Source organism: Myotis nattereri, assembly GCF_964212035.1.
Source record: "Myotis nattereri genome assembly, chromosome: 3".
Lineage (NCBI taxonomy): Eukaryota > Metazoa > Chordata > Mammalia > Chiroptera > Vespertilionidae > Myotis > Myotis nattereri.
The window spans coordinates 329,255-394,820 of NC_138077.1; the positions used below are offsets into that span (position 1 = coordinate 329,255).

The 65,566-nt window shown below is 51.3% G+C and overlaps 1 protein-coding gene across 1 annotated transcript; it reads left to right on the forward strand.

Annotated features, from left to right (window-relative positions):
• The first annotated feature begins 26,400 nt into the window (after positions 1-26,400).
• On the forward strand, positions 26,401-60,398 carry BACH1 (BTB domain and CNC homolog 1). Its single transcript, XM_081085310.1, has 5 exons — positions 26,401-26,496; positions 47,394-47,686; positions 52,548-53,882; positions 55,436-55,642; positions 58,085-60,398. Exons 2-5 carry the CDS (start codon positions 47,453-47,455, stop codon positions 58,538-58,540), a joined length of 2,232 nt encoding a protein of 743 aa, XP_080941436.1. The 5' UTR covers positions 26,401-26,496; positions 47,394-47,452; the 3' UTR covers positions 58,541-60,398.
• Positions 60,399-65,566: the final 5,168 nt, after the last annotated feature.

Below are 65,566 nucleotides of genomic sequence, written 5' to 3' on the forward strand. Positions count from 1 at the left end.
AATGGACGTGGTTTTCGGTGGCTCAGTCCTCCAACTGTCCACAAGCAGCAGGGAGAGAACAGTGTAGGTTCCGACAGGGATTTATTCACTGGTTTTGGGGGAGGCAGAGCTGTGCAGTGAAGTCTGGAATAGTCACTTTTGGTTTTGTTCCTAGCAAACAGCACTGTAGCCTCTAAAGAAAATGCCCCCCCCCCCCCCGGGCCTCACGCTGGTCCCCCTCCATGTCAGCACATAGCACAGCCCTGACACGTGAAAACTTGTGTCGCGCAAAAGGGAGTGGACACTGGCAATAGGGGGAAGAACGCGATAGGAGGAAGCACATTCCGTGTCCAGCGGCGAAATCACGCAGACTTCGGGGGAAGCGCTGAGTGCGTGAGTCACTAGCTCCGTGTTTAAAGCCCTGAGGCCGGCTCTCTGTTTGGCAAACCATCGGAAAGACACTCAGGCTTCTAGGAAGGAAGTTTCGCAACTCTGGGTTTCTGCCCGTCTTCTGGCTCAGAGGAGACTGTTTAAAAATGAAGTCATCAAGCCCTCGCCGGCTTGGCACAGTGGCTAGAGCGTCAGCCTGCAGACTGAAGGATCCCGGGTTCGATTCCGGTCACGGACACAGGCCCGGTGTGGGCTCGATCGCTAGTGTGGGGTGTGCAGGAGGCAGCCGGTCAACGATTTCATCATTGATGTTTCTCTCTCTCCCTTCCTCTCTGAAATCAATAAAAATATATTTAAAAAAATAAAATCATCAAGAGAATCAGCTTCTCTCCGTAATGAGGAATAACACTGTTCTTACAAGCTCTGGTTCCCAGACCTGCCAGTGTGCTCGGTGCAGAGAAGACACGGGTGCGGGATCTCTGAGGCACAGGGGCACACGCGGGGCAGGCGGGGAGTCACGGGCTCGCTGGTGTGCCAGGCCAGTGGCCTGCAGGTGTGACGCCCAGAGACGGGCAGTGTACAGCCTGGAGGCGGCCTCCTCTCTGAGACGGGCAGTTTGAGTCCCACTGACGAGTGGACCCGCCAACTGCGTGAGCACGACCTGCTCCCATCACAGGGGACGGACTCCTTCCCGAGCAAGAATCACTGATCCATGACGTTGTCCCCCCCACCCTGCCGGTCAGAGGGGCTCATTCCTGCAGGTTTGTGTGTCTCCGTTTCCGGTCTCCCCACCCGCCTCAAATCCACGTGTCCTCTCCTGGCAGGCGCCTGTGGTCCGGAAGGATCTGGCTCCTTCTGCAGGGCCCAGGTGTGGGGGCCGGAGAACAGACTCCACTCAAACGCCCACTCGTTCTTATTCCATGAAAAGCTCCCAGAGGAGCACCTTTTCCTCTTTGCTGGCCCCGCACGATGGCTCACAGGACAGACTGTTACCAGGGGCAGTTTATGGGAAGTCTTTCCCGAAATGTCATCACGTTCAGGTCACACTGATGAGTCGGAGCCGTTACCCAATTCCTCCCACACGGACGGTTCTTGCTCTTCCCCGAGATTCAACGGAAATGCCTCCTTTTCTGTGAATCTCCCCCCTGCCCCCCCGACCTGTGCACGTCTGTGTGTCACACGCCGGCATCTCCTCTGGCTCACGGCACGTGGAGGAGAGGAGAGCGGAGCCCGTGTCCCCCGTGTCCCCAGCATCTGCACCATCTGACAGCATCGACGCTCACGGCCGAGCGAGGAGCCGCCGGCAGCCTCCGGGTCCCCTGGAGACGGTGGCCCTGAGGCTGGGGCTCGGTGAGCGGAGGACGCCCTGGGCCGGCAGACGCAGCTGGCGCAACGTCTGATCCCTGTACAGATCTTTGGGCTGTTGCTCCACCCTGTCTCCTTCCCTCCATCCTACGACTGCTGCCAAAAACAACATCCTGAAGCTAAGCTGCTCGTTACTTTTGTGATTAAGTTTTCAAAGGCCCCCTTCCTCAGGCCCCCGAGGTAATTGGGTCCTGAGGGTGCAGCTGAGGGAGGAAGTCGGACTTTTCAGGACGGCTCAAGGCCCGCAGGCTTTTAAAAATTTATTTAATATATTTTTATTGATTTCAGAGAGGAAGGGAGAGGGAGAGAAACATCAGTGATGAGAGAGAATCACTGACCAGCTGCCTCCTGCACGCCCCACACTGGGGGTCGAGCCCACAACCCGGGCCTGTGCCCTGACTGGGAATCCAACCGGGACCTCCTGGTTCCTAGGCCGACACTCAATCACTGAGCCACACTGGCCGGCTGACTTCATCTCTGGACTCCACGTGGCGGCCGTGGTGTTTATAAACGTCCATGATTGCTGACCCTGAACCAGCTCTCGCAGCTGCAGAACCCCTGTGGGTTGGCACCCAGCCAGCGGGTGCAGGAGTCGGCCTGAGGGAGACCGGGCATCGCGGGCGAGGAAGAAGGAGAGGGCAGGGGGCCCCGAGGGGTTCTTGTCTTCCTGCCAGGTGGCCTCACGGGCCCTCTTGCCTTCTCTCAGTTCCCCCAGCGAATAATCCAGAATAATCAGGTGCTTCTCCCATTTCAAACTTTATTCTGAGAATCCATTGCTGCCAGGTGAGAAGCACCCCCCGCCCCCTTTAGACTTTCAGGAAAGCATGAAAGTCAGGAAAAGGTTTCTCCACCTAAGCTGTGTGTTCCATGAGAAAGACACCGACAAAAGATAATCCAAAAATTCACCTGCAGAAAGGGAGCAACATTATAGTTTCTACAATAATCACCTTTCTTATGCCACGTGGGCACTTTGAATAGAAGCCAATATTTTCAAAAAGAACCTGATTGAAATACCAGAGGAAAACGAGAAGACAGCAGCCACACCCATACCTTTCCCTACAGAAGATGAGCCAGCAGCTGCGGCCGAGGGACGCGCCCTGTGCACCAGGCGGTGCAGGCCCTGCCGGGGGAGGCGGCTGTGCCCCTCATTCCCCCCTGGGGGGCACGGAGCTGATGCCACACCCATGCATTGGGAGGAGATATGGCTCAGTAACAATTAAAGTTAATCATTAAGGGAAAGGATTCTAGTTTATGTGCCAATGAGACTGATGTAGCACAAAGTTATCTTTCTTTAAAAAAAATTTTTATGCCGAAACCGGTTTGGCTCAGTGGATAGAGCGTCGGCCTGCGGACTGAAAGGTCCCAGGTTCGATTCCGGTCAAGGGCATGTACCTGGGTTGCGGCACATCCCCAGTAGGAGATGTGCAGGAGGCAGCTGATCGATGTTTCTCTCTCATCGATGTTTCTAACTCTCTATCTCTCTCCCTTCCTCTCTGTAAAAAATCAATAAAATAAAAAAAAAATAAAAAAAAATTTTTTTATTGAATTTATTGGAGTGACATCTATACTAATAAAGAGCTAATATGCTAATGGTCGATACCCCGTAATGGTAATGACCAGGTCATTAGCATATTAGCTAGGGGGTTGCTCTGGAGATGGGGCGGAAGCCGGGAGGCGCCCGGAGGAGGCGGGGCCAGCCCTAGGCGACTCAGTGACTGAGGGCGGGGCTTGCAGTGGCCAGAGAAGGCCAGAGGGCCGGGGGCTGGGCCAGGCGTGCTGGAGCTCTGCGTGGAGAGGTTCGTGTGTCAGGCAGGAAGGTTCTGTGTGAGTTCAAATCGTGTGCTGGGCTCCTAGTTGGTCAATAACATTATACAGGTCCCAGGGGCACAAGTCTGTAACACATCGTCTGCCTGTTGTATTGTGGGGTCACCACCCCAAGTCCAGCCTCCCTCCCTCAGCATTCATCCCCCCTGGACCCTCTCCCACCGCCCCGTCTGGTAACCGCCAGGCTGTTGGCTGGGTCGATGAGGTTTTGTGATAATTTTGCTCAATCCCTTCCCCTTTCTCACCTGACAGTGTCGGGCTGTTCTCTGCAGCTGAGTCTGTCTCCTGGTTCATTTGGGTCATTAGGATCCACACGAGTGAGGTCTCGGTGCTTGTCCTCCTCGGTGGCTGAGTCCACTTGGTGTCGTAAACGTCTCCTTCTGGACACCAGACCTGCCTCGTGTGCCTGAGCTTGGTGTTGTGTCCACAGCAACAGGCCTCCATCCTCCACAAGGGCTTCCCCTCGGGATGAGCACAGCTTGGCTTGTAATTCCTGTCCTGGAGCCACGCCCACGAACCACACCCATCCGCACAGGCGTCTCGGCAGAGGTGTCTGTGTGTGTCTATGTGTCTGTGTGTGTGTCTGTGTGTGTATCTGTGTGTGTCTGTGTGTGTGTGTCTGTGTCTGTGTGTGTGTGTGTGTGTGTGTGTGTGTGTGTGTGTGTCAGGGATCCTCTCACTGCAGAACAGCAGTCACTGACGGGGGAGAAGCCTCATGCTAATCCCACCTCCCCACTTCCTCCAATTCCTGTGAATAGTGAAGGCATGCCTGCCTGCTGTGCTCCCACCAGCCAAAGGGTCGTGTCTTAGAATCAGGGTCGCACCACATAAATACAGGGTGAGGTTACAGTTGTGAGTACATGAAACACAGAGTTTATTGCTGTATTATTATTAATATTGTATTGTTTTCCATATGAGAAACTGTAAACCTACATTTGCCCACGCCATCTATACTAATAAAAGAGAAACATGTAAATTGACTGTCCCTTTGCTACACTCACCAGCCAATCAGGAGTGAATATGCAAATAACCTGACAAAGATGGTGGGTTAACTTGCATACACAGGCCCCGGGCGGAGAGCAGAAGTGTGAGACCTGGCAGCTTGGGGGACGTGACTTCCTCAGTCAATGGGGGGAGAGCAGAGCAGGAGAGCTGGAGGCTTGGGGGGGCCGTGGCTTCCTCGGTTGCTCCCAGCGCGGGGAGCACCAGGAATTCTGGGAATCATAGTTCTGGTGGCAGATGGATCTCCTAGACACTAGAGCAAAGTGAGCCTGGAACACGTTACTGTTGTGGTGGGGGATGGAGGAAAAGCAAAGGTGAAGACATAAGTAAAATCAGAGTGTCTAGGAAAAATTAAAGGGAAGATATCCTAAAACTTCCAGGAAATCTCCACCAATGAAGCAGAGAAAAAAAAAAGCCTCTATTATTCTCTGAGCAACAAACCAAACTGTTTTGGGGTCTCAGACAATTCGCTCATGTGATTGCAAAGACAGAAACTCCCGGATTGGAGAGGGCTCCCCTGAGGGCTCCCAGATTGGAGAGGGTGCAGGTCGGGCTGAGGGACCGCCCCCCGCCCCCCCGTGCATGAACCTTCGTGCATTGGGCCTCTAGTTTATATATATAAAAGCGTAATATGCAAATCAGCCGGTTGGCAAATGACCAGTCGCTATGATGTGCACTGACCACCAGGGGGCAGACACTCAACACAGGGGCTGTCCCCAGCATGCAGGCCCCGATTGCCCGATGGGGAACCAGGAACCAGGAACCAGGGCGTTTGGTGGTGGATGTGGGTAGCGCTGGGGCCCCGATTGCCCTGCCAGTTGCTCCACACCCAGAGGGCAACCAGTGGCAGTGGTCGTGGTGGGGGGCGGGGCTGGCTGCTGGCAGCCGGGGAAGATCGGCCCTAATCGCAGGCCAGGCCTAGGGACCCTACCCTGCACGAATTTCTTGCGCTGGGCCTCTGGTCTATTAGAATGAGGACGTTTTTCTCTAAAAAGAATTACGCTAACACACTTTACATAATTAAGGTGTTTGTTCTTCACTCTTTATATCCTCTTCTAAAAAAATACATGGTGCAGCCCTAGCCGGTGTTGCTCAGTGGATAGAGCATTGGCCTGCAGACCGCAGGGTCCCGGGTTTGATTCTAGTCAAGGGCATGGACCTCGGTTGCAGGCTCCTCCCCGGCCCAGGCCCTGGTCGGGCTCGTGCAGGAGGCAGCCAATCGATGTGTCTCTCTCACATCGATGTTTCTCTCTGCCTTTCCCTCTCTCTTCCACTCTCTCTAAAAATGGGAAAACATCCTCAGGGGAGGATTAAAAAATAAAAGAAAATTTTAAAAAGTAGAACACATATTGTTCCATGGTTTTTCCCCAATAGAAGTTCTGCCTTTGGTCACATAACCTTCTAGCCTGGGTAGTCAGCAGATTTCGTGTAACTGACGGTCCGCACACGGACGGGCACCGAGCTTGCTGTCATGTTCCCTGTTTTCAGCTGATTCGCCGTCAGAGGCAGACGTGCAGGCAGGGCCTGTTTCCTCATCATTCCCAAAGCGCCCTTTTTGGGTGATTTCATTTCTTCTTCCAAGAAGAAGATTGGCTGACCCTCACTTAGCAAGTTCCGGTGTTGTGTTTAGTCACAGAGGAGACACAGGGAGGACCGCCCAGCTCTCCCCGGGTGGGTGGGAGTCAGCAAGGCAAACACCCTGGGTTCCGCCCCCGGTTCTGGAGACTGGGGTTCCATTCCGCTCTGTCTCGCCCCTGGTGACAAGGCAACACGTGGAGAGTTTCAGACGAAACTGTTTATTTTCATGTTCAACATCAGCAGTTCTAAGCTTTCAAATTTGTCCTATAAACTGATTCTTTGTTTCATGGCGAACAAAACTAAAAAATCAGAACTTGGGCCCTTACTAGTTTGGCTCAGTGGATAGAGCGTCCGCCTGGGGACCGAAGGGTGTGAGGTTCGATTCCCGGTCAGGGCACATGCCCGGGTTACGGGCTCAATCCCTAGATGGGGGGTGTGCAGGAGGCAGCCGATCCATGATTCTCTCTCATCGTTGATGTTTCTCTCTCTCCCACTCCCATCCTCTCTGAAGTCAATACAAATATATTTTAAAAAAGAAAGAAAACAGAGCTTGGTTTTAAACAGACTAATGGTGAGTAAATTTTTAAAAATGTCCGGTGAAAACAATACCCACTTTTCTATTGTTTTTATGTAATGAGAGTGAGGATGCTTTTAATGTCTTATCATATCTGGTATTCTCAATTTTTTGCCTTAAACATTCAAACACTCATCCAGAAATCATTTAGATGCATCTTAGTGGTGGAGGTTCGTTCAAAAACGATTTCCACTTCTTTAGAGTCTGCCTTTCTTCGTTGCAAAGGGCCGTATTTTTATTAAACTCTAAAAAGTGTTTCACCGCCCTGACCGGTGTGGCTCAGTGGATAGAGTGTCAGCCTTTGGACTGAAGGGTCCCAGGTTTGATTCTGGTCAAGGGCATGTACCTTGGTTGCAGGCCCATCCCCAGTGGGGGGTGTGCAGGAGGCAGCTGATCAATGTTTCTCTCTCATTGATGTTTCTAACTCTCTATCCCCCTCCCTTCCGCTCTGTAAGAATCAATAAAATATATTAAAAAATAGTGTTTCATATAGGGGTAATTTCTTCAATATCCACCTCCAAGGTCATAGACTGACTAGTTTCGTAAGGGAAATGCCTTGCCCCCTCTCCTCCTTTCTCTCATGGATTCTTCTTACTGACTTGTCTTCATCCTCTCGGATCCCAGCAGACGTTTAGGCTTAAGGAGGTGAACTTATGAGTGGGGAGACCCTAGACTGAGAGTTAAAATGTGCGAATACAGGGAGGAAACCTACAGGAAGAGCGAAGGACACAGCACCTGTTACCCTGGCTGCTCTCAGCGGCTCCTCAGATCAGCCCACACATTCTAGGCGGCATTCATGCACCAGGTACATTATCTAGGGAATCGTTTCTTTATTCCTGTTTCTTGTGATTATAACCCATGGACACTCAGGTGGCGCCCACTGCACGGGTCTCTGTGTGGATTAGAAGATGCCCGGCCCAGGACGGCCGCGCCCCCCCCCCCACCTGCCTGGGTCTGAGGTGGCTCCGCCCAGGACGGCTGCGCCCCCCGCGCCCCCCACCCCCCGCCCCACCTACCTGGTCTGAGGTGGGTCTGCCCTGGGTGACGTCCCTCCCTCTGGTCCTAGTGTAGCTTCTGTTGGCGTCAGCCCTGGGAGCGGCTGCAGGAAGCTGGGAGGAGGCCTGAGGAGAGGCTGGGCTTCCTCCTGGGACTGGACTGTGTCTCTCTGATATGTGCTCCCTCCTCTGATGTTCCTCCCCCCCTTGCCCCTTCTGTAGTGTCTCCACCCCCTGCGGTGCCGTCATGAATAGCCTGTTTACTAAACTCTGCTCAGATCACCCAGTTTGCAGGCCTGTGAGCTTCCTGCTGGGATCCAGCTGGTAAAGGCTGTCTCCACAGGATGTTGGATTGTTGACTGGAGCAGGCGATCAGCCCCTTCCCTTTAAGCTCCTCAGGGTGGGAGGTGCAGGCCACCCCTGGACAGCACCTGCACCTTGGCTGCAACCCAAGTGGTGTGTGTGCTCATGTGTGATCATTGTGTGTGTGAGTGTGACCATTGCATATGCACGTGTATGCATATGTGATCATTGTGTGTGAGTGTGTATGTGTGGTCATTGTGTGTGTGAGTGTGTGCATGTGTGATCACTGTGTGTGTGAGTGTGACCATTGCATATGCACGTGTATGCATATGTGATCATTGTGTGTGTGTATGTGTGGTCATTGTGTGGTCACATCTGTGGTCACTGTATATGTGTGAGTGTGTGTGATCACATGTGTTTTCATGAATTCCACAGGATAAGGTATTAGCTGTCAGTTGCTGGGTCAAAGGTCATACATACTTTTTAACTCTGAAAGAGTTTGCCAGATGCTCTCCAAGAAGTTAGCCTGAATTTAGCTTTTCTCTGTGCTCTTGTCAACTGTAGGTTGTGAAACTTTAAATTTTTTTGCCATTTTATAGGTAAAATGCTATCTCTTTTTCTCTATGACATTATATTTCTTTAATTATGAGGAAATTATGGGCTTTTTTCACATATATCTTGGATACTTACATATGCTTAGTTGATTTTTCTATGGGGTTAATTTTTTCCTAACTTAGAAGTACTATTTTTACATTAAGGAAGTGAGCTCTCTGTCATATGTGTAGCAAATGTTCTTTTCCAATGTTTCATCCCATGTGGATGTTTATGCGTTTTTATAGGCAAGTAGCATCACCCTTTCCATAGCGTCCGGATGTATCGTCAGGCTAAGAAATGCCTTCTCACTCTGAGAGAGTGGCTGAAACCCAGGTCCATCTCTTGTGCGTATTGCTCTTTTGACGTGTGCCTTTGCGATCCGCTGGGAATCAGCCCGGGCGTGAGGACGGAGAGTCGAAGTGTGCCAGCTGGCCGGCTGGGTGTCTGTGGGACGATCGGTGATGCCTGGGTCTGGTGAGGACGTAGTAAGCAACACAGCTCTTCGTCATGGATGTGGGACGCCATCTTCACTGTACCCTAACTCTCCAAAGGGCTGTGGGTTTTCCTTATTCTCTTCATGTTCTTCTGCTGGTTCGTCTCTCTGGTCGTGGCAGGAAGACTTGTAAGGCGGCCCCAGAGATCCCAGTATAATTCATGCCCAGGGGCAATCCCCTCCCCGCACAGTCGGCCGGGCCTGGTGACGTGGTCATAATGACCAGGCCACGCGCGCGTGGTGGGACGTCCCGCCAGCAGTTCTACAATCCCTGGGACTGTCCCACCTGCTCATCCTTTCCTGCCCCCATTGGGGCTGTGACGAGCCACCTGCCATGTGGGAGCCACCCTGTGGGGGACACCTGGGCAGGTGAGGTAAATCCCCAGTCACCCACCAGCGAGACGACATCCTTCCAACAGCCAGAGAGTGAGCTTGGAGGCAGGCCCTTCGCTGGGTGAGACTCGAGTGTGGCCAATACGATGCTTCGTGTCCTGGTGGCACCCCAAGAGTCAGAAAACCAGACTGAACCCCCCACGTCCAGGGTCTTGACTCACACAACCTGAGATGAAAAGCGTGAGCTGTGCAGGCCGACGCGTTTGGGGAAGTCTGTTGCGCAACAATGGATGACAAATGCGCTGGTCCCGCCACAAGTGTTTCACTTCTGGTGGTTTTATGTTTTCATATTTGACACAAGAAGCCTTTTCTCATTATATTCTCTCCAGATTCCCCCCTGGATAGTCTAGTAGATTGAATCTTCCAGATAAACTTAATATTGTTTAGTCAAATATCTCCCAAAGTCTTGATCCTTTTAAAATTGATTTTTTTTGAAGGTCGGATTGATCCTTTTAGATTTTCTATGTAGAAACATTCAACTTTTATGTCTCCTCAGTAAAGTTGTAACATTTTCTTCATATTTGTTCTGCACACTCACCATTAAGATGATACCTCATTAGTTGTTGCTTTTTTGCTATTGTAAGATTTAATTTATTTTTTCTGTTATTATGATTAGTATATAGGAAAACCATTCATTTTTGTAAATGGCATTTTTAACCAGCCACTTTATTTAATCTTCTCCTGCAATCATGTGATCTTGAAACAATGAGAATTATGCATTAGGTCATTTCCAATACATAGACTCCTTATTGATTTTTCTTCTTGATGGTGTTGGATTTTTCGTCTAGAACATTGAGTTATGGTGAGAGCACTTTTGTTTTGTTGGTGAAATTTGAATGCAGAGTGGAAAGTTTCACCACTGGGTTTGATGCTGGCTTTTGATGCAATTAAATATAAGGATTGTTCTCTTTTGCTTTGTGTCAGGAATGGCTGTTTGATTTTACGTCGTTTATTTTCTGCATTTATTGAGGTGGTTGCTTGGTGTTTCTCATGTGAATGATTGACACTGAGAGTCGTGCTGACAGAGCCTCATGCCAGCAGCGCGGCAGGAGGGGACACACGCTCCAATGTGGCTGAGCGTCGCAGCTCGGCCTTCTGCGCTGTGACAAGCTGCTCTGAGCATCGGGAAATGCCTCAGTGAGTCCCTGTGAAGGTTGTTTTTAAAGTACAAGGGGACAGAAGTCAGGTTCCTGGGGTTCCCCAGGGGACGTGACGGTCAGAGACCCTTTCCGTTTCTGCCCGCTTTCCTTAGGGTTCATTTCTTTAGCGTCTCGTTTCATCCTCACGCCGCCTGTAACGCGTGCGGGAAGAAAACGTCACCCTTTCCCAGGGACTTCAGACTGAAGGACTTCAGAACGTGACGCAGAAGGAAAAGGCAGCCTTTGGGGTCAGACGCGGCTCAGCCCGGCTTCATGCCACAGGCCGATGCCTGGGGGAGGTTCCTGAACAGGCCCCTCTCTGCAGAGGGAGAATCCCGGCTCCTTCTCGGGGACGGCCATCAGAACGAGGCTGTAGCATGAAGAGCATCTGCCTGCAATGGGGGTAAAAGAGGGACATCTGCCCCTGACCGGTGTGGCTCAGTGGATAGAGCGTCGGCCTGTGGACTGAAAGGTCCCGGGTTCGATTCCGGTCAAGGGCATGTACCTGGGTTGCGGGCACATCCCCAGTGGGGAGCGTGCAGGAGGCAGCTGATCGATGTTTCTCTCTCATTGATGTTTCTAACTCTCTCTCCCTCTCCCTTCCTCTCTGTAAAAAAACCAATAAAATAAAATAAAAACATTTAAAATAAAAAAAAGAGGGACATCTGTTATCCTTTCAACAACAAAGATTAAAAAAAAAAAGAGCATCTGTCTGGGGAGGTGTCCAGCGATGTGAGTCCTACTATGTGTACGTGACGTGCGGCTGTGTGGTAGTCACACCCGGGGACACCTGTCAGCGTGATGTAGAAGGTATTTACAGTCCAATCCCAGAAGCCCAGGGGCGTGAGGAGACAGGGACAACGAGACGGGGCCACCCAGGCCTCCTGACGGAGGGCAGGCGTCCTGTGTCCGGCCTGAACGGGCGGGGAAGGCGGACGTCCCGGGAGGAGCTGGAATCTGGGTGCAGCCTGGCACGTGCCTGCCCCTCCCTTCCGAGTCCTGGAGGCCGTGCCTGCGTGGTTGTGCCTGTTGCACACCCGATCACGCATCGCTGTGAGCCCTGTAGCCGATCGTGCCACCCCTTCTCGCCTGTTTGTGTCAGGATTTCCTTGGCGTTATCACTGGCGGGAAGAACGGACCCTCTGAGGTTTCCTCTGGGACGTGATTCCTTGCAGTCACGACAGCTTCGTGAATTCTCGAGGATTTCATCCTGATTCATCCTCCTTTTTTTTTGTTTTCATCCTTCAACTAGAGGCCTGGTGCACGGATGCACTGGTGGGGGAGCGTGGCCTGGGGGGGCGGCGCGGTGGGAGCACCGCTCATCCCGGTCAGACGAGCGTGGCTCCCTCTGTGGGAGCGCACTAACACCAGGGGGCAGCTAGTGCGCTGGGCATCTGCCCCCTGGTGGTCAGTGTGTGTCATAGCGACTGGTCGAGCGGTCATTCTGGTCGTCCCGCCGTTCGGTCGGTCGCTGGGTTTTATGTATATAGATGTGGTTCCTTTGTTTTTGGCTGCTTTTCTCTTGGATGGTTTTGAATGATAATAATAATAAAAAAAAGCTACAGCCCTGGCCAGTTTGGCTCAGTGGATAGAGTGTCGACCTGTGGACTGAAGGGTCCCCGGTTCGATTCTGGTCAAGGGCACTGGGGCTCGAGCCTATAACGTGGGCATGTGCCTTGCCCGGAATTGAACCATCACCGCTGGTTCATAGGTCGATGCTCAACCACTGAGCCACACTGGCCAGGTGGGATAGCAGTGGTTTTTAATGAAAAAAAAAAAAGTCTGTGGAATGTTCTTGGTGTTACTGGTGGGAAGATGCATAGATGCTATCACCCTGGAAAGCAGAGTGGCGTTGTCTCTGAGAGCTAAATGCTCACAGGCAGGTAGCCTCACAGTCCTGCTCTCAGGGGTACGCCCAAGAGGAAGCCGGCCCAGGTGTGACGGGCAGCGTGAGAACGCCGTGCCAGCAGGTCCCAGCAGAACGTGCACCATGGCCCACGCCTGGGAGGGCCGGGTGCCCGTCAGTGGGACGGGGGTGAGAGAACTGCCGTGTAGTCACACCGTCCGATGGTACACAGCTTCTTACTAATAACGTACGTACTGCAACACCGACGACAGGATGCGTCCCATAACTAATATCGCGTGGAAATACTAAATGCCAGGAGGCTACCTTCAGCATGCCATCATTTTTAAAAACGAAGGTAAAATCAAATAAAAGTATATATATTTTAGAAGTGCATACAGATAAAAATTCAGAAAATGCTTGTTGAATTTAATATAATTATTTACTTGTTTATGTATTTTTTAAAGTATCAATTATTTTTTTATTTTATTGATCTGAGAGAGAGAGAGACACGAGGGAGAGACACAGAGAGAAACAGAAGCATCAGTTGTGCATCACTGGTGGGTCTTGTATGTGCCCTGAGCGGGGGTCGAACCTGCAACCTTGGCTTATCAGGACGATGCTCTAACCAACTGAGCTACCGGCCAGGGCTCACGTACTTCTTTAAACTGGCCATGTCCTTAGGTGGCGGTGGCACTTCCTGAGTGTCAGGTTGCAATTAGAGTCCTGGTCACCCGCCCCCCCCCCCCCCGCCCCCCCATGGCCCTGGCGACGGGGCTCAGGCTCCTGCCCGTCCCCTCCCACGCGGACCAGATGCCGTTGAGTAACGGAGGCTGTTGCCCAACGACCACGCGTGGCTCCTGAGGCCGGAGCGTGAGGACGATGTGACGTGGCCTGGCTCTCTGGGCGACTCCCTCTGGGGGAGCACCCCTGCCAGGAGGATGTGCAAGCAGCTGGAAGGGGAACCTGCTTCCTTTCCGCGGCGAGTGAGTCACCTCGGAAAATCCCGAGCCCCAGGGCCCGTGGGTGGCCGTGGCCCGGACAATGGGGGACCAGAACCTAGGCGCGACCCCAGCCGGGACCTCCAACCCTGCCCCCAAGTCCTGGCCTACGGCAGCCACGGGACAAGACTAGTAAATCCTACTGTTACTCTGAGCTGCTACCACCTACAGTAACTGGTTATTCAGCAACGTATGCCACATACAGTTAACCGGGGACTGCTCTTTATTTTTTTTATTTTATTATTATTTTTTAAATTATATATTTTTTTATTTCAGAGAGGAAGGGAGAGGAAGAGAGAGATAGACAATGATGAGAGGGAATCATTGATTGGCTGCCTTCTGCACGTCCCCTACTGAGGATTGAGCCTGCAACCTGGGCATATGCCCTTGACCAGAATCGAACCAGGGACCCTTGAGTCGGCAGACCGACACTCTATCCACTGAGCCAAACCAGCTAGGGCCGGTGACTGCTCTTTAAAGCCATATCCCACTGGTTCGCTATTTTCTTGTACTAAGAACCTTGATGTTCACATTTTAACAACAAATTGTTCCTAAATAACGATCGCCCTGGTATGTTTCACTGTTTATAGGATATAAAATTGTTCAAATGTCTTAATGCACAGTTTGCATTTTAAAAATTACCTTTATAATGTTAATCATTTTGAATATGAAATGAAAGCTTATGTTTTTTTAAAAATTTTAGCACAGTGGAGGGTGTATTTGGAATTTGGAAATAATACTGACTCGTGAGTGAACAACTCTATTTTGAGAATAAAATGATCATAAGAGGTGCATCTACATCCAGAAATTTAAGGTACGATTTTCTCCCTCCTACTTACCTGTATTTTCCTCATGCGTCTGTTTCTGACAGAGACCCAACCCTACGCTGAATGTTAAATTCCAACGAGTGATAATTACAGGGATGAAGTTTTCAGAAATAATTCAGAGCTAAAGACCAGAGAGGAGACGCTTCACCGTATAATTCCACTTATACGACGTTCAAAAGTCAGGCCCACTACCGTGTGGCGTGAGGCTTCTGTATGGAGAGTGGTGGTCTTCTGGGGACGCAGGCCATTATTGAGGGGCACGCCAGGGAGTCATCGGGGTAAGGAGGCAGCTCTCCCCACAGGCCTAGATGTGGCTCAAGAGGTGTCGTCTGTCTGTTCAGCGCTTCACGTTGTAGACTTGACTGCATATTTGCCTGTGTGTGAGCTTCACGTCAAGAAAAGGTTTCTATTGAATTAAAATAAAAGACACGACCAGGGCCCGAGGCAGCGCGGATAGAGAGACGGGGGAAAGGACGTTGGATGAAGGACGTGTCAGAGGTAAACGTAAGGGGGTGGTGACTGGTGTGGAGGAGGCAGAGGCGTCGGGGTGAGACGGGCAGCCTGGCGGAAAGTGGCTGGTGTCCTAACGGAGACGGACGGACGCATACACAGCGAGGAGCTGGAGTTTGGAGTGAGACGGCGTGATGTGAGCGGCAGGAGCGAGGACGTTCTGAGTCCAGAAGCCCTGGGACCGTGAGCCTCCCCAGGCCCTGCAGCACGGAGCTAGGCAGGGGCACGATGTGTGTCACCGTCTCTGCAGGTGAGGCCTCCCCTCCTTGGCAGCGAGTTCCAGTTCTGCTTTGTTCCACACATTGGTCGGGCGAATGCTTTCTCTTTGGCCCTTCTAGCTGCTCCTGCCTCGCATCACCCCTTCTTTTGCTTTTTAAAGAAAAATATGTTTTTATTGGTTTCAGAGAGGAAGGGAGAGGGAGAAATATCCATGTTGAGAGGGAATCATGGATCGGCTGCCTCCTGCACGCCCCCTACTGGGGACTGAGTCGGCAACTAGAGCATGTGCCCTGGACCGGAATCGAACCCGGACCCTTCAGTCCGCAGGCCGAGGCTCTATCCACTGAGCCACACCGGCCAGGGCTGCTCTTCTGTTTTTTAATCGATTAGACAGGTTTCTTACTCCACCCGATCCCCCATGAGAGTCCTTCGTTACTCCTTTTGAATAGATTTGGGGCCTTGTGAGCTTATCCGGGACATCTTTACGGCTCAGCCAGTCCCTTCTGAATGTGTTTGCAGGCGCAGGAAGATGCCTGTCATGTCCTTGAGGTTTGTGGAGTTCCTTGGATGTAGATGTCTGAGGTTCTCATCAAGTTTAAAGGCTGTGCCGGCATTCTGACTTTAACACGTTTTCTGCCGTCTCCTGTCTCTGTGGTAGGCCGATGGGGTTGTCCCCGTTCCTGATCTCAGCTCTTTCCTTTTCCATTGTTTATTCTATTTCGTTTTGGATAGTTTTCGTCACTGTGTCTTCAAGTGAGCAAATCCTTTCCTCTCCAGAGCCTAATCTTCTGTTAATTCCATCCAACGGATGAAATTTTCATTTTAAAATATTGTATTTTCCCCCTAGAAATTGGATTTAGGTCTTTTTAATATATCTCATACCTCTACTTAAAATATTTAATTGTCTTCTGCCTTCTCAGAGATCTATATATATAAAAGCCAAGCAACCAGGATGACCTGAATGATCAGAACGACTGGTCGCTAGACACGCACTGCGGCGGCCAACCAGCCCGATGGGGGTGGGGCCGGCCAACCTCCTGTGGCCCCTCCCCCCAGCTGGCCCTGCTCTGATCGCCCCTCCCTCTCCCAGATCGGGGGCAGGGCTGGTGGCCAACCTCTCGTGTCCCCTTGCCCCAGCCAGCTGGCCCCGATTGGCCCTGATCAGGGTGGGCCGGCCGGACCCCCCCACCCTGTGCACTAATTCGTGCACCGGGATAGTTACAACAACAGTGTGAGAGCCTTGCCTGCTGATGCTGTCATCTGTATACCCGTCATCTCTTGATCTGTTTCTATTGATTGGTTTTTCTCTTTCTCATGGATTGCCATCTTTTCCTGCTTCTTGGAATACCTGGAAATATCTGATCGGATGACATTCATTATGAATTCACTTTGTTGGAGTGCTGGCTATTATTTTAAATTCTCATAAACATCCTTGAGTTTTATTGGGATGAAGTGATGAAAACAGTCTGATTCCTTCAAGGCTTGCTGTTAAACGTTTACGCTTTTAAGGGAGCAGCCTTTAGTTGTAGCTTGTTTTGCCCACTCCTGCGGCAGCAGCCTTCTGAGAACTCCCCCCAGAGCCCCTAAATCAGGCGCTTTCCCCTCTGGTTTGTGGAAACGGAATCGCTGAGCTCCAGCACTTGCTCCTCTCAGGGGTCCCCCCGCCCCCCAACAGGCATCCCCCGGCCATCGCTAAGCTGGGGATTTGAGGGCCCTCTGCAGACTGCCGGGGTTTTCTCCATGGGCTGCCCCTCTCCTCAGCGTTCTGCTCTGGGAATTCCACCTGCCTCCACCTCCCCAGTGCCAGCTCCTCAACCCAGGCTGACACGGGCTCCGCCGGGGTCGCTCTCGCCAGGCAGAGTCTGGGGCACGCATAGGACTCCCCTCGCGTGCGTCCCCTCCCGCAGGGAGCATGGTCCTGCGTTGTCGGAACCCAAGATCCAAAACCACGGTTCTGTAGTGTTTTCTTAGTTTCTGGCGGGAGGGCCAGTATCGTCCCTGTTTATATCTTGGGCGTCAGCAGAAATCTGGTGTCTCCTGCAATCACTTGGCTCCTTTCTGCTTTTTCTTTTTAGGCGTAGAGAGGAACCGGCCATCCTCTCCCACGCAGCCTCCTGAATCTCACGTGTTTCTATTTGCGAACAAGCAGTAAACAGGCACACCTGCGTGCGGTCGCCCCGGGGAAGCGAGCGAAGCATTCCTCGCATTTCTGGCGTCTCCTATCGCTGAATTCTATCGGTGTGAGGCTTAGCGCCCGCCCTTTCTTTATTGATGCCTTTCCAGCGGCTCCAACACGATCTGATCAAAACACGGAATCGGCTCTGCGGGCTGCCCGTGTCGGCGGCCAGTCCGGGCTGGGGCTGCGTCCCTGCTCAGCCACCAAGGCAGCCATGGCCTCCCCTGAGCCCCCCCCCCCCCCCCCCCCGGCCGCTCTGTGTACAGGCCGTTTGCGGGGACTCTTCCCCGGAACGCCCATGACAACCCTCCCTAGGACGAGGTTGGGGTCATCATCGTGTTACTCAGTGGCGATCACCCCTGGAAGTCAGCTGAGGCGAACACTGGCATCACTCCTACTGACTGTATTGTCAGGGGAGTTCTGGAACCTTCCGGGCCTGGGGTTCCTCACCGGTGAGGTGAGAGTAAGGACGTCACTGCACAGGCTGCTGTGGGGGCTATAAGAGAAACAACACACGGTGTTCGCACAGGGACGGTGCACGCAAGCGATGACACAGGCGGCCGGCCGCACCTTCTCCATGTGAAACGCCGAGAATAAAGGGGCTGCTGCTTTATAACCTGCAGAGACACTTTGCGACGGGGTAAATGGCCCTGGAAACGTGCCTTCCAGACCTTCTACGGGGGTGACTCTCATGGAGCCAGGGCCACGCCGGTGGCTCTGAGGTGCCTGGCATCTTTGACGAAGGCCCTGCTCCCCTGGGTGGGAGTACTGGGGCGGGGGCTACTGAGGCAGACCTGTTCACGGAGCCAGGGGCTCAGGCCATGGCCGACGTAGGCCGGGACTTCCTGGCGGCCTTGCTGCCCCGCGTTGGGCTCTACCCAGGTCTCGGGCCCTTGGTGCAGCGTCTCTGGCTCTCTCCTCTGCTTGCGTTTAGACTTGCATGAGCCCGTGACTCCGTCTTTGCTGGCCCCGTCCCACTTCCTCTCACCTGGCATTCCTCTGCAGGCAGCACTTGCCTGTTCCATCCTGCCTGCCCTCTGCTTCTTGGAGGGCCTGGAGGAACTCTCTGGAGCTCTTGTTTGGTTCCCTCTGGTCCTCACGCCGATCCAGGCTGCACAGCGCCGTTCCTGCCCCAGGCGGGCAAGGATGACACCCCCCCCCCCCCCGGCTGTTCTCCCTCAAGCTCTCTCCATCCTCCCAATGGCTCCTCTGGCTTCCTTCACTTATTAAATATGTTTTTATTGATTTAGAGTGGAAGGGAGAGGGAGAGAGAAACATCCATGATGAGAGAGAGAGTCATGGACCGGCTGCCTCCTGCACGCCCCACACTGGGGATGGAGCCCACAACCCAGGCCTGTGCCCCAACTGGGAATTGAGCCCTGACCTCCTGATTCATAGGCCGACGCTTAACCACTGAACCACACGGGCCGGGATCATATTAGCTTCCTGGAACCTAAACACTCATTCGTTGTAAAACTGCACAACGACATTACTTATTCGACCCCCAAATTCCTTATCATGAAACAGGACGGATGTGCATACAGTTCTCCCTGCTTTTCTAAAGTTTGTGAGAGGACACTTTACTTTTTATAAGAAATACATTTTTATTCATTTCAGAGAGGAAGGGAGAGAGAGAGAGAAGCATCAATGATGAGAGAGTCATGGACTGGCTGCCTCCTGCACGCCCCCACTGGGGATCGAGCCGGCAACCGGGGCTGTGCCCAGAGCGGGAATCGAGCCCGGACCTCCTGGTTCATAGATCCACGCTCAACCACTGAGCCACCGGCCCGCGAGGACCCTGTGCTTTCACGAAAGATCTGCTTTCCCTACCAATCGAAGTCAGAGAGGGCTTTGCTTTTTTGTTGTTGCTGTTAATACTCACCCGAGGATATTTTTTTCCATTGATGTTTTTAGAGAGAGTGGAAGGGGGAAGGGTGGGGGGCATAGGGAAAGGAGAGAAAGAGAGAGAGAGAGAGAGGGAGAGAGAAAGAGAGAGAGAGAGAGAGAGAGAGAGAGAGAGGAAGAGAGATGGATGTGAGCGAGGAACATGGATCCACTGCCTCCTACATGCTCCCTGACTGGAGTGGGGATGAACCCACAACCTGGGTATGTAGGAAAAAATAAGCAATTTATTTGTTCAGCATTACACTGAACGAGGTTTTAAGTTCAGCCAGGGAATTGAATCGGCCACACTTTGATGTTCGGGATTATGTTCCAACCGGCTGAGCCACACCGGCCAGGGCGAAACTATTTCTATTTTAACGGAGACCTTGAGAGCATGCAAAACCTTCTGACCCCAGAAACTGTGTCCAAGGGATTTCAGGCACCAAATAGAGAAGTCATAGCGGCAAGGCCTGACCTGCCTGGAGGTGGCAACATAAACGTTTAAAGTGGGTTTTTGTCACTTAAACGATAGAAGTGCCTGTGACCCTTCGCTTCCTCCCGGGCGCAGCCTGCTGCTTGGCTCGTGCTGCGGAGGCTGAGGCTCCAGCCAGGCCCCGGCTTGTTCCGGGGGGAGCCCGGGGCACAGGGAGTCGGAGACCCGCCTCCGTGTCCTTCCTGGTTTATCTGACGGGACGTGAGTGATTTTTCCAATGCATTTCTTCTGGAAATCTTTTTTCTTTCTTCTAAGTCAGGGTGCCATTTTCTAGTGTTTAATAAATTCAAACTGATGCTTTTAGAATTTGAAGCTTAATATTAATTCTGAAGCCGCTTTTTACTTGGGTAAAATCTGCAGATTTTTAGTATAAGAACACAGTTCCTTTCCCCAAAGGGAACTCACCATCTCCTCACCCCATGGCTTCATGGCATAGGCATAGTGCATTCTTTGCTGTGGCCCTTGCAGCAGCTCTGCCTCTTGCAATCCAGGCCATCTACTAATTATATGCAGACTTCTTACCATTCAGCTATGAAATGCACAATAAAGGAGGAAGAACTTAAATTGTCACAATAATTCCATATCATTTCTCACAATGTTTTTGCAGCGCTGAGACCCATGAAATTGTTTTGAGAGATTTAAGCTTCCTTTCTCCCCTCTGGCAACGGCCCCATGTTTCAAAAGAACCATTTCCTGGAATTTTATTGGAGTATTTTTAATGAGCTTATCTGCATCCCTGCTTCCTGATTGGTGACCTCCTTCTGTCTGGGAGGAGATGGCAACCCTCCATCATTTCACGATAAGCCCTCGTTTTTTGGCCTCACACGACCCCTTTGCCAGCTCCAGGTCCCATTCCAAGTCGCGAATCTTCATCGCAACCTGTTTCCTCCCACGGAACCCAGCAGGCTGGCTTCCGGGTCCCCGCGCTGAGTTGAAGCAGAATGAGAGCGGGTCCTGCCAGCCCCTGAGCTTGAGGCGGGGTGTCAGCTAAGACTGCGTGCGGCTTCTGTACTGAGACTCCGCGTTAGACGCTGAGCTGAAGAGGTTTTTCTATCTCTGGTTCGAAAGGAGCTGAACCCACAGTCGGGGCTGGTCAGCCGCTCAAGGAGCCCCAAGAACCTGAGGGTCTTTGGGGCTCAGCCCGCGACTTCCAGCGTGGCTGACAGAGGCAGCCACCTCCCCCCCTATGGTGGGCGGCAGAGGGCCCAGCCCAGCTGCTGGCTGGTCTCTCCTTATCAGGAGAGAAAGAGCTGCTGCAAGTTCCATCCAGTGCGCCTCTGCTCACATCTGGGGGCCAGAAACGGGGGAAGGGAGCTGGGCGGTGTTTAGTGAGGAAGGAAGGGGTGGGCGCTGGGCAGCCAACCAGCAGAGTCCGCAAAGGGGACTTAGGGGAGGGACGTGAGGGGAAGAAGGCGTCCCTGCTCTCACGCCGAATACAGTGTTTCCGTGGAGTCGGCACCATTGGACGACCCCGTGGGCTCCCCGGTGTCAAACCCGCCACGACTCTGAGCCTGCAGGTCCCATGGTGGTGCCCCAGCTGCAGGTGCACACCCCCCTGAAGCTGCGGAGGCAGGAGATGGGCAGGTAACGTGTTGGTGAACCAGGAGAACGTTGCCGCTGGAGGAACCAGCCACCTGGGCCCTGCTCCCCTCTGCATCCTGCAGGTCACGGCGCCAGGAACAACACCCACGTCCCGGCTGCGGGCCCTCAACCCGGGCAGTGCCCGGGTGTCGCCTGGGTCACTGCCTCAGGGTCTCTCTCTCTGGGCTTCAGACTTTGACGACCCCTCTTCCCGACAGTGACAGTCCCAGTCTTCCCTCACCGCTGGTGACAGATTTACTTGACCTGGTGCATCAGTCAGGGGCCGGGCAGAAAACAGGGACCGAACTCAAAGGTCAGGGTCAAACCTGGGCTGGCCAAGGAGAGGGGTCACCACCTGGAATGATGGTGCTTTGGTTAAAGACTAGGTGAAGGGGACCTGACAGGAGCCGGGGACTTGGTCCAGGAATACAGCCAAGCCCACCTCTGGCCGGGTAGGGGGACGGCTGTGGCCGTGCCGACACCTCCCCTGTTCAAATACCACCACCCACCGTGCCCAGAGGCCTGCCTCCCGGGCACTGAGCAGGGTGGAGGGCTGGCCAGGGCCGTGGATGCCCTCTATGGCGGTCTGTGCATCTCCCCTCCTTATGTTACAGCTTCACATCTCAGAGGCCAGTCCTTGTACCCCATTTCCAAAGCACTTCCCGTATGTGGTGCCCTGGCCAGGGGCTGGCTGGTGCTGGGTCCCCGCTGGGCACTTCCTCCTCTCCCTGGGCCACCCAGTCCCACCCACCAGTTAGCTTGTCACTCACTCAGCAGGTTTCCCTTTGAACCCGGCTGCTGGGAGCCTACAGCTCAGCCTGCAGCCCCTCTTGGCTGAGGATCCGCATTTGGTGATAAGTCTCTTTAGCTTTGTCCTGGCTCCACTGCATCTCCTCTTATTCCTTCTTTTGGTTTATGAACACACTTCCCACATCGGAGCACGAGGACCCCGAGGTCAGGGTCTCCCAGCCTGGGCCCTATTGTTCTGTGCTGTGAATGGGGAATCAGTGTCTTCATTCACAGGTTTTATCTGTGGGACGTCCTGTGCATGGTAGTGTGTTCAGCAGCGTCTCTGGCCTCTACCCCCTGGATACCAGTGCACCCCCATATCAATGCCAGTGTCTCCTGGGGGGCAGCCTCTGCTGAGAACCTTGCTGCAGGCGAGTGAGGCGAGAGGTGCCAGAGGGGGAGCAAATCTGAGTCCAAATATGGCACCTCTATGCACTGTGCCCCTGCCCTGGAAAGGCATTTTTTTAATATATATATTTCTTTATTGATTTCAGAGAGGAAGGGAGGAGAGAGAGATGGAAACATCAATGATGAGAGAGAATCATTGATCAGTTGTCTCCTGCACGCCCCCTACTGGGGATCGAGCCCGCAACCCAGGCATGTGCCGTGACTGGGAATTGAACTGTGACCTCCTGGTTCATAGGTTGACACTCAACCACTGAGCCACGCTGGCCGGAGAGAATGCTTTCATTAAAGGAATATGTGATTTGTAGAGCCCGGCCCTTGCACGCATTTTAAAGATGCAGAGCTGCAGGCGCTGTCCTGAATGGAAGCCTCAACAAGGGCGGGAAGCAGAGCGTCTGTGGGGTTTCGTGCTTTGCAGACGTGACTGTGGCTGAAGACGACTGTGTCTGACTCGGCACCAAGCACAACCGTCACCGGCTGGACAGTGAGCACGTGCACCAACCAGCTAGGAATCTCCCGCGGCGTCAGGACGCTTCCGGAGGGCTCTGTGCACCTGTCCGTGTTCTGGCTCCCACCCACCCTTCCTTCACCTCCCACCGCCCCCACTAGGTGCCGAGCACGCAGGCTGCACCCCAAATCCTACGGTCTCACTTGCTATCGCCAAGCACTCATTACGAGATCTGCGTATGCACATATACGTGTCCGTATAGCGATATAAAGTCCAATTTCCAGCACTGGCTTCTGAGAGAAGAACCATTCCTGACTTCAGTATATAGATAAACACATGCAGCAGAATGAGGGAACCCTGTCACTGGGGACCCCCTCAAGGGTCATCTCTGATCAAGGGGGTGGACACAGGTTTAAAATGAAAGTCCCTTTGACATGATTTCTGTTTTATTTATCTGACCTTTCCTCTAAGCCCTGATCCTTGTGGTTCTTCTTACAAATTTAACTGCATTTTCAAGCTCTATCCGATCATCCGATATTTTCTTTAACCAAAACACCCCAAAACTTAGTGGCTTAAGACAACAATCATTTTATTATTATTATTTAATCCTCACCTGAGGATATTGTTCCATTGATTTTTAGAGAGAGAGTGGAAGAAGGGAGGAGAGACAGAGAGAGAAACATTGATGTGAGAGAGACACGTTGATTGGTTGCCTCCGCATGCACCCCGGCCAGGGCCAGGAACCTGCAACCGAGGAACATGCCCTTGACCGGAATCGAACCCAGGACCCTTCAGCCTGCAGACCAATGCTCTATCACTGGGCCAAACCAGCGAGGGCCACAATCATTTTATTATCTCACTAGAGGCCCGTTGCATGAAGAGATTCGCGCAATAGGCCTTCCTCCCCTGACTGCCGGCACCGATTTTCCTCCGGCACCCGGGACCCAGGCCTTTGGTCTGGCTGCAGCGAGAAGCCAAGCCTTTTGTCTTCAATCACTCTGGCTGGAGCCTTCAGTCTTCGCTCTGCGCCTGCACATGCAAATTAACTGCCATCTTTGTTGGGTTAATTTGCATAGTCGCTCTGATTGGCTGGTGGGCGTAGCAGAGTGACACCAATGTGCACGTTTCTCTTTTATTAGTGTGGATGATTCTGTGAGTTGACGGGCTGGGCTGGGGGCTCTTCTGGCTGGGGCTGGAGTCACGTGAGCTTGGCTGGGCCATGACAGGAAGGTGGCTCGCACACACCTGATGCTGGCTTAGGCTGGCTGCTGGGGGAGAGGACGGGGTCCCTGCTGGCTTCTCACAGCAGCGGGTGGGGAGGTGGCCTGTTGAGAGGGTGTCCCAGAGAGATCCTTTGGGGAAAGAAGTAGAAGATGCCAGTTCCCCTTAAGACCTGCCCCAGCACCCCTCCTGGGTGTTCCAGGGTCCACGCAGTTACACAGCTGCCCGATCCAACGGCCTGGAAATCAAACTCCCCTCCCAGATGGAAGAGGGACAGACCTGGGGTCACCTATAGGCCGCTGCAGGCTTCAAGGGGTTTTGAAACGTTCCCCGCCTTGGGCCCCCTCTCCTCTCTCTCTCCCCCTGAACTCCCCAGCCGAAGGCAAAATCCTTTCGAAAAGTCCTGGGGGCCGCAGGGTGGTGACGTCAGGTGGTGGCGTGGGGTCCGCACAGGCTTTGCCGCTTTGCACGCATCTCCTCGCAGAGACGCCACTTCACGTCCCGGGCCACTGGGCGCCTCTGCAGCTCAACTTTAAAACTGAGGAGCGACAGGGTAGTGAAGACCTGGGGCTGGGGGTGGGGTAGGGGCTAAGGGGGGGATGGGAGAGACCTGTAAAACTATCAACAATAAGTCATACATTTAAAATAAAATAAATAAAATGGACGCTGGATAAAGACCAGCATAAGCAGCAGAAACAAAGGCCTGAGCAGAGCTAGGCTAGGCCACGGGTGCTGGGCTTTCCTGGCAGCCGCAGTGCCAAGGGCACACCTGGGTCCCGGTGAGACAGAGGGGCTCCTGGGTGCTGCCTGGGTCCGGGTGCTGTCTGGGTCTGGGTGCTGCCTGGGTCCGGGTGCTGCCTGGGTCCGGGTGCTGTCTGGGTCTGGGTGCTGCCTGGGTCCGGGTGCTGTCTGGGTCCGGGGTGCTGTCTGGGTCCTGGGTGCTGTGTCCGGGTGCTATCTGTGTCCGGGTGCTGTCTTTCTGGGTCCGGGTGCTGTCTAGGTCCGGGGTGCTGTCTGGGCCCTGGGTGCTGTCTGGGCCCTGGGTGCTCTCTGGGTCAGGGGTGCCATCTTGGTCCTGGGTGCCATCTGGGTCCTGGGTGCCGCCTGGGTCCTGGGTGCCGCTTGGGTCCTGGGTGCCGTCTGGGTCCTGGGTGCCATCTGGGTCCTGGGTGCCGCCTGGGTCCTGGGTGCCGCTTGGGTCCTGGGTGCCGTCTGGGTCCTGGGTGCCGCCTGGGTCCTGGGTGCCGCCTGGGTCCTGGGTGCCGCTTGGGTCCTGGGTGCCGTCTGGGTCCTGGGTGCCGTCTGGGTCCTGGGTGCCGCCTGGGTCCTGGGTGCCGCTTGGGTCCTGGGTGCCATCTGGGTCCTGGGTGCCGCCTGGGTCCTGGGTGCTGTCTGGGTCCGGGTGCTGCCTGAGCCCGGGGTGCTGCTTGGGTCAGGGGTGCTGTCTGGGTCCGGGTGCTGTCTGTCTGGGTCTGGGGTACTGTGTGGGCCCTGGTTGCTGTCTGGGTCCGGGTGCTGTCTGTCTGGGTCCGGGGTGCTGTCTGGACCAGGGGTGCGGTCTGGGCTGTAGGTGCAGGAGGCACTCTCCTGCTGCCCGCGAGCTGCAGATCCCAGCTTACCCGGGCGCTGCCCACCTGCCGACCGGGGCTGCGCGCTGCCCGGGCTCCCGCCGGCGACCCAAGAGGCTGGGGACCACGTGTTCCCGCCCGTCCCGCCGCTCTGACCGCGGGAGTCCCGGCTCTCGGGGCGGGCGGCGGGGAGAAGAGGGGGGGCTTTGCTCATTTGGGGAAGCCGGGCAACACGAGCGCCGGGGCACGTCGGCCTCCTCCTCTCCGCCCCCAACACCTGGCCGAGCGCAGCCCGTCGCCGCCTCCCGAGCCCCACCCCTCCCCTGCCCGCGCGCCCCCGCCGCGCTCCCAGCGGGGGCTTCAGGCGGCGCGGACTCAGCATCGGAGCACCTTCAGCCGCGCGGGACTCGGGACTCCCGGGCTGCGGGGCGGGGCCTCGCGAGGCGGGCCTGGGGGCGGGGCCTCCACGGAAGGCGGGGCCTCCAGCGAGGGTGGTGCGAAACATAGCGAGGCGGGCATGGGGGCGGGGCCTCCACGGAAGGCGTGGCCTCCAGCGAGGGCGGTGCGAAACATAGCGAGGCGGGCATGGGGGCGGGGCCTCCACGGAAGGCGTGGCCTCCAGCGAGGGCGGTGCGAAACATCGCGAGGCGGGCCTGGGGACGGGGCCACGGCGTCCCGGGAAGGGCGGGCTGGGTATCGCGAGGAGGGCTAAGGGGGCGGGACCTCGAGGGGGGCGTGGCCTCGGCGCCCGGAGGCGGTGGCGGCTGCTGAGGAGAAAGGAGAGGAGCGAGCGGCCGGCCGCGGGGAGGCGGTGAGTCACCTGACCGCTGCCCGTCCGCCGTCTGTCCGTCCGTCCGGCCCTCTCGCTGCCGTCAGTCGGGCCGCGCCGTGTCTCGGCTCCGGTGAGTGGCTTGGTCGCCCCACGCTCTTCCCCGGAGGGTTCCGGCGTCCGCGGTGCGGGCTGCGGGCCTGTGCGGGCGGCTGCCTGCGGGGCGGGGCGGGGGCGGCGGCGGCCCGGTTCCTGGAAGTGGCCGCGTCCGCCGGAAGGGGGACCCGCCGGCCCTGTGGACAAGCCGTGCCGTCCTGCCCCGGGCGGGTGGGGGTACGTGCCGGGCCGCGGTCCGGGGGCCTCTGCCCAGCCCGCCCGCCGGTCCCTGGTCCCGCCCCAGCCCGCCCGGCTCCGCGCGGTCCTCCTGCTCCTCCGGCACCGCCGACCCCGGGGCACGCGCGGGTCTCCGGGAGGGCTCGGCCGGGTGGTGCGGCGGCGGGGGCGCGGGCCGCGGGGAGGGGAGCGCGGGCCGAGGGGCGGCGGGGACGGGGACGGGCGCGGTGCTGGGACGGGCTGCGTCAGGGACGCCGGCCCCGCAGAGGGGCCGGTGCCGCGCCGACCCGGGGGCGCCTTCCGTCCGGGCCCTCGGGCGGAGCGAGCGCTGGGGCTGAGCCTGAGCGGGGGCCGCGGGGACTGAGCCGGGGCCGCCGGGCGCGGGGCCGGAGGGGAACCAGGTGGGCCGGGTCCTGGCACAGCCGGGCCGCTGAGTCATGGGTCCCAGCCCGGAGGGAACGGGGAGCAGCTGCTGCGGGCGCTCGTCACGTGCCGCCCCTCGGAGGGGTGCGGGCCGCCGGACCGGGCCGGGGTGCCGGGCGGGTCAGCGGGCGAAGCGGTGCAGCCACAGCAGCCCCGGCCCCGGCACCAGGCGTCCCGCCGAGGGCCCGTGGGCAGCGGGGCCACCCGACAGCCGTGCGGCACCGCCTGGTCTCCGCGCAGGGACCTAGTTGTTTCCCTTTGTGGTTTTGTTGTGCGGCTTCGGCGCTTCAAACAGCGAACTTGTGTTCTTCCGAAAGGTTCGTTGATGAGCAGGACTTCTCCTGGGGTGCGGGCCGTGCGGGGCCGTGCGGGGCGGCGGGCCCTAACCCGCGCCTTCTCTCAGCCGCGCGGGCGTCTTCGCAGGCGACCAGGTTTAGGAACTGGAACGAGGAGGGATCCGGCCCCCGGCCCCCGGCCCCCGGCCCCCGGCCCCCGGCCCCCGCCCCCGGCCCCCGGCCCCGGCCCCGGCCGACCAGGTTGAGGAACTGGAACGAGGCGGGATCCGAACCCCGGCCCCCGGCCCCCGGCCCCCGGCCCCCGGCCCCCGGCCCCCGGCCCCGGCCCCGGCCCCGGCCCCGGCCCCCGGCCCCGGCCGACCAGGTTGAGGAACTGGAACGAGGAGGGATCCGGTCCCCGGCCCCCGCCCCCGGCCCCGGCCCCCGGCCCCCGGCCCCGGCCCCGGCCCCGGCCCCGGCCCCGGCCCCCGGCCCCCGGCCCCCGCCCCCGGCCCCGGCCCCGGCCCCGGCCGACCAGGTTGAGGAACTGGAACGAGGAGGGATCCGGTCCCCGGCCCCCGGCCCCGGCCCCCGCCCCCGGCCCCGGCCCCCGGCCCCCGGCCCCGGCCCCGGCCCCGGCCCCGGCCCCGGCCCCGGCCCCCGGCCCCCGGCCCCCGCCCCCGCCCCCGGCCCCGGCCCCGGCCCCGGCCGACCAGGTTGAGGAACTGGAACGAGGCGGCCCCGGCCCTGACCTGGTCCAGACAGAGCGTGACTAAGCCTTTGGTGGCGGTTCACTGAACACGTTTGTATTGGAGACGACGACAGCCCTTTACTTGTTGTTCCAGGTTTGGGACAAGAGGAGATTAGAAATCATGATCTTTTGTTTTTGGTGTCCAAGGTGAGGTGCAGAATGATTCATTTGGAAGAAAATGGGAAAACTTTGACATTAAAATTATGCTTTTCTGTAGGATAAGAAAGATTAACTTCAGGGTACGGATGAACAGAAGCACATGCATAGAGTGTGGGTGCTCGGCCCGCCTTTTCCTTTGGGGACACGAAGGGTTTACTGTGAACCAAAACATTCACCAACTGGAGGACTTACTTTAAAAACACCACACACCTGACTTCCTGATTCTTTCAAAATGTTCCTCATATTCATTTAATTTTTATTTCCAATGCAGTTCTGTTCTTTTTATATTTTAAAGATTAGAAGCTTGAGTGTAAGTTTCTTACTGCATTGTTGACATGGGGGAAAGGAAATAAAAAAAGACAGACCTGCCCGTTACATTGGATACCACGAGGCTTGAATTGGAGACAAGCCAGGGTGGTTTCATGTGTGTGACCTGCAGTGTGGTCACATGTGAAAGGATCCGGTGGGATCACCTGAAGATAATCTATGCATTGGAGTGCGATTTAGATAAAAATTTAAAAAGATGACTCTGTACCTGTGACGCCTTGTAAATCTGCATTTGTGGGGCCACGTGCGCACTCCTTTAACAGTGATTAATAAGACCACATATTTAGCAGGTCGCTTGGCAAGTGGCATTTCCCTCCTTAGGAAAAAGTGCTCGACTCAGAAAATGGACCTGGCCGGCCTGCTGGGGTGAAGAGTACTTACCACTCGACTGACGCTCTGTGAAGGGAGAGCTGCTTCAGCTCTCAAACTTGCATTTCCTGAGGGTCCTACTAAGTGGAGGGTGTATTTTATGTGGTGGAATTGATGATTTATGAAATTATTTTGATTAAAAACATATGCCACATAAGGTAATCTACTGGGGCCCAAGGTACGATAATTTGAGCAGTATTTGCCAAATCCACGACCTTTGGAGAGTAAATATTTCAGGACTGCAGATAAAATATAGACTTTCACCTGCATGAAACCTGGGCTTGGGGCCTTCTCAGTGCTTAGCATTAACAGAACTGGTTGGGCTTGCCTGTACCCTGGGCAGAAATGCAGGAAGCTCAGGGGTTAAGAATGGGTCTGGAGCCAGCCTGCCAGAGGTCTGTTACCGGCTTTGGAGCCTTGGGAAGTTACTGCATTTAGTTGTGCCTCCATTTCCCATCTGTCAAATGGGGATGATGGTAATGCAATCTATAGCACAGATAGTTTGCAAATTAAATGCGTGAACATGTGTGAAGTGGTTGAGTATCCATACATGTTAGGTGTTGTTATCTGTCTTCAAAATCAGGGAAGTGCCTGGTTGCACAGCCAGGCTTGGCAGCCTCCTCGTGCGAGTTACAGCCACAGATGAGGAGGGAGGTGGAGGCGAGCACGTGGGTGAGCCCCAGTCTCTGCTGCTGGAGAACCAGCTCCTGGGAGCGTGCTGGTAGGTCAGACCCCCACTGCCCAGGGCCAGGAGTCCAGCAGCTGCGTGAGGTGCTCCAGGCAGCTCTGGCCAGCGACTTGGAATTGGCTGTTGAGGAAATAGAGGCACTTTGATCTGCATCTGGTCTGTTCTCCACGTTGAGGTTAAGGACGTTGTGGTTGGCAGATTCAGTAGCCTGTCCACTCCCTCCCGCTCAGTCGCATAGGACAGAACTCATTTCTTGATTCTCTTTCCTGGGCAGTTTGTTGGGAACATTTGGAACGTAAGTTTACCTGCCAGTTACTTCTGAGTGTTCTATGTTCTTTCCGTGACATGCCTATGCTAATATAGAAGAATTACCCATGCCACACACTGGTCGGTTTAGATAGATAGGGCTTCCTGCACCTGTTCGTCACTGAGAAAGGTTGGGGAGATGTTTTCTGGTTGATCTCCTGTGGAGTGTTGGGGTGCCTTGGCTGGGTTTGTTCAGAAAACTGTTGGTTTCTGTGCTGGTTGTACAATATGGATTCATTTTAGTTCTGTGGTTTTGAAATTTGGGCATTTTTAAAAGTGAGACCATTATTTGTTGTATCTATTAAGCTGTGTTAAATGGTTACCGAGTTGAAACTCTTAATCATTTAGAATTCTGCTTTCTGTTTTCATCATTGGTGTAAATATTGAGGAAGCAGCTGGACTTAAATCATTCTTTTGGTTCATCTCCTGAGATAGAAAGAAAATTTGCCTTGTGGCTTTTTTTTTCTTTGCCTGTAATTGATCTGGAATTGAATTGAACCAAATATCATTTGGATTGTCTAGGTGTTAAACCTCTGATGCATGTAATAGTTTTTCTTTACTATTATTATTCCTCTAGAACTGGCCCTTGTTTTGTACAAAATCAGGGATAGTTTAGAGAACATGAATCCTCCTATATAATAAAAGGGCAATATGCAAATTGACTGAACCGTGGAATGACTGGTCGCTATGAGGTGCACTGACCACCAGGGGGCAGGCGCTCAATGCAGGAGCTGCCCCCTGGTGGCCTGTGTGCTCCCACAGGGGGAGTGCCGCTCAGCCAGAAGCTAGGTTGATGGCTGGTGAGCGCTGTGGTGGTGGCGGGAGCCTCTCCCGCCTCTGTGTTAGCACTAAGGATGTCCTACTTCCGGCTTAGGCAGGGAGGGGCCGAAGCTGTCGTCGGACATTCCCCAAGGGCTTCCGAACTGCTGCGAGAGGGTGCAGGCCGGGCTGAGGTACCCCCTTCACCCAGTGCACGAATGTTGTGCACCCGGCCTCTAGTAGGATAATAAAAGTTGCCCCTAAGTAAACAAAAGGACCAAAGACCTCGTGCTGCCAGCACCTTGTTACTGACTGGGTAGGATGGCAGTGGGCGTGCGGCAGAGTTGGGGGGCTGCTGGCTCCTCTCTCAGGTCTGGCCAGTTTACAAAGTGTTACCTGACTGCAGCGGAAGCTGTGCAAATCATGTTCCCTTAAAGAATAACTTTACATCATTTTCTTAATTTCCTTGAAAACTCATTATTCAAAAGAATACTTTTGTAATAAAATTATTCCCAGCTTCTATCTGGTAAAGTTATTTTCACTTTTTTGTTTGTCATTTCTTAGATTGGATCCGTTATAGTGGACAGCTTTACTTCCCTATCCCCCATTACAGTGGAATTACACTCAAAAGTGTTCCATATAGGGGTACTTTCTTCAGTGTCCACCTCCGAGGTTGTAGACTGACTAGTTTGGTAAGGGAAATGCCTTGCCCCCTCTCCTTTCTCTCATGGATTCTTCTTTTCACTGACTTGCCTTCATCCTCTCGGGTCCCAGCATAGATGCTTTGGCTTAAGGAGGTGAACTTAGGAAGGGGAGACCCCTGGTGTCCTCATGTCCTTATGCCGTGCTCCTCCTCTGAAATGGGCCACCTGCTCTGAGAGCCAGGAAAAGTAGCGAAGGAATTCTCCGAATCATCCATCTCCATGGAGAATTTGTTAGAAAGTGTAGCTTTAAACGATCTATTACTCTTTCAATACATTTGTTAGGTTGTAACTTTTGATTGTCATTCTGTAGTAAGTCTTTTTTTGGTAAGATCGTAATTTCATTAGTGTGTATTTTGCACTTAAGTGTATTTTAAAAATGCCAAGTGCCTATCAAATCTTGGCCTAGCCCACTTCTCATTCTCAACATTCCTAACGTCTACTTATTTACTCGGTGTTTCTGGGCAGTGTTCCAAGAATGGCTCAGGGCTCTCCTCAAGACAGAATTTTTCACTTAAATTAGAAAGAGAGGTAAAAAAAAAAGCCAATGGCCCTTTTAATCACCTTTCCCCAATTAGCAAAGACTTGAAGTAGAAAAGCATTTTTCCCGGATGACGAGGGTTGCAAACCTTCATTCCCGCCTGTCACCCGGAGAACCCAAAGTAAATGCCAGTTAGGGATGAGCTGTAGTTCCTGTCGTTTTGCCTACTTATTGGCTCTTGGAGGTAAAGGACTGTCACAGATACTATTAAAACTCCAGATATAGTTCTTTTTGTTTTGAAAAGGTGTTTTGTCCCTGAGGGCATGCCTGTTGCCATTGGCCTAGCTGCTTGTCTGTTTCTGACCTCAGGAGCCTGGACCACCTCCTCTGTGGGGCAGGCCGGACACCAGCCCCTCCCTGCCATTGCCCCACACCCTCAGTGTGGGAGGCCCTCCCCCCTGCTGAGGGGACTTGGAGCAGCTCCTTAATCCTGGAAAGTAAAGAAGAGTCATCTTTAAGGTGAAGGCACTTCTGTCTCCTCTTTGTGCCACTGCCCGCCTCAGCCTGGCACACAAGCACGTCCAGCTGTGGTGTGTGCGATAGTGGGGTTGCTAACTTTGTTTCAACGTTGGTGATGTGCTTACATGCTTGCTGTCCGGTTTACATTTGCTATATGGATTGCCAGTATCTGCTTTAGGAAGCAAATTTGCCAGGAACTTTGGCAGATACTGGCAATCCTGGACTTTTGGAAAGTCCTAGTCCAGTAGACAAGCAAGCCGATAGGTAGCCTGTTACTTGAGCAAGGGCAGCCTGTGAAGTGTGCCTTGCAACCTCAGGAGGTGGGAAACCTAGTTTTTGGGAAACCAGGAAAGCAGTAGGAATGTCAGTGATGAATGAATAGGTTCGTGAGGAAACAGCTTGTTTTGACAACTCCTTTGAGAAGCTTAGCAATGAAGAAGAATAGAGAGATGGTTAGTAGGGGGAGGTTGGGTCAGAATGGTTGTGTGTTGGTGTATGTATTTAAAAATAAGGTCAGTGGGAAGAGGTTGAAGATGTAGATTTGTCTTGTGATTGCAAGATGTCGGCCCCACGTTCAGGTGTCAGCAATAACTATGACTAAGTTTCTTGGAAGAAAACTCTTTTTCCTGGGCTGTCCTGTCTTTTTATCCGTGTGAAACCTATGCCAGAAGCCTCGTAGTAGATGCATCCTGGCCCCTCCTCTCGGAGGTTCCTGGGCCAACACTGCACATCAGCCAGGAGCCGAGTCCCAGGGGCCAGGCACCACTGGGACTGCCTGGAATGGATTGCGATTTGAGCTGGGACAGGAGTCTTCCCCAGAAACTCATGCCTCAGGTGGAGAGTGGGTTTGTGAGCACAGTCAGGGCGGGGCTAGGACGAGGGTGAGCAGTGCTGGGCCAGTGGTTTTCCCTGCCTGCTGCTGGCCCACCGCTGCCCCCACACATGCTGCCCAGTGCAGAGAACGTGTGCTTGCCTTTAGATTAGGAACTTTAGGTGACTTTCTCCCTTCTACCTGATCACATTTTCTACAATGACCAAGTAATACTTTTACAATCACATCAATCAAATGTTTTATTTAAAAACTTGAGGCCTGGTGCACAAAATTCATGCGTGTGTGTGTGTGTGTGTGTGTGTGTGTGTGTGTCCCTCAGCCCAGCCTGCACCCTCTCCAATCTGGGACCCTTTGAGGGATGTCCGACTGCCCGTTTAGGCCTGATCCCACCGGGGGCAGTCAGACATCCCTCTCACAATCTGGGACTGCTGGCTCCAACCACTTTCCTGCCTGATTGCCCCTAACCGCTTCTGCCTGCCAGCCTGATCGCCCCTAACCACTCCCATGCCAGCCTGATCGATGCCTAACTGCTCCCCTGCTGGCCCGATTGCCCCTTACTGCCCTCCCTTGTAGGCCTGGTCCCTCCCAACTGCCTTCCCCTGCTGGCCATCTTGTGTCCACATGGGGGCGGCTATCTTGTGTGTTGGAGTGATGGTCGATTTGCATATCACCTCTTTATTGTATAGGATTGTTTAAAAATTAAAAATGCTCTTTCTATCCAAGCAATTACATATGGACAGAATGTAATTCTTTCAGTACTCTAAGCCATCCTAAAGTTCTTTGCCTTCTCTGAATGCTTTCAGGGTAAGGAGAATAGATGCTGTCTTGCCACCTCTCATTGTGTGTATACCAGGTGAACCGCGCGCTCTTAACCTGTGAGCATGCCCCCTGCGATGGCTGTGGCTCTCACCTGAATAGAGTGCTGGGTTCATTGACTGGATGGGGAGGATTCTGTGGAACACAAGTCATAGAAAAGACTTGTAATATGGCCAAAATATTTTTTGTCTCAAGTAAAAAGACAGTATTTATCTATTCAGTTGTTCCTCAAATAATGTCTGAACCAAGGAATATTTCACCTTTTCCTTTTAACAGACCTCGCATTATTATTTGACTAAATCTTGGGATGATTATATTTTGGAAAGTAGCCATTGAGAGCTTAGCTGAAAAGTCTGCGTTTTGGAGATGGCAGTTTGACTCCCAAGTTACCATAAATAAAGGAACTGGATTTTAGCATTTTAGGTTTAGCTGCGGATGTTGAGATACTGTAGCTCTGTGGTACTGTCATGGACTTCTGGGTTAGGTTTTTTAAAACAATACTTCTACCTAAATAAAAACGTTTCAATTCTGTGATTCATGCAGTGTTCTAATTGCTTACTGTAACTGCTGCCTTATTTAATTAAAATGTTATTTAATTTTTTTTTTTTTTGAGTGGCTGAAACAGTAGGAATTTATTGTCTGTGTAAATTCGGGAGGCCAGAGGTACCAAATCAAGGTCTTGGTAGGATTGGTTCCTTTGGAGGGCTGTGGGGGTGACTCTGTTCCACACTCTTTCCTAGCTTTATGTGAACTTTTTTTACTCTTCATCCTTTTTTTGTGACTCAAATTTATTATGAATTGGAGCGAGGTGTGTGTAAGGAATGGTTGGGCATTTGAAGGGTGTTTTCAGTTACTTTGCATATGTGTCAGATTCTGTTCTAGGGCTTCCACTTTCTCTGGGCAATCAGAAATAAATAATTTGGATTATGGTTATAATTTTTACAGTTTGAAAACAAAAGGATATATGAAGAATCTTTAATATTTTAATTTAAATGTAGGGCATGGACACTAATGCTCTGGATTGAAAGTAACTTTTAGTGAAATATCGAGCATACTTTCCTCGAATTTTCCCTATGTAGATGGGTATAACTATAGAATTTGATATAAGTTCAGCATAGTACAGTGTCAGGTTCCTCTTAACACTATGTGAGATTGTTTATGTAACCCGAGAAGTGTTAATAACAAATTAGTTAACCAGATATTGAGTAATAAGGGGAAATTTGGTATTTCTTAAATGCCATTTTAATCTGCTTAACAGAAATGAGGATACTTGAGGCATTTCCATCTTATTCCTTGTTCTTCTACCTCTCTTTACTTTTATCTCCCCCCCCCCCCCCCCCCAACAAATCACACAACACAGAGATTATGGAACATACTTGAAATGTAATATGTGGACTGGGGCCAGGAGACCTTTTCAACCTTGAAGTTACTGACCCTTCAAGGCTTCACTTTCTTCATCTGTAACAAGTGGGGAAGTGGGTCAGACTGGTTGAATGTGCTCTTTTAACTAGAAAATTTTTAGCCTTGTGAAATTAGAATTTATCATGAGCAGAATTGTGGAGCTTTAAAGTTTTCTTTTTACCTTGTTGAGATCTTTAAATTTTTATTTTAAAACTAGAGGCCCAGTGCACAGAATTCGTGCACTGCGGCGGGGTGTGTGTGTGTGTGTGTGGTATCCCCCTCAGCCTGGCCTGCACCCTCTTGCAGTCCGGGAGCCCTTGGGGGATGTCTGACTGGCAGTTGGACATCCTTCGTGCTGCCATGGGGGAGGGCGAGGCTCCCTCCACCGCTGCTGTGCTTGCCAGCTGTGAGCCCAACTTCTGGCTGAGCGGTGCTCACCCTGTGGGAGTGCACTGACCACCAGAGGGTATCTCCTGCATTGAGCGTCTTCCCCCTGGTGGTCTGTGCACCTCATAGCACTGGTCGTTTGGTCATTTGGTCGATTTGCATATTAGCTTTTTATAATACAAGAAGTTTAGGAAGCTCTGCATTTTGTAACAATTCTTGGGTTTATAGAGCCTTTTAAAATGCAATTTTCTTTTTTTAAAAAATAAAGTTTTTATTAATTTTAGAGACAAGAAGGGAGAGGGGAATAGGGGGGGAGAGAAACATTGATGTGAGAGAGGAACAATGATTGCCTCCCTTTCACATGCACCCTGATCAGGAATCAAACCTGCCACCTTTTGGTGCATGGAACGACACTCAACCAACTGAGCCACACCAGCCAGGGCATAAAATGAAGTTTTATTTTCATCACTTGCTTAATAATGGCAGTAGTAGTGATAAAATGTTGATCTAGTGCCAAGCTTGTGCTATGAAATGTGCCAAACCGTCCATTCCTCAGAGTAAGTGGTGGTGCTTTCTTAGGGGACCTGAGTGTGGAGTCAGTGTTTTATGGAAGGTTGCAGTTGGACATACCGGCAAAGCCTTAGTTGTATCCACGTACTCCTGCTCGTTCCCACGCTGTCCTGTTGATAGTGCTAACACGACCTAAACTTGGTTTTCTCTTGCATTTCAAAACTCTTTGTATTTGTCTAGCACTTTATTGTCTTCAAAGGACTTTGTGAGATGAGGGTGGGCGCTACCTACTTATTCATGGTGCGCACCTGCCCTTGTTCCTAGGGCTACACCTGACTCGATGGTCTTTCTCCTTCTTTTCCTTTAACAGGGTTCTCTTTTTCCAAGTCAGATCACCATCCTATTTTAGCTTGCTGTACAATTTAATTTTCTTTTGTGATTACTGTGAAGATACCAGTGGAGGCTGCTGTATTTTAGAGGCACCCATGATTTTTCTACCTAGTGACAAGCCAGTATCTACTGATAATGGGAGGAAATAGTAATTCACTTGAGAGTATTCAGAACAATAAAAATAAATGTGAACTGCATTTTTAATGAAGGCACCTTTTTTGTTTATAGTTACTGCTTATTTTTAACATTTTTCTGATTACAAAGTAATGGGTGTTTATGGTTAAGCATTTAAATGCAGAAATAAACAAAAATTGCCTAGGTGTAACCATTGTTACTATTTTGGTATGTATCCTGACTAAAGGTGGAGGAACCAAGGTTTATGGATATGTTAACTCTGAGGTGACTTTGAGATACACAAGTAGTAATGGGAGTGCAATTGGTTACGTGAAATCCTGGTTGGACCAAATGTAGATGAGAGGGTACTGCAGCCCAGGAGTGAGCATGTTCCTGTGGGTCTGGGTGAGTTCACCCAGGGAGTGTGTGCAAAGGGGAGGAGAGCCCTGGCAGATGGCTTGCTTGGTTGGACGTGGTCCTGTGCACCGAGAGGTGGCGGGTTCGATTCCCTGTCAGGGCACATGCCTAGGTTGCAGGTTTAATTATGGTCAGGCTGTGTACAGGAGGCAACCAATTGATGTTTCTCTTTCACATGATGTTTCTCTGTCTCACTCTCTTTCTTAAATCAATACACATACCCTTCAGGTGAGGATTAAAAAAAAGAAAAAGAGGAGAAATTTAAGGATTAAGCCCTGGGCTCTCCAGCATTTCGAGGTTTGGGGGAGGAGGAGGATCCATCAAAGAAAGTTGGTAGGTGGTGCCAGTACGATGGCATGTTGGGACTGTGGTACCCCGGAAGCCAAGTGAAGGAAGGATGCAGGGAGGGGATGACTCATCTGGACTCCTGCTGGATGCTGGGAGAGAAACTGGTGGTTTGCCATTGGCGGAGGGGAGGCCATCGAGCCTCCGAGTGGTTTTCCTGGCGTGGAGGGAAAAGCCTGATGTTGTGGGCTCATGATGTCAGGAAGACGGAAGTGGGGATGCAGTGAATATAAACGGCTCTTTTTGGGAATTCACCAAAGGGAGCAGAGATTTTATTGTAGGTAGCAGGGTCTCGGAAAGGTCAGGACATTTTATTCTAAGAGAAAAGTCATTTCAAAAAGAAAAAGAGAAGAGTCATTGCAGTATGTTTTGTATGAAAATGGGAATGCTGTTCATTCACTTTCTTTTCGTCTTGTCTTGGTGAGACTGTGCTGAAGTTTGTCCATTTTATTGGTCTTCTCAGAGAATTAGCTCGTGGTGTAATGAACAGTTCCACCAAAAGCAGACACGCAGTTGCACTGTGTGAGGGGCTCTGTTGGTGAGTGCAGAGGTTCCCTCAGGTTCGGGGGGGTGGGCCCCGGCCTCACAGCTCCTCCCTCACAGGACACCCACACCTGCTGTCAGCATAAATATTAAACGGCGTGTGTGACACTGTCCCAGACAAGAGCCCTTCCTCGGTTTTTCTACCTCCTCCGTCGCTTAGTTTCTATGTGCGACCTAAGGTTTTAGTTAAAGGTTGATGTTTTTCCACTTATCAGATTCCTTTTCAGTTTGTAGAATCTTTAAAAAGTTGCATTGAGACTCGAACCAAGTTATCAACAATTTAGACTTAACTCAGTTTTACTTTTTTGGGTTTGCTATCTAGTTAAACATCTTTTTTAGTTTGGGTTTTTAGTCAAAGTAATACATGTTGCTTTTTAAAAATACAGAGATTTCTCCTAAAGCAGCCTCATCTGTTGCACCCCATCCCACCTCTAATTCTGCTTCATGGTTAATATTCATGTTTGTTTATTTTTGCTATTTAATTCTTTTGGTGCTTACTTACCTCTGTGTCTCTAAGATGTTTGTACTTCATTTATTTATGAACTTAAGACATTATCTGTTGGTTTCCTGTTATCCTGAATGTTGATTTTTGTTTGCTCTTACCATCCCTCCCACCTGTATTTATAATCCTGTTTTTGGTCACCTCTATAAATCAAAATTAATATATATCTTTTTTACTTTGGTCTCATTAATCTAAGGAAGTACCTTCTTGACTTTGGATATTATAAGTCGTTAGATGTACATCCTTTCCTTTCAGTTCTTTCTTGATTCCATCTCCCTACCCGTCAGTGTTACTTTTATGTTGTCAGGGTTAATAGTACTTACTTTCTGTTCGATAGCTGTCATTCAATCCTACGTTACTGTCTGTTCTGAAAACCAGTTCGTGTTCATGTTTTGTCTGTGGTGCTGGGCAGGGAAGCTAAGCAGCATGCGTTCCCTTTCCCCACAGCCTCGCTGTCTCCTGTGCCACTCAAAACCAGGTTAATATTTAAAAAGTCAACATTATGTTTACAGAGCAGAAAACCAGAAAGTGAAGTTAAATCCGCTTATAGTAACTACACAAAAGTATAAAGTACTTGGGAGTAAAGGTAACACAAGGTGTTCTTTAATAGAGACATTGGAATAATGCTGAGGGAAATAAAGAAGACCTAAGTAAATGGGGAGATAAGCATGTTTGTTCATCAGAAAACTCCATTTGTTAGATGTGGGTTTTCCCTAAATGGGTACATAGATTCATTGAAATCCTAATAAAATTCTACTGGCTCTTACAACTCAGTAGAAAGAAGAAAACAGCCCAGTTAAAAAGAGACAGGAGACTTGAACAGACATTTCACAAAAGAAGATACACAGCTGTCCAGTAAACACACATAAAGATACGATGTTCAGCATCATTAGCCATCAGGACCTGCAAACTGAAACCACAGGAGAGAGTGCTGTGCGCTGACTCGGGCAGCGAAGGTGAAAAAGACTGGCAGGACCAGGGCTGGTGAAAGCGAGGAGCAGCTGGAACCTTCAGACATTGCTGGCAGCAGTGTCAAATGACACCATTGCTTTGGAAAGACGGTTTAGCCATTTCTAAGAAGTTAAACACAAATCTACTGTAGCACTCAGCTTTCCTCTCCTAGATATTTATTTGCCCAAGAGAATGAAGTGTATGTCCATTCAGATGTTCACTGAAGCTTTATCACAAAAATCCCAAATTGGAAACAGTGCAATTGTCTATGTTTATTACAATTGTCCATCTATAGTGAATGGATAAACAAGTAGTGGAATATCCATGTAATGGAATATTATTTAGCAATAAAAACAAATAAATCACTGATGTACACAGTATGATTGTCACAAGTTGAGTGAAAGAAACCTGAAACCAGAGAACACAGTGTGTGATTTCATTTATATCAAGATCAGAGAAAATGCATAAAGAAATTGTTGGTACCCAGAGCCAGGGAAACAGGAAGGAGAGGGGCCTGTGGAATTTTGAGGAGTGATGGGCGTTTCTAGTCTTGACCATGGTGGTAGTTTTCTGCACATATGTCAAAACTCACTGAACTGTACACTTTGAATAGTGCAGTTTTGCATAATCATAACTCAAAGTTGAGAAATAAAACAGTGACCCTGAAACATCAATCAGAAAGAATATATGTGCCCCTATGTTCATAGCGGCGTTATTTACAGTAGCCAAGATCTGGGAAACAGCCCAAGTGCCCATCAGTAGACGAGTGGATAAACAAACCTGGTGCATTTACACCATGGAATACTATGCAGCTGTAAAAAAGGATCTCTGACCCTTTGAGACAGCGTGGAGGGACCTAGAGAGTATTATGCTGAGTGAAAGAAGTCAGTCAGAGAAAGACAAGTATCACATGATCTCACTTATATGTGAAATCTAATGAACAAAATGAACTAATGAGCAAAATAGATCCAGAGACACTGAAGCATAGAACAGACTGAAGATTCTCATAGGGAAGGGGTGTGTGTGTGGGGGGGGAGGGGGGGAGATTGACCAAAGACCTTGTATGCATATATGCTGAACCCATGGATTATAGACAATAGTGGGGTGAAGGCCAGGGAGGGGATGAGAGTGGGGAGGATGGGGGCCAATGGGAGAAAAAGGAGACATCTGTAATACTTTCAACAATAAAGATAAATTTAAAAAATAAAAAGTGACCAATAAAAATATATATTCAGTAAATTAGCTTTATTGGTATGGGCCAAGTGTCCTTGCTACGCCACATTATCTTACCATAGTCATATTCCATTGAGGTTTAATAATCTCTTTAGGATCAAGTACCTGCTAACTATGTTCACCAATAAAAGACCTCATCATTTATGTTCTCTGTAGTAAGAAAGTATAACCGTGGAATCAATTATTCTTGTTTTGGTTCTGGAACTTGGCTTTCCTATGTTCCTTCTCTTCTTTCCTCCCTTCCAAGCTGTTTTAAACTTACTACCCAGAATCCTCAAAATTGGGTTTGTTGACTTGGGAAGTAAAAAACCTACCTTTTGTTTCATGAGCCTGTAAACAACTCCCTCAGACTCTAACCATTCAGACGGCTCACTTCTAAGTGTAACTGTAGCTTTACATTTTAGATACGGAATTATTCCAAATAAATGTAGCAAAAGATCCATGATTACATAATTTCTAATATTAGGAAGAGTAAATGGGAAAAAGAAACAACTAACTTTGCCTGTATGGAACCTCTCATAATGTTGTAATAATCATGAGCTGCAAAAACTGCATTATTCTACCCCCCCCCCCCTCCCGCCAATCCTCCGTTAAAGAAATGTTAAGGCATCCTTAGTGGCATGGTTTTAACATGGATTGCCAGCCCACTTTCCCATATGTCTCTGTAAAACAGCGGTTCTCAACCTGTGGGTCGCGACCCCTTTGGGGGTTGAACGACCCTTTCACAGGGGTCACCTAAGACCATCGGAAAAACACATCTATAATTACATATTGTTTTTGTGATTCATCACTATGCTTTCATTATGTTCAATTTGTAACAATGAAAATACATCCTGCATATCAGAGACTTACATGACGATTCAGAACAGTAGCAACATTATAGTGATGAAGTAGCAACGAAAATAATTTTATGGTTTGGGGTCACCACAACATGAGGAACTGTATTAAAGGGTCGCGGCATTAGGAAAGTTGAGAACCACTGCTGTAAAAGTTCTTCAAACAGCGCCGTTATTATGCTGCTGTAAGCCTTTCTGCTACTCAGCCTTGTTCAGACTTTGTTTTACATTTTCTTTCAGCCTTTTTTGATATATTCATCCATGCATCTTACCCAGTCAAACTTATGATTTTTTCCTAAGACGGAAACAGATTTAGAAAATAGGATTATCAGATACGATGTTTAAACAAGTGTGATATTTAAGATCTGCCAAAGGTGAAAGAAAATAGCAAATGTTGGTCACAGAGCTCTTCTCCCTGGCTCTTCGGCAGGTGAGTCGGGTCTCAGAGCGTTGGGAAGAATGCCAACTTGAATGATCGTCTCTCACTTAAATTCCATAGATGTTTTGATGTTAAGGCTCTTTCAGAATTGGGAATGGTGACAAGAAAAGCCACGTTTTAAAGAAATTCTTTCCTGTGCACATCTCCATTTAAATTAATTTTCTTATAAAGGCCCCTGAAGGAAAGACAAAGGACTGAGTTGCGGGGCTGACACTGTGGGGCTTTGCCGTCCACTGGACAACAGAGGAGAAGGTTCCCCTAGTGTCCAGAGCTGCTCCCACTCTGGGTCCCTGGGTGCAGCGTAACGGACCTCGACCGCCCTGGTGTAGGGGGTGTCGAAGTGTCGGCGGGAGACACGAAGGAGGCATGGTGAGGGGACTGAGCCATAGAGACCCTGTCCTGCGGCTGAGCTGAGGGAGGCAGAGTGATGGGCAGGTGCTGGAGGGGGGTCAGGCAGAGCCGTGAGGACGAAAGAAGGACCTCAGCCTGGCCGCCATGGAGGCACTGCGTCAGGGTACGGGCCAGGAGAGGCCTGTTGCACTATTTCTGATATCAAGGGTCACTGGTCACTTATTGGCCCCCTCCCCCAACCCTCGGTGAGCAGGATTGTTCTGGAAATGATTGTTCTCTTTAGCTGGATATTACGGGTAAGTGAGGATTGACCAGGAAGTAGTTTTTGTCTGAAGACTTACTGCAAGTAGATATTTTGGGAAATGTCCCCCTTCCTGTGTCTATGGAGGATAATGATCACTGTTGTCTCCTTCACCCGGGCATCCTTTCTGGTCTGAGCATCTCTGGGTTATGTTTTGATGTGGGAACTGTCTCTTGTTGTCATGGCACCCTCTGCTGTGTGGCAGGATAGACGCCTGTAGGAAGGATAGTTGTCACCTTTCACTGAAGAGGGAGGATGTTTGGATGGTTGTCCTTTTCTACGAAATGAGCCTTGGGTGTTAGATGACTTTCTGTGCCTCCCACCTTGAGAACTTAGGACAGTGCAGCCCCGTGAGACGTGAGGTGGGTGGTGCGCCCACTCTTGCTGCTCGTGGACGCGACCATCACACAGGATCTCTGAGTGTCTGCTTCAGTGCAGCCAGGCCTGGCTCCATGACCCGATAGCTACCTGAGGTGCTTAAAAGTTTTTAAAAGTAAGTTATCCGTCAAGTTACTTGTATTAAAATGTGATAAAACCACAGCACAATTTTCATTTTCTTCATGATTTTGAAAGAAAAACATCAAGTGATCACTGTTTTAAAACTCACATTGTGTGTGTTGAGCAGAGAGCAGAAGTTATTTCCAAATGGAGGTACAGGAAGCGTGAAATGTCTGCTCATCCTTCGTCAGCATTACCGGGTGAATCAGCAATTTGCTAAAGTCAGCAAACTTTTACTTTGAATTTTAACCATAGTATATGTAGAAAAAATCATCTGTAACATAGGAATCTAAATTTGGTATTAATACATTAACAGAATTTTAGTTTTGGAAGGTCCCTTGGGGGTATTATCTTTTTAGGTTTGAGAAATATTAGAAGGTGACTGTGTTATTCGAGGGATGTGTGCATTCTTACCTGATGGAGTCATTGCTTGGTTACACTGCTGGGTGAGATGGGGCACCGGCCACTTGGAAGGGTCTCGGAATTAGGGCAGTAGATCTTCTGAACCTCCTGTCGGGCCCCGTGCCCGTGAGGCCAGGGCTGAGGCCGCACTCAACAGGGGTCAGTGAGGAGGCCGCTCAGAGCTGCCAAGCCTCGCTCTTCTTGGCCGTTGTCTTGCAGGTGTGTCCAGCTCCCGGAGCAACGAGCGAAGGCTCTCTCGTCCTCCTGGCTCTGGACATGCCATCGGGTGTTTCTCTGAGTCCCGTCTCAGGGCGTATGTTGGCAATAGGCTGTGCTGTGTTTGGAAGAAGTTGATGATAGAGGTTTTGGGTTTGTATTAAAAATATCAAGTCATTCATTCAGAAGCAAGTACCTGCATTGGACCAGGTCCTGTGTTATATGCTTGAGGGCAGAAAACAAGACTGGCAAGGTTTTATCATTTCAGCTGAGACCTAAAGGTGAAGAGGTCCAGGCGCGGCAGGGAGGAGCTTATGCCTGTGGGCGGGACGAATGGTGAGGCTGGAGAAGAGCAGGAGAGGGAGACAAAGGCTTGAGAAGACGTTGGGCCAATAGGTAGGAAGTCTGACCACACAGGTCCGAGGACACGCGGAGGCTTTAAAATCGGTCATCAGACACTCGGAAGGCGTCACAGGAGTTTCAGCAAGGGAGGATGACATTGCTGTGGGAGAATCAACTAGAGCGTGGTTCTCAACCTTCCTAATGCCGCGACCCTTTAATACAGTTCCTCATGCTGTGGTGACCCCCAATTTCATTGTTACAAATTGAACATAATGAAAGCATAGTGATGAATCACAAAAACAATATGTAATTATAGATGTGTTTTCCGATGGTCTTAGGCGACCCCTGTGAAAGGGTCGTTCGATCCCCAAAGGGGTCGCGACCCACAGGTTGAGAACTGCTGAACTAGAGGATCCAGAGGGCTTGAGGGGAATGAAGCTTTTGTTATTGTCTTGAATAGCAGCTAATATTTATTATTTGTTGGCTGTGGGCTAGGCAGTATGCCAAACGCTTTTACTCTCGTCTCAGGGAAACCTTGTAAGAGCCCAGTGGGTGCTGCTGTTATCCCTGCCTCACGGATGAGAAAGCAAGACCCGCGAGGATCAGTGGCTGAGCTGGGACTTGAGCCCAGACAGTGTGGGGTTCCAGACCCCGTGCTGTGAGCCACTGGGCATGCGCTTTCAGGGCAAGAGGTGATGGTCTGCCAGCGGTTCTTGACTGTGAGTGGGTCACGCTGGACATTTTTTTATACAACAGAAATTAGAGTACTTGGGACTAGTAAAAGTAAAATATTGGTATGTAAAACTTTGGTTCACTTTTTTTTGTACAGCTGTGCGTGTGCACGTGTGAGCTTGTAAGCCATTGCAGAAAGCAAGCAGCATTGGTGTAGCCGAGAGCCGGTGGAGTGGTGGCAGTGCTCATGGAGGGGAGGGGGTCTCGGGGTGAGAGGCCGATGTGCAGTCTCCATGTGAGATGCACGCAGGGCCCAGTGTGGGGAGGTGTCAGGATGTGCCCCGCTCTCTGGGGGGAAAAGATGGGTCCAGGTGTGTGTGTGCGCAGTGCAGGCCTCCTGGTTCTCTAGCTTCTCTCAGCGGTAGCTGATGGGACAGGGTTGGCATGCCACCCACATGTGCGTCTTCCAGCAGATCTGTCAGCTGGCTCTGACTTGTGAGGTGAGCTGTCACCCCGAACTGCCTGAATAGGGGGTTGAGCCACGAATCAATTCTCCGGAGTTTAAGGTGAGCGGTGAGCCACCCGGTGGCAGTGGGCTCGCAAGTAGTGTTGGAGTGAGGCTCTGGGAATGGTTTGGCTGCAGTCAGTGCCCTTGGGATCCAAGGACCTCAGGGTTCCAGGGTTGAAGGCCCAACGTAAAAGTAAGACTAGTACAGTTTTAGGAGTTCGCAAGGCAGGTGCCACAAAGCACAGGCTGGGACTGGGTGCGAGACGCAGTGGCTGGGAGGGGACCGTCTGGAGAAGGTGGAGGCTCTGTCTGTGGAGCCAGCATGCAGGTGCGTGATGTCCTTGACCGACGGTGCTGGCCTCTTCTTCCCAACACTGATTCCCTGTTGGCAACTGAAATATTAAGACCAGCTGCCAAAGGGAATTGCCTGTTTCCTACGGGCACCCCCAAGTCGAGTAGTTCTCTGGGTGATTTTGGAGTTGATTGCGTGTGGTGCTGAGTCAGTCGGGTGGAGCGTGCGCACAGTCTGAGATGTTTTCATTGACTGCTTCTGAGGAACTCAGTTTCAGCCACACGGAGCACCCGGAAGCAAGCGTAGAAGTCGGATAGCGTTTGAGCTGCATCGTGACTGAGTCTCGGAGGCGGAACGCCCTGGTCTGGCTGAGTCTCGGAGGCGGAATACCCGGATCTGGCTGGTCTGGCTGAGCGCTGCCGTCCTTGTCTCTCCTCACTGTTTGAAGGAGAGTGGGTCTGAGGACAGGGACGCTTCTGCAGTTGCTGAACATTTGGGACCTTCCGGCTTTAGGCAGTGAGTCCAGTGTCGGGGGACAAGGGGTCACAGAGTGGTTCCTGAGGAGCTTCTCAGCCGCCGTCACATGATCACACGCCGTGGGAGGTGCACACACCATGGGGGTGCACACACTGGGGTGCTCGCCACGGCGTTGGGCTCTGGAAGGAAACGCGAATCACCGCCTGCTTTCAGCTCTGTGTGCTTGAAACGTCATGTGTGAGGACGGTAGTACATGCCTGAGACACATACACAGGCTGGGCTACTTTCTTTGCAGGTGCTTGTATGTGATAAAATGTATGGAGCTACTATATGTTAGTTTAGATCTTAAAAAGGCACATGCTGATAACTTGTCCTAACGTTTTGGGAGGACCAGGAGCCTCTGGGCATGTGACCTGTGTGACAGCTAGGAGGGAGCTGTGCTTGCGGCCTGCACTGTCGTGTGGAGCAAGACTTGCTCTCAAAGAGGTCGTTTCTCCTCCTCTTGGAGGAACTTGACCTTTTGTGGGACGTGTCCCTTGTTAGGAAGCACCGTGCCCTCCTGCCAGCTGTCAGGTTGGGGATGGGGCCTGGAGAGCGTGGTGCACCTGTGCCCTCGCACTGGTCAGTCCTGTCCCAGCCGTACCCCCTGGGGACCCACACGCCTATTCACGCCTTAGAGCAACAGGAATGGGATGCTCCCCCCCAGTGTCCTGGCCCTTCTGCTCTGCGTCGTGTTTTCTCAGTATGAAAGGCCTCACAGTCAGAGCCCGTGTAACCCTTGGTTCACAGGTTCTTTCTCCCCCACCCTGAGAACCTTTGTCCTGAATTAGTTAGAAAAGCGCTATCCAGCCCTGTTTTAAATGAGGGAAATTGGTTAAGTGCTTCTAGGGCAGTGATGGCAAACCTATGAACTCATTTTTTTGGTTGATTTTTCTTTGTTAAATGGCATTAAATACATAAAATAAATATCAAAAATATAAGTCTTTGTTTTACTATGGTTGCGAATATCAAAAAATTTCTATATGTGACACGGCACCAGAGTGAAGTTAGGGTTTTTCAAAATGCTGACACGCCGAGCTCAGAAGGTTCGCCGTCACTGGTCTAGGGTCACTGAGGCCTTCGTGTTCATTTTTGTTCAGGTGACACCTTGCCTGTGTCTTTCAGGTTGGACACAGTGGGGAGAATGCTTTCACGGCACGTCCCAGCCCCACTCGCAACTCAGGATGTCCCGGGGGGAGAGCACGGTGTTTGCCTATGAGTCCTCGGTGCACAGCGCCAACGTCCTGCTCAGCCTCGACGACCAGCGCAGGAAGGATGAGCTGTGCGACGTCACCGTCCTCGTGGAGGGGCGGCCGTTCCGCGCCCACCGTGCCGTGCTGGCCGCCTGCAGCACTTACTTCCACGCGAGGGTCCTGGGCCAGGCTGACCCGGAGCTCAGCATTTCTCTCCCAGAAGAGGTGAGCGGGTCCACCCTCGGGAAGCCACCCTGATTTTAACTCATGGAACCTAATTCAGTCTCTATGGTTCACTCAGTTAAAGACAAAACCATCTTGTCTCAAGGCTCAGGTGCAGTTCCTAGGTTCTGCAGCAATACGTTTAACTTTTTTCACAAAATTATGACATTTTACATGTAAAGTTATTAATTTTAGATTTAGTTAAAAATATTTATTGAGCAGATGAATAACGTACGTTATTTTTAATTTTAACTTTTAAAATATATTTGTATTGCCCTAGCCGGTTTGGCTCGGTGGATGGAACGTCAGCCTGCGGACCGAAGGGTCCCGAGTTCGATTCTGGTCAAGGGCACATGCCTGGGTTGTGGGCTTGGTCCATCCTGCAAGAGGCAGTCAATCAATGATTCCCTCTCATCATTGATGTTTCTATCTCTCTCTTCCTCTTCCTTCCTCTCCCTTCCTCTCTGAAATCAATAAAAATATTTAAAAAATATATATTTGTATTGATTTCAGGGAGAGGCAGGTTAGGGAGAGAGAGAGAAACATCAGCAATGAAAGAGAATCATTGATTGGCTGCCTCATGCATGCCCGCTACTGGGGATCGAGCCCACAACCCAGGCATGTGCCCTGATCTCCTTTGCCTAGTTTCCTCCAATGGTAACATTTTGCAGAATTGTAGAATATCACAACCAGGATATTGACATGAATACAACCCATCAGCTTATTCAGAGTTTTTGGTTTTACTTGCACTAAGTGTGTGTGTGTGTGTGTGTGTGAGAAGCTCTGTGCAGTTCCATGTGTCCACCACAGATACTAAATGGTTCCCACACCCAAACAACCATTTATAATTGCACCCTCCATCCCTAAACCCTGGCAACCACTAATCTGTCCTCCTTTCTAAAGTTTTGTCATTTCAAAAATGTTCTATAATTGGAATAACACAGTATGTGACCTTTTAGAATTGGCTTTTTTCCACTTAATTCCCTTGAGATTCATCCAGGTTGCATGTATCGATAGTTTTTTTTTGGATTGCTGAGTACTATTCCACAGTATGGATGTGCCAGTTTTTATTTAACTGTTCGCCTATTAAAGGAAATTAGCCTAGTTCCAGTTTTTGGCTATTACAAATAATGTTGCTATGGACATTGGGCCGAGCCAGCTCAGCCAATTCGAAAGCCTGAGTGAGGGCGGCGAAAGGATGAAGAAATGACACACAAAGAATAAGCTGGGTGTAGGTGGATCTCCCTGTGCCTGGCTGAGGCCACAGAGGGAGAGCCAGAGGCAAGCTGAGCCTTTATTTTATAGCCAGGGGTAAACAAGGTAGTGGTCACCATAGTTACAATGTTCTTGTGAGTTTCACTTGTTTTGGCAGCACTGGCTGCACCTCCCACAGCCCATTAGCTACCTAGGAAGGATCTAGGGAGCGTCATAAGGTCAAGCCTCATTACGGTAGGAGGACTGTGCCCTCTAAGCTGGGACTTGTTTGTGGCTTTGCCAACATGTCAGTCCGAGGCTTAACCCTATAGCCGCGCCCTACATCTCGCCCTTTTTTTATTTTTAAGCTACTATAATGAAAGTAAAACTTAAGCATCAAGAACAAAACTCTGGCTATTAAAACAATAACAAAACAATGCCAATGCAAAACCCAAACTACAAACATGTTAACATTTTAAAACTTAAACAGAAAGCTCTGGCTATTAACAAAACAATGCCAATGTGTTAACGTTTTTAAAACTAGTAAGAATAATAAAACAATGCCAATGCAAAACAGCAATAAGTGAGTTTTTGCTAAATGAAAGTTTCTTTTGCTGATCTACTCAGAATCCTCAGACATGGCTGCGCAAGACTTTGCAGAAGATCGGCAGCTAACGAATGCTGGCACAGCCAGAAACACGATTGAGGGAGTCGCTTCCACATCTTGCCTTTCTGCCATCTGCTGGGCCTCAGTTGTTAACTTCTCCAGCCGACCCCATGTTGGCACCTCAGTCCCCTGCGTAGCCTTCGTCATCTTCCTTTTTTTGTTTTGCTGTCATCAGGGCAACTCTCAGTCTTTTGAGCGAAGGGACAAGGAGCTTCTCTGGGTCCGTTGTGGTGACGCACGTAACACCCTGGTACCCAAATTGGCTGTGCTGCTCCGTCTGGAAAGATACAAAACACCACCTCTTCCCCACATCATTACTGGATCTGGTAAAACTCTTGTCAGGAGGCCCAATGCCTTTCGGCTGCTGTACGACCCTCTGCATTGTAATTCAAAAACTTTAACACATAACATTCTTCTCTCCCTTTTTTTTGTTTTTATAGTTGCATTTTAAGAGTATTATTGGTGCTTTCCGCTATTGCCTGAGTCCTGATCCATCACCCCAGGGAGAACTTGCCAATCATGCGCTTCGGTTTACTGAGCCTGCTGGAAAGGCTGCAGTGGGGTTAAGGATAAGACCCCTAATGTTTGATGGGACTGGGCTGGCCTCCCTTGAAGTGTCTCTGCCTAGGCGGCATTGGTTGTCACAGTTAAAGCAACCCCCTTTCTTTTTGTTTCTGCGTGTTTAGGGGGTAAAAGGAGAGGCTTATGAGCAACAGTAAGCTCCCCAAATGTTTGCACCAGACCCCCATCATCCCAAACCCGCCGGCGCTGTTCCCTTGCTTCTTCATGGGAAGAAGCACATCCTCTGGAGGGCTCTTTCCCACAGGAGCTGCAGCACCAGGGACTGGAGGAGGAAGCAGAGGCGACGATGGTACAGGTGGAGTTGGAAGCCTCTGGTAGCCTTCCCCCATCTGTCTTGATTCCCCTGCCACATTCATCCACTCCCTTTCAGGAGTGGGCTCTAGGCAGTCCTGAATCAGGGACGACAGACTGAAAGCAGAGGCAGGCATTTCCTCTGGACCTTCAGCTATATAATGATCTTTAAGTTGTTTTCCTACCTTCTCCCATGCCTCTGTATTTACCTTTCCTTCCTCCGAAAACCATGGACAGATTTTACTCACAAAACCCAACAACTCGAAAAGCTGTTCATACCTCACAGAACAGCCCCGTGCTTGGGGCATAACCTTAAGCGTGGATATGTATAAGTTCTTTTCCTGTGATCCTGAATTTTCCATGTTTTACACCTAGTTATATCACTGAACTTTGCTCCGTACCTTCCTTCTTGTTTTCTGCACGTTCTTCACTGGGGTGTCCTTTCACCTGACAACTGCAGTTCCCCCAAACTCAGGCCCCGCGTTGGGCGCCACATGGGCCGAGCCAGCTCAGCCAAGGGTTCGAAAACCTGAATGAGGGCAGCAAAAGGATGAAGAAATGACAAAGAGAATAAGCTGGGTCTAGGTCAGTGATGGCGAACCTATGACACGCGTGTCAGAGGTGACACGCAAACTCATTTTTTTTTGGTTGATTTTTCTTTGTTAAATGGCATTTAAATATATAAAATATCAAAAATACAAGTCTTCGTTTTACTATGGTTGCAAATATCAAACAATTTCTATATATGACATGGCACCAGAGTTAAGTTAGGGTTTTTCAAAATGCTGACACGCTGAGTTCAAAAGGTTCGCTATCACTGATCTAGGTGGATCTTCCTGTGCCTGGCTGAGGCCACAGAGGGAGATCCAGAGGCAAGCTGAGTCTTTATTTTATAGCCAGAGGTAAACAAGGTAGTGGTCACCATAGTTACAGTGTTCTTGTGAGTTTCACTTGTTTTGGCAGCACTTGCTGCACCTCCCACAGCCCATTAACTACCTAGGAAGGATCTAGGGAGCGTCATAAGGTCAAGCCTCATTATGCTAAGAGGACTGTGCCCTCTAAGCCGGGACTTGTTTGTGGCTTTGCCAACAGATCAGTCCGAGGCTTAACCCGATAGCCGCTCCCTACAGACATTTGTGTCCAGGTCATTTCTTGGGGACAGAGGGCAGGATCCAGTTGCCAGGCCTTACGGTGGTTGTGCGTTAGCTTTACAAGAAGCCCTGGACTGCTTTGCAGAGTGGCTGTGCGTTCCCATTCCTGGCCAGTGTGAGTGCCCTGCTTCTCCATGTCTTACCGGGGAGAGCTGCTTTTTGTTTCACACCATTTGAAAGCCAGTGCAGTGCGCACAGCTTAGAATGTTTTTAAGGAGATCACGAAAACAGTGTCTTGGCCACTCTTACAGGGACTCAGTGTTGAAGAATCAGTTCTGTATCGTAACCCAGACCGAGGCTTTCCCTGCACTTCACCCGCTCAGTTCCGTCTGCCCTCACGGTGTTGAGGCAGGTTCAGTGCAGGTGTGCATGTTTCTGCTTAAAGCTTGTGTAGCCGGGAGCCCGTGGATCTTTGCATGATTTTTAGAATTTCACTTCGTTCACTTTTAAAATTTGAATCTTTAAAAATTTTATTAGAAGTTTTTGGAATGAGATCAAGGTAACAGTTACCATTTATTGTGCATTTGCCCTGGATCAGAACTCCTTGAAGTCCTTTAGCTATGTTGTTCTCCCCCTGTAAACTGCTCCCTCTGTGGCTGACAGCAGCTGGAGTTGTTTGCATATGACTGCCTGGTGGGCTGGCGTGGACACCGGGGGTGATGCGTGTGTCAGGCTCCTCCTGCTGTAGTTACCGGTATTTATTGCAGCCCGTTTGGAGACAGTGTGGTGCTGTCTCTTTCTTTCCCCGTGTGAGTACATTGTAGTTATGTGTCAGTCAGCGTGGACTCTCTGAGTAGGTGTGTGTGATAGCGTGACCCCCTCAGCTTTGTACTCCCTGGGAATGGTTGTCTTATCCAGTTAAAGAACCTGCTTTATCATTGTCACAGGTAAGTTACTCATCTCTCGTCCCGTCTGCTCTTGTGTTATCGACTAGACAGCTGTCGAATAATGCATTTGTTTTCATTTTGTATGTTAACAGGTGACAGTTAAAGGATTTGAGCCTTTACTTCAGTTTGCCTACACGGCTAAGCTGCTTCTGAGTCAGGACAACGTGGATGACGTGTGCAGGTGTGTGGAGTTTCTAGGCGTCCACGACATCGAGGAGTCCTGCTTTCAGTTTCTCAGATTTAAGTCCTTAGACTCGACTGCCAACCAGCAGGAATGCCCGAGGAAAGCCTGCTTCCCCGCCCACTGCCAGAAAGCAGGCCTCAGGCTCCCACTTCCAGACCAGAGGGATTTAGAAGTTAATGAGGTGGAGGAATTTTTGGAAAATAAAAATGGTCAGACTCCTCAATGTAAACTCCGTGGATGTCAAGGAAATACAAAACCGTCACCTCCCCTACAAGACAGTGCCAGTCAGACATGGGAGTCCATGTGCCTAGACAAGGGGGCTGCTCTGGCTCTGCCATCTCTATGCCCCAAATACAGAAAATTCCAGAAAGCGTTTGGGACGGACAGAGTCCGCGCTGTGGAGTCGGGGTTCAAAGACGCTCACACTTCTGTTCCGCCCAGTGAGACGCCTGAAAGCGAGTGTCCGGGAGGAGCCCAGGACTGCGCAGACTTGCAGGTGGTTTTAAAATGTGAAGAAAGTAACACAGCAGCAGAGCCTGAAGACACCACGGAGGAGCCTGCCTCTCAGTGCCCGTTGGAGCAGACGGGGGCGCCGTTCCTCCACTCCCCCGCGGACCCGCCGGGCCTCTACTCGCTGTCCCTCCTGCACACCTACGACCAGTACGGCGACTTGAACTTGGCTGGTATGCAGCCCACAGCAGTGTTAACCGAAAAGCCGTTGTCAGGCCCAGCTGCTGGAGAAGAGAAGACCTTTGCTGGAAGTGAGGATGTACTTTTGAAACCGGACTCCAGCCCTCGGGGAGAGGGCGGCCCCGCTCCTGGTGGTCGCAGCAGTGTAGAGCGGGAGGTGGCCGAGCACTTGGCCAAGGGCTTCTGGAGCGACCTCTGCAGCCCAGACGCTCCTGGCCCAGTGCCGCTGTCACCTGCCGGGGCCAACGATGGGGCAGGACAGGGCCACTCACAGAAGCGGTCCGAGTGCCCCTGGCTGGGGATCAGGATTAGCGAGAGCCCGGAGCCAGGCCAGAGGACTTTCGCAACGTTAAGTTCTGTCAACTGCCCTTTTATAAGCACCCTGAGCACCGAAGGCCATGTGAGCAGCTTGGAGATAGGAGCTGACGGTTATGCCTCGGAGCCCCAGCAGGAACCCTGTCCGTACGCCTGTGTGATCAGCTTGGGGGATGACTCTGAGACGGACACCGAAGGGGACAGTGAGCCCTGCTCAGCCCGAGAGCAGGAATGTGAGGTGAGGGCTCGCGGGGGTGTTCAGTCAGGTTTTGCCACCACTGACGGGGATTCACTATCAGCGCCTGGCGCCCCACCAGGGGGGCGCGCGGGCTCGGGGAGGGGACCGCACCATGAGGTGTGAAACTGTGGGGTCTGCACCAAGCAGGTACTTCTGTCAGCCATGGCCTGGAGGCCCACAGGGCTGTGTAAGTGCTCCCCTCAAACGCCAGGTCCCCCAGGAGGGGAGCAGTGGTGCTGGGTCCCTGCGTGTGACTCCTGAGTGGGTAGCACGGACGGTCCACTCACTGCCATGGGGTCCTGCACCTGGGCAGCCCCTTGGCAGGACTGCGGTGCCCGTTGTAGGGATGCGGCCGGCAGCCTTTACTAGTCCGTTACACTCTCGTAGCCGTGCTTGTTCTCTTAGTCCCTAGTCTTCAGCATTGCCTGAATGATGGCTAATAACTGAGCAAGTGCTGCGTGTGGTTGGTGTGCGACAGCTGCTGTTTGTGAGACATGCCTGTAGTTCCCAGGGCTTCTTAGTTCTTGATTATTTTCTTGGTTCTGTAGTTGTTGGATGACAGGTTTGGGAGAGTGTAAGACAGTGATGGCGAACCTTTTGAGCTCGGCGTGTCAGCATTTTGAAAAACCCTAACTTAAATCTGGTGCCGTGTCACATATAGAAATTTTTTGATATTTGCAACCATAGTAAAACAAAGACTTATATTTTTGATATTTATTTTATATATTTAAATGCCACTTAACAAAGAAAAATCAACCAAAAAAATGAGTTCATGTGTCACCTCTGACACGTGTGTCATAGGTTCACCATCACTGGTGTAAGTGGTTGTTTTTCCTGGGCTTTGGGAGGAGGTGATCAGTGATTTAACTTAAGAAATAAGATGTATGCATGAGTTTTATCTGTAGATTTTTGTATGCTATTTATAAACTCAGCATTTGGAACTATGAAAAGAACATTAAAAATAAAACATTTAGGAAGTTTAAAAATATTTCATATATGTAACAAACTAAATAGGTTGCCAGAAAATTGACCAATATTTTATTTGCATTTTTAGTCATTAATATAATTAAGCTGTTCTACAATTTTGTTATTAGATTTCCCCCCCCAAATTTATGTATCTTGAAAATGAATTTGCAACATTTTCCTAATTATTTCTACACTAGAGGCCTGGTGCACGAAATTCATGCACTAGCGGGGGGAGGGTGTCCATCAGCCCATCCTGAACCCTCTCCAATCTGGGACCCCTCGGGGGATGTCCGACTGCCCGTTTAGGCCCGATCCCACCGGCAGTTGGACATCCCTCTCACAATCCAGAACTGCTGGCTCCCAACCGCTCACCTGCCTGCTTGCCCCTAACCGCTTCTGCCTGCCAGCCTGATCACCCCCTAACCACTCTCCTGCCAGCCTGATCGACGCCTAACTGTTCTCCTGCCAGCCCGATTGCCCCCAGCTGCCCTCCCCTGCCGGAAAGTGAGATGTGTGCCTTTGTCTCCCAGGGTTGAGTGTGATAGCAAAACACAGCAGTGGTGACTGATGTTTGTCTCACGTCCTAGGTAAAACTGCCATTTAACGCACAACGGATCATTTCCCTTTCTCGGAATGACTTCCAGTCCTTGCTGAGGATGCACAAGCTGACTCCAGAACAGCTGGACTGTATCCACGACATCCGGAGGAGGAGTAAGAACAGGATCGCCGCCCAGCGCTGCCGCAAGAGGAAGCTCGACTGCATACAGAACCTGGAGTCGGAAATCGAGAAGCTGGTAAGGATGCCAGAGAGTTAAACTCCACCACATCCACCCATTCTTTTTACTGTAGAGGAGACAGCTATTTTAATTCCTAAGTCAGATTATAATGTCCAATTATACATTAACTTTAAAATTTACCACATCCCATTTAAGAAAGTAAATTATATGACATTTAGGAAGTAAAAAAGGATGTTTCTAGACTACTTTACATATATAAGTATTCTACATATTATAGCATAATATGTTATAAATTGAGAACTATTTCTGGGTGCCTTTTTAACGATTTACAAATTAAGGATAGTTTTACCGCCTACCTAATTCTTACGTTGAATCAAGATGCAAGACATTGTGAGGCACTTCAGTGTTTTGTGCCATGAATCTGTAACACTTAATGGTTCAGTTGTTAGTTAAAATACACTGTAGACTTGAATAACTTGTTTTGGTTGATACCAAAACAAACCCACTTGGATCTTTTATCTAAGGGAAAAAGTCAGATGCTGATAGGAAAGGAACATTCCGAGATCTAAGGAGACCCTGCGTGTGCGGAATGCCTGCTTTGTTGAAACTTATTTTCTGTTCCAGCATCAAAACACAGATTAACTGAAAAACGATTAACTTGCAGCCAGCCAGGTGTCTCTGTCCCCTAGTGGCGGCTGGAAGGAACATTGTCTGAGCAGCAGAAGCTGGGACTGGTACAGACAGCAGGGAACAGGGCCCACATGGAGGGAAGACCTTTCTTCTGTGCTCAGTTTTGGGTGTTTGTTAATTACTGATGAGAGCTTAAAATTGTGATTGTAGCAAATCTTCAAGTATGAACATTCTAGCTATGAATAGCAATTAAATAATTTAGAAAGGAAACCATGCTTTTATATACCTTCAAAAAAGTGGAAAACAAAAATTTATATATTTTTTGTATACTTTAATTGTGCAAAAAGAGGAAGGCATATAACTATTTAAAAAGACGAGGCACAACTGTGAAAGGTTAACAAGAAACCAGATGTTTTACAAGTGAAGGCACGAGAGAGATGAAAACCTCTGTGATTTTGCTGACTGATTAAAGTGGTTGGGAACACAGAAAAGTTACAGATTTGGGCCCTGGCCAGTTTTTCTCAGTGGTTAAAGCACTGGCTTGGGTCTGTGGGTTCGATTCCCAGTCAGGGGCATGTACCTTTGTTGTTTAGTACTTTATATTTTTTTCAAAATATTAGCTGCTATGAAATACTTAAAAACTAATTACCATAGTTAGATTTACAGTTTTTTAGAAAAACTTTTATATAAAACCGTAATAGTACTTCTGTATAAAGCAAATTTCCTTTTACCCTTAAAACTATTTCTGTTCCAGAAAAGAATCTATGTAGAGGGTTATCACTGATATCACCCATCTAACTGTTAACCACAGCGTCAGCTCTATAGAACCTACCCATGAGCAGAAAACCAAGAGCCCTGTCTAATCCCACAGGGGAAGCCTTTGGCCTCCTGCCAGCTTTTACTTCCTCTCCCTCTGGTCACCTGGCTCCTGCTGGGTCAGAGCAGGTGTAGGGGCAGCAGGAAAGGGAGTGAGCGAGGGGGAAGCAGGTGGTGGTGGATGGGCTGCAAGAGCCAGCAAACCTGAGAACATTGTGAAGACTTGCCTGGAGAAATAACAATTCTAAATAATAATACTATGATTGACAAAACAGACCCCCCACCCCCTCCCCCCCCACACCCCAGTTCTTCACACTCTCGTAGCTCACGCATTAGATTTCTAACTGTGGGCATTTTAGACGCTGAGCCCCACCTATAATGTGGGTTTAACGTTACTTAAATCAGCAGTCGTGGGAATCACACAGCTGAGAGTGCGAATTCGAAGACATTTTGCACAATATTCGGCACAAAGTAAGTGCTCAACAAATGCTAGTCGCTATTCGAACCTGGTGGTGATTTGAGTTGCAGGAGTTAGGATGAGTGTGCTTGTGCCTCTTCTGACTCTGCTGTCCAAGATGTTAAGTCCACACTTGCTGTTCTGCAGTCCACAAGTCCAGAAAGCTCTGAGAACCGTACAAGAGACAGTACCGAGTGTCACCACTCCTTTGGCCAGAAACTGATGCAAATGACATCAGGCGACGTAGAATCTATTTTTCTCTACTTTGCGCATTGTTTGATATTTCACTGTGTTTTATTTAGAAGTGTAGAGATGTTTGACAGTGGGTGGCTGCCCCAGACCCCACCAGAGGGAAGATGTGCGTCCACATTATCTTCCTAAATCTGAAAAATCCTGAATCCCAAGATACGTCAGGCCTAGGAGTTTTGGATGAGGGATTATGGACCTGAGGTATTGAATACATTTTTCAATTGAATTGAAAGGAAAAATTCCATGTGACCTTGTTTAATGAAAAGATACTGCAGACACCAATGTCTGATCGCCTTAGCAATGGTTGCTAATGCCCCCGAGTCATTGCGTTCTCTCTGTGCCCACAGCAGAGTGAGAAGGAGAGCTTGCTGAGGGAGAGAGACCACATCCTGTCGACGCTGGGTGAGACCAAGCAGAACCTGACCGGACTTTGCCAGCAAGTCTGTAAAGAGGCGGCTCTGAGCCAGGAACAGATTCAGATACTCGCCAAGTACTCGGCCTCAGACTGCCCGCTTTCGTTTTTAATTTCTGAAAAGGACAAAAGTACTTCTGATGGTGCTCTTGTGTTCCCACCAATTCTGAGTTTACCGGAGGGGCCTCCTGCCACGCCACCTGCTGGGAGCCAAAGCCCCTGCTTCCCCGGCGGGAAGGGCAGTGGGTCGGGCTGTGTGCTGGCTCAGGAGTCTGGGCAGAGCCCCAGGGTGGCCCCGGAGTGTGCGGGGCCCTCAGAGCAGAGCCGGCAGAGCACAGGCATCTCCGACTTCTGCCAGCAGATGACCGACAAATGCACTACTGACGAGTGAGCCTCATTCCTCCTTCCAGCCCCCGAGCCTCCTGCTGAAGCTCTGGCGTGTGTCTTGAGCCTCATCCAGCCATTGGTCTGCTGACAGGGCTGTTTCCCCTCCGTGGCCGAAGGGGCTTCTATGAGGCCCCTGATGCCTCGACTCCACAGAGATGCAGAGATGGCAGCTTTCTGGAGATGGAGAAGTTCCATCGAACACGTAGTGAGGCTTTTATTCTGTTTCAAAGAATAATAACTGTTAGTAGCAACTCTCCCCCTCATTCAAAATGTCAGAATGTGGACTAGCCTATCCAGCAGCCGTGTAACTGCAGGCGCCTACAGGGTTCCCCGAGGAAGGGCCTGGGGAGTCAGCAGCCTGCCCTGCCTGCGTGTGCTGAGAGAGCCTGGCCCTAAGAGCTGATGGGGCTGCGCACAGTGGGGCAGCTGCTTGGGATGCCAGAAGCCTGGAGCTTGGCTCCTCAGCTCCTGCTAAAACCAGAGGTGGGTGGCCTACCACTGTGACCTAAGCGCCCATGGGCCTTGAGGAGCCGAGGCAGGCGGGTGGCCCAAGCAGAGGCCCTGGCCCTGTCATGTGGCTCTTAGGGGCTGTGGTCATGGCAGCGGGTAAGAGCCACGGCTTCTCTCCTCAGTCTACCCAGTTGGTCCTTGAGGTCTCTGCCTCCTGACGTTCTGTCCCTTTGCGGGGGGAAATGGCAGTTGGATTCAGGCAGTGTTGCCTTCAGCTCCGTGGACCCCAAGGGCTCGCCACAGCGCAGTGCCCTGCAGAGCCCGACGTCTGGGGAGAAGGCCACCTGCAGGACTGGGAGCGGCCCGCACTTCCATCTGGTTTTGAAACCCTTTGGTTTACTTGTAAAAAGTATTCTTGTAGATTTAAAAGATGCCTCCAGAACAACCGTATAGGTTTGTGAAACGGGATGAAACTCGATCTTGTTTCATGTGAATTTGAATTTGGAAACTAGAGTGAATGTTGCTGTTCCTGAATCTGGTGTCTCGGGGCCCACGGTCCTGGTCCTCTTAGTCGTCCTTTGTGTCTGCCCGTCCTGTTCAATGCAGCTTTCACCTCTGAGTGCTCCCGCACTGCTGTTACAGACTTGTTTGACAAGGAACGCTAGACTCTTGGCCTCCTACCATTACAAAAGCGTGTTCTCAGGCACAGACATGTGCAGAGCCCGTTGTAAAGGGTACGAAGGGGTGGTTGAGGGTGTTTGGTTTAGACAGTACCTCACTGAGTCAGACACCCAAGGCTCCATCCAGGGCGTCCTGAACCACGAGAAGGGCCCATGGGTGCCACTCCCATGGGGACAGCTCTCGTCCGGGACAGTGAGCCTGCAGCAAGGCAGCTTTGGCTGAGAGCACAGGGACCACTGAGGACTTCAGACTCCTGGCCAGGTGCGACCCTTTCTGATGGGCGGTGGCTGCAGGAGGCGTTCCCAGTCTATGTCTGTTACTGGCTTAGTGATTGTAAGAGAAAACTAGTTGGGCTTGCTTCTAGTCTAGAGCAGTGGTTCTCAACCTTCCTGATGCCGCGACCCTTTAATACAGTTCCTCATGTTGTGGTGACCCCCAATTTCATTGTGACAAATTGAACATAATTAGAGCATAGTGATGAATCACAAAAACAGTATCTAATTATATATGTGTTTTCCGATGGTCTTAGGTGACCCCTGTGAAAGGGTCGTTCAACCCCCAAAGGGTTCGCGACCCACAGGTTGAGAACCGCTGGTCTAGAGGCTTTCATGAATACACTCAAGAATGTGTCAGGGAGAATGAAATTAGTTCTGCGCTAATGCATCCCAGCCCATAAAGTGTGTGGGCACAGACATCCCGTGTAGCTGTCTGATACTTATAACTTTAACTTCAAAATACGAAATAATATAAAAATGCTTCTGGTTTACAAATGTAAAATCTAATACAAGCCAATGGAATCCTTGATTTCCTACCTCAGCGGACACTCAGCTGTCTGTCATACAAGTATGCGTGCGCGCGTGTGTGTGTGTGTGTGTGTGTGTGTGTGCAGGTGTCACATGATCTGCTTAGTTGCCCTGTAAATAACTGCTTTGAAAGCTTCCTTTCTCCTTTAATGATAAAACCCAGTTGTCTCCAGAGTATGCATATGATTTTTAAGGCACTTGGTTTAAATTGATCTCTACATATAAACAGCTTAGCATTAAGGGTTTATGTTAATGATACTCCGATTATTGGCCAGCTGTAAAGCATAGCATTGTTTTACTAGCCAGCATGGAATACACAGGAACTACACTACCTCATACCTCCATGATTTTCAAGTTGTAACAGAGGGACAGGAAGATAAAAAAGATTTTATCTTTGTCTTTTGGCTGTAATTTTCTACATATTGCATAGGGTTACACACTTATGCGTATTTTAAAGTTAACTTCTAAAGAGGTTTTTTCCTAAAAGTGTGTTTAAGCTGATTTTCCTGAGGGTGCGGAAGACAGATGGCTGGGTTGTGTGCGCACGTGTGCAGCGTTTTCTTCCCGCAGAAGTCTGGTCTGGGAAGGTTGTTTTCAGTGTCTGCTGCAGTCACACGGTCCCGGTCCCCAGGTCTATGAATCGGCTTTCTCAATGCTTGATGGTTTTTAAAAAGCTGTTGTCTAACTCAGCAAAATAATATTACCTTAAATTTGTTATTTCAGCTCACCTATAGCAAATGATTTGTTAAATTGTTATGCTCAAAGCAAATATGGATATAAATCTTGGTTCTCCATGTGTAACTTTTATGACATAATTTACTGCAGCTTAATGTTTTGCCGGTTTTGAATAAGGAAATATATATATATTTTTTAAATATATTTTTATTAATTTCAGAGAGAGAGGGAGAGGTAGAAACATCAATGATGAGAGAATCATTGATCGGCAGCCTCCTGTACACCTCCTACTGGGGATTGAGCCCTCAAAACTGGGCATGTGCCCTGAACAGGAATCAAACCGTGACCTCCTGGTTCATAGATTGATGTTCAACCACTGAGCCACGCTGGCTGGGCGGGAATTAAATATTTCTGATGTGGTAGACGATACAGGTTGCATGTGGACACTCAGCCCCATTCACAGCTTGGAAAAAAAATCAGGCAAATGGCAATGTTATAATGAATTCTCAGGTGAACTTGTTTTGTATAAAACATCTGTTTTGAATTTGTAAGTATTTTAAAGGTTTACTAAGGCATGTAATAAACTATTCTTTGAAGCCTGTTGGGTAAATGAAAATTTAAAGCCATAATGGCATACTAATTGTAAATAAACATCTATTGATTTTTTTGTATCTTCCTTAATATAATTTTCTAACAATGCAATAAAACCACTAAATTTATATATTCATAGCCAATTAAGGTCATGTTTCATTAAAACAAAACTTTCATAGTATTTAATTTATATTTCCTCCCTAATGTGCTTATCCAAATGTAGCAAAACGATAGATGTTAGTTGTTGGCAATAAATTGACAGTTAAATAAACTTCCCTAAAATTGCTTCTAATTGAATAGAGTTATATATTCCATTTCCATTTCCCACTTCTGAGGTGACTTTGCTAATAATCTCAGTCTTTGGTCAGGCGGTACCTGTCTGAGGGAGGACTTAATATCTGATGATGGTGCTGAAAACTGCCCAGATATGGGGTTGAGGGAGCACAGCGTCTGCCGTGCTCCTGACGGACTCGGGTGGAGATGTGGGGCTTTTGGAGGGGACACTGTGTCTCTAGTCTCCGGTTTTACAGACTCACCTGCTCAGGCACCTCTCCCAGGTGACAGGCCCTGTACCAGGCTGGCCACCCAGAGCCTGCACCCCCCGTGTGTGCCTCTCCGGGAAACGTGGCTCACCAGGGGGACCCGACACCCTGTGTTCGGCGATTTCCAGAGGAGCAGGGGCAGGATATAGGACAGGGCACCAGGTGGGTGGAGGCCAGGCCCACTGCCAAGGGTCTGTGAGGCGCAAGGTGACCCTCACGGCAAAGAACCCACCACCAGAGATGCCAGACACCCTCACCAGGCCCGCCCGGGGCAGGCTGCTGGGAGGTGGAGGAGAGAAATGGGGTGTCACAAGCAGGGGATCTTGGTGTGGGCCACGCGCCAGGAGAGGGGACACCAGTCAGCCTGGCATGCGTGGGCACCGAGGCAGCGTCACAGTGGGAGAGGCCAAGGGCCTGGCAGCCCCAGGACGCCACCGTGTGGTCACCATGGTTACCACAGGTCCAGGCATCTGATGGCCCCTGTGAACACTGACCCTGTCACGGGAGGCCTGAGGCCAGGTGCAGGGGCTTTGAGGACGGGAGTGTGAGGGGTGGATGTCGCACTCTCTGAGGGGCCAGGAAGTAGCACCGCGCCCTCTGCCCCCGCACCCCAACACGAGTTTTGGGCCATTTGAGAAAGAAGGTGGGCGTGGCATCCACCTAGCCGATGGAGGCCCGAGCGAGGCCCGTGGGAGGGCGCGGCTGCGCAGGTGAGCCCAGTGGGTGTGCTGAACGTGAGCGAACCCCAGCCAGTCGCCCAGCTTACCTGGGACAGCGCCCCGGAGGGCAGGTCCCAGCACTTGGGTTCGGCAGGCCACCTGCTTCAACGGACGGACTAGAACCTAGGGCCTCCCTGGGCAGTGAGAGGAGAGGGCCGTGGGGACAAGGGGTGCGGGGCATGGGGGCGGGGGCAGGGGTTTAGGAAAGACCTGGAAGCCGGATGAGGGAGGGGTGTCCCCTTCATGCGCCTCCCCTGGTTTTTCTAGAAACACTGGGTCCTCATCCCCAGCGGCCTCGGCCAGGCCTGTCCCCGTGGCTGTGGCAGCGCCGGGCACGGCCCTGCTGTTCCGGACAGGCCTGCCCACGAGGGGGGCCCTCCATACCGAGGGGTAACCCCAGAAACTCCAGACGTGCCAAGATGCCCATCGCAGCAGCGTCCAGTGCAGTGGACAAGCCCTCCGAGAGGGACAAGGTGACGCCTGTCCTGACCCTGCGCCGGGGTCCCCGAGGGCGGCCGGCGCGCTGCTTGGCTCTCGTGACCTTGTTCACTGACTTCACAGCCGCCCCGCAGTGGGCCCTGCGCTCCCTCCTCCCGGCGCTTTAGCGGGTGCGCCCACCCGACAGACGCGGAAACTGCTGACAGCGCCCGCTGCATCCGAGCGACCATCACCTGCGCGTGAAAGTCTCTAAACAGCCCGCCAAGGTGTCGCCAAAGCCGACCAGGTCTTGTGTGTGCCATTCGCCTTCACCGGTGCACGTGGATCCGGGACTGCGGGCACCGCAACCAAAAACGGTCCAACGTGGTTTTAAGAAACAAAAGCTATGGGCATGTCAGCCAGGAACCTAAAAAGGCAGGAAGTTATCTCACCAAGAACCGAAATCCAGGCCTCGGGGACTGGCTCCCGCTCCCCCTGCGTCCCACGCACTGGGCCTTGCCGCTGTGACCTCGTGATCGCCGCCGCAGTGACAGCGTGATCGCCCCTGTGACATCACGGGGCCTGGTTTGCTTGTAAGCAGTCAGGGTCTCACATGACGTTAACCTGGGGAAGGTCCGTAGCCGTGCACTTTGGAACGTATTTTGTCTTATTTTCTTCTGTTCCTGGAACTTCTCACAGTCCTGGCCTTGTCAGAACTCTCTGCGCGTGGCTTTCCTTTCCACCATAGATGGCAGCGCAGCCCCGCCTGCGCCCGGCCCGGCTGCGTGGGTCAGGCTGTGGCCGGAGCAGCCAGACCAGCCCCGTGGCGGGTTCCTGTCCGCGGGCAGGACGCTCCCCGGTGCCTTTGGGGACGAGGCCAGTGTTTCCAACCCACGTGTCTCACAGCAGATCCACCGCGTGGGCGTGACCCGCTGCGGGCCACCCTCCTGTGCAGCGCCGTCTCCCGGGAGCCCCGGCTCAGGCTGCGGGAGCAGCTTGGGGAGGCGCCCCCTGTGCACGGCCAGGCCACCAGGAGCAGGCGAGGTCGCCCGGCCCGGTGGTCCCTGTGCGCCCCGAGGGCTCCAGGTGGGCCAGGCACAGTCTCCCTGCAGCCGGCGGAGGGCAGGGCAGGGCAGGGACCCAGGTGTGTGTTTGATGAGAAAGTGAGTTTCCTGTGCAGGGCCACCGACCTGCGCTCAGCCCGTCCTGTCTCCTCCTGCTTCTCCAGGATAATCCTTCTCTGTGACCAGGACCAGGGAGAGTGAGGAGCGGCAGGAGGCAGGTCAGAGCCTCGCATCCTCTTCTGTCTCAGACACGAGATGAAGGATCCTCTGAGTTTTGATGGAGGGTGCCAGGCACCAGATTAAACATCAGTGGGCCTAAGGAGAAAGGGTTAACCCCATCTCGGAATTCATCCAGTGCCACCACCCTCTCATGCTCAGCGGCTTTACCACAGGGATTAGAGCCAATTGCCTGAGGCTGCGGGTCCCGGCTCCCTGCTCCAGTCACCGCCCTGGTCACCTCCTCCAGGTCACAGGCCCGTCCCCTCTCCTGCTCAGCCGCCTCCTCCTCCTCCTCCTCCAGATCACAGACCCGTCACCTCTCCTGGTCACTCCTCCTCTGGTCACAGGCCCGTCCCCTCTCCTGCTCAGCCGCCTCCTCCTCCTCCAGATCACAGACCCGTCACCTCTCCTGGTCACTCCTCCTCCGGTCACAGGCCCGTCCCCTCTCCTGCTCAGCCTCTTCCTCCTCCTCCAGATCACAGACCCGTCACCTCTCCTGGTCACTCCTCCTCTGGTCACAGGCCCGTCCCCTCTCCTGCTCAGCCTCCTCCTCCTCCTCCAGGTCACAGACCCGTCACCTCTCCTGGTCACTCCTCCAGGTCACAGGCCCGTCCCTTCTCCTGCTCAGCCGCCTCCTCCTCCTCCAGATCACAGACCCGTCACCTCTCCTGGTCACTCCTCCAGGTCACAGGCCCGTCCCCTTTCCTGCTCAGCCTCCTCCTCCTCCTCCAGATCACAGGCCCGTCACCTCTCCTGGTCACTCCTCCTCTGGTCACAGGCCCGTCCCCTCTCCTGCTCAGCCTCCTCCTCCTCCTCCAGGTCACAGACCCGTCACCTCTCCTGGTCACTCCTCCAGGTCACAGGCCCGT

Excerpts from the sequence above, each read along its gene's own strand:
- BACH1 (XM_081085310.1), top strand. The coding sequence starts at position 47,453 with ATGTCCCGGGGGGAGAGCACGGTGTTTGCCTATGAGTCCTCGGTGCAC. Across the intron at positions 47,687-52,547 it reads GCATTTCTCTCCCAGAAGAG|GTGACAGTTAAAGGATTTGA; the intron begins GTGAGCGGGTCC and ends GTATGTTAACAG. Across the intron at positions 55,643-58,084 it reads AGTCGGAAATCGAGAAGCTG|CAGAGTGAGAAGGAGAGCTT; the intron begins GTAAGGATGCCA and ends CTGTGCCCACAG.